The 72089-nt window shown below is 36.7% G+C and overlaps 2 protein-coding genes across 2 annotated transcripts; both read left to right on the forward strand.

The window, feature by feature from the left end:
* The first annotated feature begins 50992 nt into the window (after positions 1–50992).
* On the forward strand, positions 50993–54245 carry LOC108450680 (LEAF RUST 10 DISEASE-RESISTANCE LOCUS RECEPTOR-LIKE PROTEIN KINASE-like 2.7). The gene has a single exon (XM_017748408.2). It carries the CDS (start codon positions 51755–51757, stop codon positions 52400–52402), a length of 648 nt encoding a protein of 215 aa, XP_017603897.2. The 5' UTR covers positions 50993–51754; the 3' UTR covers positions 52403–54245.
* On the forward strand, positions 52959–57845 carry LOC108451629 (LEAF RUST 10 DISEASE-RESISTANCE LOCUS RECEPTOR-LIKE PROTEIN KINASE-like 2.1). The gene is made up of 3 exons (XM_017749296.2): positions 52959–53893; positions 56256–56297; positions 56682–57845. Exons 1-3 carry the CDS (start codon positions 53119–53121, stop codon positions 57767–57769), a joined length of 1905 nt encoding a protein of 634 aa, XP_017604785.2. The 5' UTR covers positions 52959–53118; the 3' UTR covers positions 57770–57845.
* Positions 57846–72089: the final 14244 nt, after the last annotated feature.

Raw genomic sequence — 72089 nt, forward strand, 5'->3', positions numbered from 1 at the left:
ACACAAAAACAGCATACATTTTACTAACTAACGATTCCATATTGTAACTCAATACGCATCAATCATTTATTTCATAACCAAACATCATCATATGCAAATATATACCTTGAGATAGTATATATGTCATACCAATACATCATGTGCAAACATATATATATATATATATATGCTAGAGCCGAATCTCAAAGTTGCTTATATCCAAACATAAATATATATCCAAAGCTCAAATCTTACCTACCATGCAATATGCATAAATCATACTTATGGATATACCATGGCGAATACACCACAACACCATACCGTTTCAATTTTGGTCATGGTTAAACAAAGAACTTAATGTCTCACTCAAAATGCTAAAAGAAAATCCAAGAGTCCTCAATCCACCATCACATGTATCATTATCAAGCTTCATATTTAGCATGCAATGGCATTAACACAACATCTACCTTGGCGAATATCATCCCCATGACATAGCAAAGATTTGAACCATGGGCTAATAAGAACATCAAGTTAGCAACCAAAAACATGCATGAATCTCATGGCACAACATCAAACATACCTTAATCTTAATACAAGTATGGCCAAACCTCCTCCTAATCCTCTTCCAAACCAAGCATGAAGCAAAACCCCCTTCCTTCTTCCTTAGAATTTTCAGCTCAAAGAAATGAAAAAAAGATGAACAACAATTTTTTTTCTCTTTTCTTCAACTCACGGCAATGGGGGAAACACTCACCATTCTCTTTTTTTTCTTCCTTTCATTATTCAATTCCCATGCTCATTATTTTATTTTTTCTTACATACACCATTGTCCCAACATGTTTTATGACATGTTTTTGCCCATAATCCTTTGTCATGGCGGCCACTAGCTATTAGGGGAAAATTTGACATGCAAGTCCTCCTTTTGATTACATGCACTATTAGGTCCTTATAGATTAGCCTATCACATTTCAAAAGTGTCACACAAGTCCTAATAACTGAATTTACATGCAATCGACTAAATCGAAGCTTGAAATTTTCACACATTCATAAATACATATTCTAGACAATAAATATTACGTTCAAACATTTCGGTGACTCGATTTAGCGGTCCCGAAACCACTTCCCGACTAGGGTCAATTTTGGGCTATCACATCACACTATTCGGTTATTTATTTACGGTATTTTTACACTTTGGGGCTTGGTTTATGGCATGTATAGGCTAGTGTTAAGATGGTATATTTTGAGTTGTGATTTTAGCCATATGAGGTGGCTTTGTAAATGTTGATATGTATTGGCAATTTAAGTTGGCCTAAAGTATGTGTTTGATAAATGATATATGTGATATATATAATGCTTTTGTGTTGGCATATTTTAGTATGGAGTATAACTGATGAATTGATATGTTTGAGAAACATGATTTAGGTGATGAAAGATTGAGAAAAATACATGATGAAGATAGGTAAAATTATTGATAATGATATGTTGCTTTGTATATTTTTAAGGTTGAGTTTTGAGTAGTGATTTGGATTGTGATAAAATGGTTTGATTTGTATATGAATTTGGCATGTTGTGTTGCCTATGTGTGTATTGAAATGGTATGAGATGATGTGGTTTAGGTATGCTTATGGAGGGTGAGAAATGTGGCTTAAACCAAGCCTATTTTCACTCCACACGGCCGAGCACACGGGAGTGTGGCTTGACTGTGTGTGACACATGGCCTTGGTACATAGTCGTGTGTCCCCTAGGGTAGCCTTTCGAATTAAGTCAGTATACCCTATAGACTTGGCACGGTCTAGACACACAGGTGTGTCTACTGGCCGTGTGTAGCACACGGGCTGGCACATGGGCGTGTGGCCGGTCGTGTGATGCAAGTCAGTATGTATGCCCTATTACCACAAGGCTTGGACACGGTTATGTGGATGACAAACGGGCTAGACACACAGACGTGTGTTATGGACGTGTGAGGTAAGTCAGTGAGTTCCACGAGGTTGAGCACGGGCTGGGACACGACCATGTGATTCCAATTCGAATATCCACACGGCCTGAGACACGGGCGTGTCTCTTGGCTGTGTGAGAGACACGGCTGGGGTACACGGGCGTGTGACCCCTGCAGAGATGAAAATTTTCTAAGTTTCCAAAAGGTTTCAAATGTCATCAGTTTAGTCCCGAACCTCTTCCGAGCATGTTTTAAGGCTGTGATGAGCCTAGTAAGAGATAATATGATTGTGAATGATAAAGATTTTAATTTGTATGTAAAATGTATGATTCGAATGTGTTTAAATGTTATGACGTAAGCCTGGTACTGCCTCAAACCCTGTTTTGGGTTCAGATACGAGTAAGGGGTGTTACAGAATTGGTTGTGCAAATATGTTTGTTTCTTTGCTTGTAGGTTGACCCAAAATTGGGGTGGAAAAATGGCTATTCAAATGGCCTATTTTTTTCTACACGGGCAGAGACACCGGCATGTGTCTCAGCCGTGTGCTACACACGGTCATGTTACACGGCCGTGTGTCCTCTGGGGTACCCTACGAATTAAAGTCAGTATACCCTCCAGTTTTGACACGGCCTAGACACACGGGCGTGTCTATTGGTCGTATATGACACACGGGCTAGCACACGGGCATGTGGTCGGCCGTGTGGCCAAGTCAGTAGCCTTCCTAATTTTCACACGGCTTGACACACGGGCGTGTCTTGTGGCCATATGGACAAGTCAGTATGTATGCCCTATTTCGCCACAGCTTAGATACATGGGCATGTCCCCACACAGCTAGTTCACACGGGCGTGTGACCTTTTAAAAGTTGAAAATTTTTATAAGTTCTGAAAGGTTCACATGTTATCGATGTAGTCCTAGATGCATGGTTTAGACTTTGTATGCTCGGTTTAAGTTCGTACTGAACATGAATGACCCATGATTATTGAAATGAGATGATATTTGATATTTGATTGTTCTGATCTGAGTTATGAGTCCGGTAATGCCTTTTAACCAATTTCGGTGATGGTTACAGGTTAGGGGTGTTACAAATTCATAAAATAGTTATAATTTCAACTATTGGTTTGAAATCATAAGTGGGTGTTTGGGGGCTGGTTTAATGGTAAATTGATTGAATTTATGCTAAATTTTGGTTTTGATCCATTTAAGAAATTATTATAAAAAATTGGAAGATTTGCTAGTGTGCTAGGAGGAAGCGAAAAATAAGGTGTCGGTCCTAAACTTATAAAATAGTTTGAAAATGTTAAATATCATGTTATATTTGATAAATTAGCTTGCTGATTAGATTGTCTTAATAGCCAAATTATTGATTTTGTGAGTGGCCAAAACAAGTATGTTTCGAGCCTTAAAATATTGACATGTTGGCAAAATTGCTAGTTTGATAGTATGGATGTTTGATTGAGTTTGTAACTACATATTTGACTTATGAGATATGAGAATGTTTGACTAAATGATATAATTTGTTGAGATATTAAGCTTATGTATGATTTAAATGCATGAGATGTTTGTTATATTGTATACTGAAAAGGGTGTTATTATGCACAATAAAAATTCGTAAAGTATATGAAATTGAACGATATTGATTGGCACCAACACAATGGTAATTTGAAAGATTGGAACACTGTAATATCCCGAATTAGTGCCTAATCGGAATAGTGGTTTCGTGCCCATAAATCCGAGATAGAAATAATTATTTTATAATTATTTTGAGGTTTATGATATGATTGCATGATTGTGTGAAAATTTCGTGATGAAATTCTATGCCTAAAGTGCTTAAATTGAAAGTAGGGACTAAATCGAATAAGTTGCAAAACTTGCATTCTAGAAGTTTTTAGTATGAAATTGTTTTGGAATATTAATGAGGTCTTAAATAGGAATTTGACCAATTTTAAGTTCATGGACAAAATTAGGACATGGAAGGAATTTTGGAAAGTTTAGTAGTAAGGGTATTTTGGTCATTTAGTTATTAAAATGAATTAAAACAAAATTAAAAGCCAATTTTGTCCATCTTCTTCATTAGGCCGAAATTTCAAGGGTTCTCCATAGCTAGGGTTTGTTTCAAGCCTCCAAGCTCCATAGTAAGTGATTCCAAGCCCGCTTTTAATGTTCTTTACGCTTTTGGAATCCTTTAGCTCGATTAAGCTTATGTTAGCAATAATTCAACCTAGGGTTTATATTTGGAAAAATACCCATAGGTGAAATTTGTGTATTTTGATGTTTTATGATAGAATATGAAGTTTTAAATTATGTTAGACAACTTGTGCTACTCGGTTTTGAGCAAAAACGAGTAAAAGGGCTTAATCAGAAAAATACCTAATAGTCATAAGTACATGTTAGAGTGAGAATTTGATGTTGCCATAGAAGAGAAAAGTGATCATCATGTTGTAAAACATAAGAATAAGGAATAAAGTTTAATCCCGAGCCTAGGGGCAAAAATGTAAATATGCAAAAGTTTAGGGTAAAATTGTAATTTTTCCAAAATTTGAGTTAAGGATTAATTTGATAATGTGAGTATTAAATAAGCTAAATGTGTTATTTTAGATCAAGAAAGACGTGGAATCGACCTCAATCGAGGAAAAGAAAAGATTGTGGACTAAATTGCAAAATCTTTGTATTTTGGTACCAAGGTAAGTTCATGTGTAAATAATGTAGCATAATGGTTATTTTAAGTTATTGATGTTAATTATATGTTAAGCTGAATTTTATTATGAAATGTATGCTTTGTGGTTAATTTCAAATAATATGTAAATTATGTAAACTACTTGTTAAATATAATTGTTCTGAGTATTGATTTGGCATTCTACTAAGACGGCAAGGATAAGTGTTCGAGGAAAAGCCCGCTTGAACCTTAGGAATAGATTAGGATACAAGTGACATGTCACTAGGATGGTTGAGCATCCGAACTCGTTGAGTTGAGTCCGAGTTCACTTATGGATGCGAATGTCCGAACTCGTTGAGTTGAGTCCGAGTTCGTGAGATGTAACTAGGCATCCGAACTCGTTGAGTTGAGTCCGAGTTCACTTATGGATGCGAACGCCCGAGCTCGTTGAGTTGAGTCCGAGTTCGCTTATGGGCGGGTTACATGATTGCTTGATTGAATATGTGGCACTTATATGCAAATTATCCATGTATCCGAATTATATTCGATGTGTTCAACGGGTAAAGTTCTACTCAATGGAGGAATATTCGAGATGTAAAGAGAAGTATTGGTGAGTGATGTGAAATGGTTATTTTGGACAGGTATGTATTTAACCCTCGGGTTGAGTATTGATACAACCACTATAAGGTAATAAGATGATGAAAAATGATCAGAAATGTGATATGTGTTTTAGTGATGTATTCTAATGTTGATTGGTATAACTGCTTGTTATGTTACTTATTATTTGCATATGAACTTACTAAGCATTTATGCTTACTCCTCCTTCTTACTCATTGTAGTTTTGGACAAGCAGCTCAGAGTCGGGATAGGTCAAGGCTCACCACACTATCAGGAAGACTTTTGGTAAATGCCTTGTAAATTTAAGTATGGCATGTATAGCAATATACCTATTTTGTGTAAATGATCTTATGGTATGGTAGTGGAATGGTTGAGGAAATGCTTGATCATGATAAATTATGAAAATGGTTAGTGTAGATTATGTTTGATGTTAAGGAAAACTATTAAGATACTTAGTGCATAAAAACTCATAAAAGGATGAAATTTACCATAAATGTAGAACCGCAGCAACACTAATGCGAGTTTGAAAATTTACTAAAAATCATAGAAATTGAATTTTGTGATGAACTACATATCAAATTGAATCTTATTATGTCTAGTTTCACATCAAACAAATGAAACAAGTAAAGGAATTATATGTTAGAAGATATTTTAATTTTAGTGAAACTGAGTCATAGCAGTTTCTGAATCCCCTGTTCCTAATTTAGAAATTCACCATAAATTGTAAAGATATAATTAGGTGGTTTATTTTATATCCTCAGAATTCTTATTGAGTCTAGTTTTAGTATAAACAAACCTCATAGTCATATGAATTTTTTACAGATAGAAATGTGGTTCGTAGTAAACAGAGGTCAGACCAGTCGAGTCCTGAAACAGGGGTAAATTTAACTAATAAACTGTACTAATTGGCCCAACCAAAAATTCTAGAAAAAAATTAGTAGATAGTTATATGAGTCTAGATTCAGAGAAAATTTACGGATCTTAATTTTGAGTTTCGTAACTTGAGATATGATTTTTCTTGTGACTGTGACGCAAGTAGCTTAAAAGCTGTGAATGTAGAAACAAATAATCCAAAGTTCTAAAAATGTTAAACTAAGCTTAGTAACACCTCATACTCGACTCCGGCGATCGTCTCGGGTGTGGGGGCGTTACATTTAGTGGTATCAGAGCAGGTTTAGTCGGTTCTCGGACTACGTGTTGTATGTACGGATTTTGCTATACATGCCATATGTATGAATTGTGATAGTGTGACGACTTCTGACCATTTTAAATGATTTTTTTTATATAGTAAATGGATCCCGATCCAGCTGTGGCAGATGAAGTAGAGAGTAATGCGCCAGCTCCGGCTGAAGGAGCAGCGCCGACTGAAAATCCACCTCCTACTATTGGTCAGGGAGGAGGAGAAAGGGATCGGGAAGCCTTTCTCCAAATGATGAGTGCATGGTACACTGAGTTCGTTCGTACGAACCCAAATGTACGACCTCCCCCACCTCCCCCAATTCCTAACCTATGCCTTGTAACAGCCCAAAATTGACCCTAGTCGGAATGTGGTTTCGGGACCACAAAACCGAGGCATAAAAATAATTAAAAATTTATTTTGATGCCTATAATATATGTGTGCTCATGTATGACATTTTATGATGATTGATTTAGTGTTATAAAGGTGAATTTCACTAGAAAGGACTTGTGTGAGAAAATTCAGAATTGAGATAGGCAAATGTGGAAGTGGTCTATTGATGCACACTAGGAAATGTTGTCCTTGCATGTCAAATTCCCCCAAATTTGACTATAGTGGCCGGCCAAGGTAGGCATGATGGGCAAGGGAAAACATGTTTCCAACATGTTTGGCTAGTGAGTTATGTAGGAAGTATTATAATAAAAATAAGCATAAAAAAATGAAAAAAAAAAAGAGAAAGATGAGCTTGGATGCCCCTTGTTGCCGTGAGTGTGGAGAAAGAAAGAAGAATTTTTGTTCATCATTTTTCATTTCCTTTGGGCTGAAAATTCTAAGGAAGAAGGAAGGAATTCTTGTTTCATGTTGGTTTGGAAGAGGTTTAGGAGGAGGTTTGGCCATACTTGTACCTAGATTAAGGTAAGTTTGATGTTTTGCCATGAGATTCATGTATATTTTAGTTGCTAGCTTGATGTTCTTGTTAGCCCATGGTTCAAATCTTTGTTATGTCATGGGAATGAAATTCGGCCAAAGTGAATATGGTGTTAATGCCATTGCATGCTAAATATCAAGCTTGATAATGATTCATGTGATGGTGGATTGAGGATTCTTAGATTTTCTTTTAGCATTTTTGAATGAGATACTAAGTTCTTTGTTTAACCATGACCAAATTGAAACGGTATGGTGTTGTGGTATTCGGCCATGTGGTATCCATAAGTATGATTCATGCATGTTGCATGGTAAGTAAGATTTAAGCTTTGGATATGTGTGTATATTTGGATATAAGCCACTTGAGAATTCGCCATTGCACCTACATGAATATATGTTTGCACATGATGAATTGGTATGACATGTATACTATTTTAAGGTGTCTATTTGCTTGTGATGTTGTTTCGGTTATGAAATAAATGAGAGATGTGTATAGAACTACAATATGTAATGCGTTAATTAGGAAAATGTATGCTGTTTTTTTTTGTGTAGTATTAAGTGTAAAATTAGCCTCCACATAGACATGCATATTCAGCCAAAGGAAGTAGATTGGTGTGCATGTATTCGGTTAGAGGCAACCATATTGAAGCCTTATCTTGGCTTAGATTGTTGACCAAATGGGTAATAAGTGAGGATGGTTGCCGAATATACAAACATACATATGCATGTGTAATTGAATTATGAATGTTTAGCAAGAGGGTTAAACTAGTTGATTTATTGATTAAGCTCAAGGAGTTAAAGAAGGAGAATCAAGCAAGGAAAGACGAAGGTCATCAAGTAGCCGACTTGGACTGCTTTTACCCAACACAAGGTAAGTCATTAAGCGTATATTTGGTGTTGATTTAAATGATCAATATATATATGCAAATGTGTTTAAATGAGTTGGTGTGTAAATGGAAATGTATGTGTATGGAATGATGCCATTGTTGAATGTATAAAGGCAGCAAAATACATAAGGTATTGGTCTCGGCACTAAGTGTGCGGGTATAAATGGACACGGTGACAAGATTGGCACTAAGTGTGCGGGTTTAAAATTGTACAGCACTAAGTGTGCGAGTTTGATTATATAGCACTAAGTGTGCGAGTTGAATACATATAGCACTAAGTGTGCGGATTCACTATATGTTCTTGCATTACAATTGGCACTGAGTGTGCGACATTATCGAGCTAATCCGGACAGCGGATCGGGTAAGTACCTCGAGCTCTTGACGAATAGAAAATATGTTCATGCTCGGGGTTGAATTTGGTAAGCCTTAAATCTATGTGATGATTGAAATTGTATGATTGTGGTGGAAATGAGTTAGTGTGTGAAAATGCCTCAAATATCTTGTTGTGTAGAATATGAAATGTGGATGTATGACTTGGTATGAGATTGGACCGAAAGGTTCGAGGAATTATGGTATAGATTCGATATGGATGAGTACCTAGCCTCGTTTATTGTTTCATGTTGTAGTAACTTTATCAGTGGATTGATGAATGCTTATGACTTACTGAGTTGTAAACTCACTCGGTGTTTTTCTTGTCACCCATTTTAGGTCTCTCGGACTCGTATTGTTTTGCGTGATCGGGACCGTCGTTGAAGTCATCACACCGGCTGAAATCTTGTGGTATTGTTTTTGTTGTTGAAGAACATTTGGCATGTATAGGCTATTATATTTTGTCGAATTGTGGGTTGTAAACTTTAAGCCATGTGAAAATGGCCTATGTGGTCGTCGAGTGGGATGCTAGAACCTATAGCCACGAGTCTTAGAAACTCAAATCTTGATAAGGTGGCCATAATTTGTGTCATGTATGATGGATGATTAAGGCCAAGGAAAAATTCATGAAATTGGCATAGTTCATCGCAGTAACTGTTGCGGACAGCAGCAGTGAGATGAGATTGAAAAATCACTAAAAATAGTAGAAGTAGAATTAAATAGTGAGTAAATTATGGAACTGAACCTTGATGAATCTATTTTTATATGGATGAAACGAAACGACCATATGAGCGGTATACTGAGAAATATTAAGGTTCTCGTGAGACAGGGCCAGAACGGTTTCTGGGTCCCCTGTCGCGACTTTGAAAATTTACCATAAATTATCCAGAAAGAATTAGGAGTCATGCCTTATATGTAGAGATTCCATTTTGAGTCTAGTTTCATTAGAAACAAACGGCACCAGTAATAAAGCCCTGTACAGGGAGATATTCAAGTTGTAAAGCGCAAAGGTCAGAGCAGTCGGTCCCTGTAACATGGGTGACTTTAACTAATAAAATGTACCAATTGGCCCAACCAAAATTCTAAAATAAATCCATGGATGGGTATATGAGTCTAAATTCAGGGAAAATTTACAAAACCAGTTTCTGAGTTTTGAAACTCGAGATATGATTTTTAAGGCGACGGTGATGCAGTTTTCCAGCCTGACTGGTAATGTCAAATTGGTTGGTATCTTGAGAGGGTTTGGCGTTAACCCTCGTGTCCGATAATCGGCGTCGGTCACGAGTTAGGTGTTACAATTTTATTGGTATCAGAGCTATGGTTTAGTCGGTTCTAGGACTACCATAGCGCGTGTGAGTCTAGCTATACATGCCAAATTGTTAGCGCTTAATAATGTGATAACCGACGGTTGGAATTTTTGTTTTGATTAGCAATAGAACCCGGGTAGAGAGACCCTTGGCGGATGACGTTGAAAGTGTAGCGGCTGCTCCGCGCAAGGGACACCGCCTGTTGAGCCTCGATCATCCGCGAATAATCAAAATGAAGGCGAAACAAGCCTTCTTCACCATGATGAATGAGTGGGTCGCATAATATGCCCGAACCAACCCGGTGTCCAACCATTCCGAATTTAAATACTCCACCCCAAGAGCCCGCAATGCCTCCAGCATCGATCCTGTGAGGCTGAGTAAACCACCGTGGACTTGATTAGGAAGCGTGGGGCCGAGGAGTTCAAGGCCATAGTTCTTGATGATGCCGAAAAGGCCGAAGTTCGCTCGATAACACCATTAGAGTGTTAGATGAACTGTCATGCACACCGATGAATGTCTTAAGTGTGCTATATCCTTGTTGCGAGACTCACTTACTATTGGTGGAGGACTTTAATTTCCATAGTCCCAAATGAACGAGTTACTTGGGATTTCTTCCAATCCAATTTGAAAGAAATACATTAGTCAACGGTTCATCGATCGAAGCGTAAGGAATTCTTGGAACTCAAGCAAGGCCGGATGATCAGATCTCGAATACGAACATGAGTTCGTAAGACTTAGTCGGTATGCTCGGGAGTGTGTGGCTGATGAGGTTGCGATGTACAAAAGATTTGAAGAAGGATTGAATGAAGAGTTAAAGTTACTAGTGGGAATTTTGGAGATAAAGGAGTTCGTGACACTAGTCGAACGAGCTCGCAAGGCGGAAGAACTTGGGAAGGAGAAGAAGAAGGCTGAATTTGAAGTAAGAGATTACCGTAAAAGATCGACGAGTAAAGCTCCGTTCTCGGCTGTAAAGAGGTTCGGGAGGACACCAAGAAGTCGAGGACGATCATGAAATTTCCATTAGAGCCCGACCATTGACGGACTCGAGCTACTTGATAGCTAGTGTGGGCAATAATCGTCAAGAGAGACCTGAATGCCCCAATGTGGAAGACGACACCTAGGTGAATGTTGGGGTAAGTCATTAATAGGGCTGTTATGGATGCGGTTCAAGGACCACTTCATTAGAGATTGCACGAGCTAGATGAGAGGAATAAGACGCAAGGTGCAAGACCTAGTGGAACGACGGCTGGAGGTAGGCCCCGAGAATCTCTCGGAGGTAGGGGTGGTAATCGAGAGGAGCCTCTAATACGGCTGTCCGATCCGAGACCCGTACTCTGCTAGAGCTTATGTCATCCGCGCACGAGAGGAGGCATCCTCCCCGACGTTATCACGGTACTTTTACTCTCTTTGATACTATTGTGATTGCATTGATTGACCCGGCTCTACTCACTCATATGTATGTGAAACCTTAGCATCCAAGAAGACTCTACTGTTGAGTCTCCGAGTTCGTAATTCGAGTGTCAAACCCTTTGGGTCAATACGTGCTCGTTGATAAAGTGTGCAAGAGATGCCCCTAACAATTCGAGAATCGCTTTCCTACCGATCCGATGCTTCTACCATTTAATGAATTCGATGTTATTCTTGGTATGGATTGGTGACCGTACATGATGCAATGGTGGATCGCAAAAGGAAAACCATTGATTTGAGGAGTGCAAATAATGAGGTAGTCCGAGTCGAGTCTCATCGATTTAAAAGGAGCGCCAATGATAATATCTTCTATGACCGCTCGGAGGTATGTGAAAAGGGTGTGAAACATACCTTGCGTATGTGTTTGGAAGTAAAGAGACGGAAAGGAAACTCGAATCGGTACCGTGGTTTGTGAGTATTCAGATGTTTTTCCGAGGAGTTACCGGATTGCCACCGGTTCGAGAAGTAGAATTCGCATCAAGTGGTACCGGTACTACGCCGATTTCAATAGCCCGTGATCGTATGGCATTAACGGAATTAAAGGAATTGAAGGTTCAATTGCAAGAATTGACGGATAGAGGTTTCGCTCGACCGAAGTTTTTCTCCATGGGGCGACTGTATTGTTTGTGAAGAAGAAGGACGGAACCATGAGGTTGTGCATCGACTATCGTCAACTCAATAAAGTGACGATAAAGAATAAATATCCATTGCCACGAATTGACGATTTGTTTGATCAATTAAAGGGAGCCTCGGTGTTTTCAAAGATAGATTTGAGGTCGGGTACTATCGGTTGAGGGTCCGAGAATCGGACATACCCAAAACCGCTTTTAGAACGAGGTACGGTCACTACGAATTCTTGGTGATGCCGTTTGGGCTCACTAATGCCCTCGCGGTGTTTATGGATTTAATGAATAGAATTTTCAGCCATACTTGAATCGGTTCGTAGTTGTATTTATCGATGACATTTTGGTCTATTCGAGAGATGAAATCGAGCATGCTTGAACACCGAGGCTAGTGTTGCAAATCTTACGAGATAAGCTTATTACGCAAAGTTCATAAATGTGAATTTTGGTTGAAAGAGGTTAGCTTTTGGGGCACGTGGTGTCCGACGGTGTCGAGGTGGACCCGAACAAAATTCAGCCATAGTCGATTGGAAACCACCAAGGAATGTTACCGAAGTTAGGAGCTTTTGGGGCTTGCGGTTATTACCGACGATTTGTAAAAGGTTTCTCGACGATAGCCACGCCAATGACGCTTACTCCAAAAGGATGTTAAGTTCGAATGGACGGAAAAATGTCACAAAAGTTTCGATCAACTGAAAGCTTATTTGATGAAGCCCCAATTCTAGTGCACCCGAATCGGGCAAAGAGTTTGTCATTTATAGTGACGCATCTCTACTTGGGTTAGGTTGCGATTAATGCAAGAAGGTCGAGTTGTGGCCTATGCGTCAAGCAATTAAAGCCACATGAGAAAAATTATCCGACTCATGATCTCGAATTGGTCGCCATCGATTCGCTTAAAGATTTGGCGACATTACTTATTTGGTGAAAGGTGCCATGTATACTCGGATCACAAAAGTCTCAAATATTTGATGACCCAAAGAGACTTAAATCTGCGACAAAGACGTTGGCTCGAGTTGTTAAAGGATTATGAGTGATCATTGACTATCACCCGGAAAGGCGAATGTGGTTGCGGATGCCTTGAGTCGTAAATCGTTATTCACTTTACGAGCGATGAATGTGCACTTGTCCGTCCGATCCGACGGTGTGTTAGTGGTGAATTGAAAGCCAAACCATTATTGACACACCAAATTCGAGAAGCTCGTAAAGTCGACGACGAGTTGGTTGCAAAACGGGCTGCATGTGTTCGAACAAGGACTCGGAGTTTCAAATCGACGATGACGATTGTTTGAGGTTCAAAAGTCGTCTGTGTGTCCCAAAGAATTGAACTCATTTCGATAATTCGAATGAAGCCCATTGCAACGAATGGCAATCCACCCGGGAGTACGAAGATGTACAATGAATTGAAACGTCGGTTTTGGTGGCATGGTATGAAGCGAGACATCTCCGACTTTGTTTCGATATGTCTAATATGTCAACAAGTGAAAGCGGAACATCAGTGCCTTCAGATTACTTCACCAATCACGATACCCGAGTGGAAATGGGATCGAGTCACAATGGACTTTGTATCCGGACCGCCATTGTCGCAAGTAAGAAGGATGCGGTTTGGGTCGTGGTAGATCGATTGACTAAGTCGGCCCACTTTGTCCCCGACGCACGGATTTTTCAATGGACAAATTAGCGGAATTGTACGTTTCTCGATTGTGAGATTACACGGGTGCCTATTTCTATCGTGTCGGATAGAGATCCGAGATTTACCTCGCGATTTTGGAAAAAGTTGCAAGAAGCTTTGGGTACCAAGTTGCATTTCAGACCGCCTTTCACCCCCAAACCGATGGTCAATCCGGCGGATAATTCGAGATACTTGAGGATATGTTAAGATGTTGCGTCCTCGAGTTTAGTGGTTCATGGGAACGGTATTTGCCGTTGATTGAATTCGCTTACAACAACAAACTTTCAAACAAGTATTAAGATGGCACCCTACGAGGCCTTGTACGGTCGTAAATGCCGACGCCATTGTTTTGGACCGAGCTCGGTGAAAGCAAGATTTTCGGTGGATTTGATTAGGGATCTTTGAATGAAAGTGAAAGTAATCCGTGAAAGTCGAAGATAGCCTCCGATCGTCGTAAGTCGACGCGGATCTGAAGCATAAGGATGTCGAGTATCGTGGGTGATAAAGTGTTTCTCAAGGTATCGCCTTGGAAAAAGATACTCGATTCTACCGTAAGGGCAAGTTGAGCCCGAGGTTCATTGGACCATATGAGATATCGAGCGAGTCGGTCCGGTGGCATATCGCTTGTTTTTGCCCCGAACTCAAAAGGTTCACGATGTCTTTCACGCTTCGATGCTTCGACGCTATAGATCCGATCCATCGCACGTGATTAGTCCATCGAAATTGAAATTCAAGCTAATATGAGTTATGAGGAAGAACCGATTCGTATCCTATCACGAGAAGTGAAAGAGTTGCGAAACAAGCGGGTTCCGCTAGTGAAAGTGTTATGGCTCAAGCACGGATAGAAGAAGCTACTTGGGAGACCGAGAACTCTATGAAAGAACGATATCCAAACCTATTTACGGTAAGATTTTTGGGACGAAAATTTCTTAAGTGGGGAGAGTTGTAACACCCAAAATTGACCCTAGTCGGAATGTGGTTTCGGGACCACAAAACCGAGGCATAAAAATAATTAAAAATTTATTTTGATGCCTATAATATGTGTGTGCTCATGTATGACATTTTATGATGATTGATTTAGTGTTATAAAGGTGAATTTCACTAGAAAGGACTTGTGTGAGAAAATTGAGAATTGAGATAGGCAAATGTGGAAGTGGTCTATTGATGCACACTAGGAAATGTTGTCCTTGCATGTCAAATTCCCCAAATTTGACTATAGTGGCCGCCAAGGTAGGCATGATGGGCAAGGGAAAACATGTTTCCAACATGTTTGGCTAGTGAGTTATGTAGGAAGTATTATAATAAAAATAAGCATAAAAAAATGAAAAAAAAAAAGAGAAAGATGAGCTTGGATGCCCTTGTTGCCGTGAGTGTGGAGAAAGAAAGAAGAATTTTTGTTCATCATTTTCATTTCCTTTGGGCTGAAAATTCTAAGGAAGAAGGAAGGAATTCTTGTTTCATGTTGGTTTGGAAGAGGTTTAGGAGGAGGTTTGGCCATACTTGTACCTAGATTAAGGTAAGTTTGATGTTTTGCCATGAGATTCATGTATATTTTAGTTGCTAGCTTGATGTTCTTGTTAGCCCATGGTTCAAATCTTTGTTATGTCATGGGAATGAAATTCGCCAAAGTGAATATGGTGTTAATGCCATTGCATGCTAAATATCAAGCTTGATAATGATTCATGTGATGGTGGATTGAGGATTCTTAGATTTTCTTTTAGCATTTTTGAATGAGATACTAAGTTCTTTGTTTAACCATGACCAAATTGAAACGGTATGGTGTTGTGGTATTCGGCCATGTGGTATCCATAAGTATGATTCATGCATGTTGCATGGTAAGTAAGATTTAAGCTTTGGATATGTGTGTATATTTGGATATAAGCCACTTGAGAATTCGCCATTGCACCTACATGAATATATGTTTGCACATGATGAATTGGTATGACATGTATACTATTTTAAGGTGTCTATTTGCTTGTGATGTTGTTTGGTTATGAAATAAATGAGAGATGTGTATAGAACTACAATATGTAATGCGTTAATTAGGAAAATGTATGCTGTTTTTTTTTTGTGTAGTATTATGTAAAATTAGCCTCCACATAGACATGCATATTCGCCAAAGGAAGTAGATTGGTGTGCATGTATTCGGTTAGAGGCAACCATATTGAAGCATTATCTTGGCTTAGATTGTTGACCAAATGGGTAATAAGTGAGGATGGTTGCGAATATACAAACATACATATGCATGTGTAATTGAATTATGAATGTTTAGCAAGAGGGTTAAACTAGTTGATTTATTGATTAAGCTCAAGGAGTTAAAGAAGGAGAATCAAGCAAGGGAAAGACGAAGGTCATCGAGTAGCCGACTTGGACTGTTTTACCCAACACAAGGTAAGTCATTAAGCGTATATTTGGTGTTGATTTAAATGATCAATATATATATGCAAATGTGTTTAAATGAGTTGGTGTGTAAATGGAAATGTATGTGTATGGAATGATGCCATTGTTGAATGTATAAAGGCAGCAAAATACATAAGGTATTGGTCTCGGCACTAAGTGTGCGGGTATAAATGGACACGGTGACAAGATTGGCACTAAGTGTGCGGGTTTAAAATTGTACAGCACTAAGTGTGCGAGTTTGATTATATAGCACTAAGTGTGCGAGTTGAATACATATAGCACTAAGTGTGCGGATTCACTATATGTTCTTGCATTACAATTGGCACTGAGTGTGCGACATTATCGAGCTAATCCCGGACAGCGGATCGGGTAAGTACCTCAAGCTCTTGACTGAATAGAAAATATGTTCATGCTCGGGGTTGAATTTGGTAAGCCTTAAATCTATGTGATGATTGAAATTGTATGATTGTGGTGGAAATGAGTTAGTGTGTGAAAATGCCTCAAATATCTTGTTGTGTAGAATATGAAATGTGGATGTATGACTTGGTATGAGATTGGACCGAAAGGTCCGAGGAATTATGGTATAGATTCGATATGGATGAGTACCTAGCCTCGTTTATTGTTTCATGTTGTAGTAACTTTATCGATGGATTGATGAATGCTTATGACTTACTGAGTTGTAAACTCACTCGGTGTTTTTCTTGTCACCCATTTTAGGTCTCTCGGACTCGTATTGTTTGCGTGATCGGGACCGTCGTTGAAGTCATCACACCGCTGAAATCTTGTGGTATTGTTTTTGTTGTTGAAGAACATTTGGCATGTATAGGCTATTATATTTTGTCGAATTGTGGGTTGTAAACTTTAAGCCATGTGAAAATGGCCTATGTGGTCGTCGAGTGGGATGCTAGAACCTATAGCCACGAGTCTTAGAAACTCAAATCTTGATAAGGTGGCCATAATTTGTGTCATGTATGATGGATGATTAAGGCCAAGGAAAATTCATGAAATTGGCATAGTCTACTGCAGTAACTGTTGCGGACAGCAGCAGTGAGATGAGATTGAAAAATCACTAAAATAGTAGAAGTAGAATTAAATAGTGAGTAAATTATGGAACTGAACCTTGATGAATCTATTTTATATGGACGAAACGAAACGACCATATGAGCGGTATACTGAGAAATATTAAGGTTCTCGTGAGACAGGGCCAGAACGGTTTCTGGGTCCCCTGTCGCGACTTTGAAAATTTACCATAAATTATCCAGAAAGAATTAGGAGTCATGCCTTATATGTAGAGATTCCATTTTGAGTCTAGTTTCATTAGAAACAAACGGCACCAGTATTAAAGCCCTGTACAGGGAGATATTCAAGTTGTAATGCGCGAAGGTCAGAGCAGTCGGTCCCTGTAACATGGGTGACTTTAACTAATAAACTGTACCAATTGGCCCAACCAAAAATTCTAAAAATAAATCCATGGATGGGTATATGAGTCTAAATTCAGGGAAAATTTACGAAACCAGTTTCTGAGTTTTGAAACTCGAGATATGATTTTTAAGGCGACGGTGACGCAGTTTTCCAGCCTGACTGGTAATGTCAAATTGGTTGGTATCTTGAGAGGGTTTGGCCGTTAACCCCTCGTGTCCGACACCGGCGTCGGTCACGAGTTAGGGGTGTTACATGCCTCCAATGCCTCAAGGAGTGGATATGATAAAATTTCACAGAACCCCCGTTGATAGAATTCGTAAACAAGGGGCTGAAGAATTTAGAGCAAATATTGATGATGATGCAGAAAGCGAGTTCTGGCTTGAAAATTCTATCCGGGTATTTGATGAATTATCTTGTACACCTGAAGAATGTTTGAAATGTGCTACATCTTTGTTGAGGGATTCAGCTTATAATTGGTGGAAGACTTTGATTTCGGTGGTACCAAAGAGAGGGTAACTGGGAATTCTTTCAAGAAGAGTTTGGAAGAAATATATTAGTGAAAGATTTATTGATCGAAATGTAAAGAGTTTCTTGAGTGAAGCAAGGTAATATGACAGTCTCTCGAATATGAAAGAGAGTTTGTTCGATTAAGTAAGTATGCTGGGAATATGTTCCTCTGAAGCCAAGATGTGTCGACGATTTGAAGATGGGCTTAACGAAGACATTAAGGTATTTGTTGGGATCCTTGAACTAAAAGAAATGGTGGTACTTGTCGATCGAGCTTGCAAGGCTGAAGAATTACTGAAGGAAAAGAAAAAGGTAGAATCTGAAACACGAAATTGGAAGAAAAGACCAATGAGTAATGCACCCTCACAAAGAAACCAAGAAGTCAAGAAATATGAATCCTCGTTCCCAAGTTTCAGCTGGGCAATCATATGGAAATTTTAAGAAGTGAAATGTGGGTCCTAAATCTCAGACTATTCTGCGGCTAGTGTGGGAAATACGAGATTTGTTAAACTCGAGTGCCAGAGGTGTGGTAGAAATCATTTTGGTCCGTGCAGAGCAAATGAATGTTTTCGATGTGGTTCTCCAGATCATTTTATTAGAGACTGCCCAGAGAGAGCTGAGAAAGAAAAATTTCAGAATGTAAAAGCTAGTGGTGCAGACTCGAGGAAAGGTATCCAGAAAAGTTGGAAGTGAAACAAGCAGAAGAATGTAGCTGAGGATGCACCGGTTAGACTGAAGGAAGGGCTCCGCTAGAACTTATGCTATTAAAGCGCGTGAAGATGCTTCCTCACCGATGTGATTACGGTACATTTCTCTCTATAATGTTAATGTTATTGCTTTGATTGATCCGGTTCTACTCATTCATATGTGTGCATGAAATTGGTGTCTAGTATGAATATACCGTTGAGAATACGAATTTATGATTAGAGTATCGAATCCGTTAGGCAAATGTGTGATTGTTGATAAAGTATGTAAGAAATGTCCTTTAATGATTCGAGATCATTACTTTTCGGCCGACTTGATGTTGTTGCCGTTTGATGAATTTGATGTTATTTTGGGTATGGATTGGTTGACATTGCATGATGCTAAAATAAATTACAAAGAAAAGGTTATAGAATTAAAGTGTGAAAATGGTGAAACTCTGCGGGTTGAATCAGATAAATCAGAGGCATTGCCTAGTGTGATTTCTTCAATGTCGGCTCAAAGATATCTGCGAAAGGGTTATGAAGCTTATTTGGCGTATGTAATTAATACAAAAGAAGTTGAAAAGAAAGTTGAATCAGTCTGCGGTTGTGTGTGAATTTGAAAGACGATTTCGTAAGAATTGCCGGTTTGCCTTCATCGAGGAAGTAGAATTTGGTATTGATTTGATCACGGAACAGCTCCGATTTCGATTGTTCCGTATAGAATGGCACCAACAGAGTTGAAGGAATTAAAGTTGCAGTTGCAAGAGTTGGTGATAAAGGTTTTGTGAGACCGAGTTTTTCACCTTGGGGTGCTCCCGTGTTATTTGTGAAAAAGAAGGATGGTTCTATAAGGTTGTGTGTTGATTATCGGCAGTTAGACAAGGTGACAATCAAAAACAAGTATCCGTTGCCAAGAATTGATGATTTGTTTGATCAGCTAAAAGGAGCGACATGGTTTTCAAAGATTGACTTGAGATCTGGGTATTACCAATCTGCGGGTAAAAGAGTCGGATGTGCCTAAAAGCGCTTTTAGAACAAGGTATGGTCATTATGAATTTTAGTTATGCCATTCGGATTGACAAATGCTCCTCTTGTGTTTATGGATTTAATGAATCGCATATTTCGCCATACTTGGACAAATTTGTTGTGGTGTTTATAGATGATATTTTAATTTATTCAAAAGATGAGACGAGCATCTTGAGCATTTGAGGATAGTTTTGCAAACTTTGAGAAATAAGCATTGTATGCTAAGTTTAGTAAAAGTGAATTTTGGCTCCGGAAGTTGGATTTTTGGGTCATATTGTTTCGGTGATGGTATACGGGTTGATCCTAGTAAAATTTCAGCCATTGTTGATTGGAAACCACCGAAAAACGTAACTGAAGTTAGAAGTTTCTTGGGGCTAGCTGGGTATTATCGGCGGTTTGTAAATGGATTTTCTATAATTGCTGCTCCTATGACTAGACTACTCCGAAAGGATGTTAAATTTGAATGGACGGAAGAATGTCAACAGAGTTTTGAAGAATTGAAAAAGTTATTAACTGAAGCACTAGTGTTGATACAACCCGAATTAGGTAAAGAATTTGTAGTGTATAGTGATGCTTCTCTAAATGGTTTGGAGTGTGTACTCATGCAAGAAGGAAAAGTGGTGGCTTATGCTTCGAGGCAGTTAAAACCTCATGAGAGGAATTATCCTACTCACGATTTGGAATTGGCTGCAGTGGTGTTTGCTTTGAAGATTTGGCGACATTATTTGTATGGTGAAAAGTGCCGAGTATATACCGATCACAAAAGTCTTAAATACTTGATGTCACAAAATGACTTGAATTTGAGACAACGAAGATGGTTGGAGTTATTGAAAGATTATGAGCTTGTTATTGATTATCATCCGGGAAAAGCGAATGTGGTTGCTGATGCTTTGAGCAGAAAGTTGTTGTTTGCTTTGAGAGTTATGAACACTCAGTTGAAAGTGTCAGATGATGGTATAGGTAAGAACCTTTTTGCATTGCATCATGCTCACGACATATTCAAATGTTATTAATTTATGATATGTTTTGTATTGTGTTGTATTGAATGGTATCAAAATTACTGACTGTAAATCATATGAATGATGTCTCATGCTCATACACCGTTTGACATCAATTTGATAGTGGCTATGTAATGATATGAAATTCCTATGATGGTTTTGTTTTCTTCTATTAATGCTAATATGTTTCATTGTATTTGATGTTTTTGTTTGTTTAAATATTGTTCGATTCACACTGAGCTTTTCATAAGCTCACCCCTAATAGTGTTTTACTTCTCAGGTAAACCTTGAAATTAGGACTAGACTCGGCATTCGAAAAATCGTATTGGACCTCTAACTGTAACACCCTAAAATTCTTACTTCTGTTTTTGTTAAACCATGACACAACCGTGTATCTACTTCAGTGGTTGAGTGTTCTGGGTGTGTGTGTGAGGTCCCAAGTTCAAGCTTTAGCTTTGGCAAATTTTGTTATTTTTCTGAATTAAGCCTTATACTTGAGCAGCGGGCTTATATTAAATCATTAGTAGAATCATATCAGAATAGGCTTGCTAGTCTAGTGGTTAAGATATGTGTTAGTGTGTTGGAGGTATGGAGTTCGAGTCCCTGAGCGAGCGAGGGAGGTTATTTTTTTCCTTCTTTGACCAAGAGAGTTTCGGTCAAACAGGATTTCTGAGGAGTTGGCTGTTAGTAGGTTAGTGGAGATATAATTAAGGGATTGGGGGAAAATATTAGATTTTATTTTGTTTTTCGAAAATTTCAGTTCCTTCCCCAAGTTCTGGCCTTTGTTTTTCAAAATTCTCCTTTTGTTTCTGCCGTTTCTTTCTTTCCCACTTTTGGTATTTATTTTCTTGTCGGTTCTCGTACTTTTGTTCTGCCATTTCGGTCTCCATCGCGTAATCGGGTAAGTGAGGCTCTGTTTCTCTTTAACTTGTATTTTTACCATCGTTTATTAGGGTTATATATGTGTTGTGGACAACAACGTGTCGAAAAGAATGTGATTTAACTACTGCGAGGTAGTGGTTAATCTTTGGAGTGCTGGAGTGTTGGTTCTGGTAGGCTCAAGAGTAGTTTTCCAACGAAATAATACCAGGTGTGTACTGATTGCACAGAAAACGAGGTTTCGACGAAAGCTAAAAACCTCACTCTCGACACCACACAGGCGTGCGGTGACTATGTGGTAGGTCATGTGCCCTAACACGGACGTATGTTCGACGAGGCCTGTCTGTGCACGCATGACACGGCTCTGTGATGGCCAGACAAGCCGTGTACTACACACGGGCTGAACTGATTTAGGCCGTGTGGGCCATACGGGTGTGTGGGTCTACACGGGTGTGTGGGTTCACACAGACGTGTGGGATTTTGGGCCAGGCCGTGTGATCAACACGGCCAAGGAAAATTTGGGCCGTGTGGGCTTACATGGGCGTGTGAGCCCATTTATCTAAAATGATTCCTACAGTTGAACGGGTCACCCAAGTCGACTGTGAACTTACTGTACGGTCGGTAAGCGTTACCTAGATCCCTAAATGTATGATCTGGGTGTATGTGATGTATGATTACTGATATGTGTATGTATACGTATGACTGATGCTTGCATAAAAGCATGACATATTGTCTGTTTGCATTGCATTTGATGGGGATGATAATATTTGGAGGAAGTGTACTGAAAGGCTCTTAAGCCTAATATACTGCCAGCTCAGCTGTAAAGGACTGTTTGTGCTGCATTCGGTACTGCCTGGAATGTAGGGATGGGTCGGTTGATTTAATTCCCACATGGAGTGTAGGGTTGGACGAAGATGGTGTGTAGAGGCTGGTTGGGTAGGACTTTGTTACTGATTACTATATGCACGACTGTTACTGTGATGGGCTACGGCTCTAGTGCATAATTGATTCTGAATACCGAAATTGAGTTGGGTTAAGGCCCAAACTACTACTAGGACTATAATTGGTTTAGGCCCAGACTGCATTTGATTGTTTACTGCTAATTGACTGTATGCATGTTTTCTGTGGGAATTACACACTAAGTTTACGAAAACTCACCCCTTTCTGTTGTAACTATACAGGTAATCCCCAGACTTGACGGATCGGTGTGGCAGAGGACTCAACGATGGCCATACATATTTTAAATTGTTTTAATTTCAGTTTTAATAATTATTCCTTCATTATTCTCTGGGTTATTTTTTATGTAAAGTGGACTTTTTGGATTGGTTGCTTCTATTTCGGATTTTAGATTTTTTTTTTGGGATTTAATAACTACATAAACTCAACGAACAAACTGTTTTCTCTAAAACAAAAGGATTTTCCTAAGATGAACGAATTTACCTAGTTAACTCAGTTTTCATAAAATAAATGATTTCTAAAGCCTCCGCAATGAATTTTATTTCAAAACCAACGACTAGATGAGTAAGCGGTTTCTGGACTCAATAAGAGTAATAAAATGAATACAGTTTTATCGTAATAAATTAGCTTTCAAAATTTCATTCCATATGACATCGCTAGATTCAGTCATAACGTCTAGGCCGGGTTTATGGTGTTACATTTAGTGGTATTAGAGTCATGTTGCAAAACTCAGCTATGGATTTTTGGTTTTAAAACTTGTTTTGAGAACTGATTTCCAAATGATTTGAAAGGATTTGACTGAGTATGTGGTACACCGAGTCTCTAGCGCCGATCTTGTAAGTATTCTGAAAACTGATTTTTTGAAAATGATATGATATTCAGAACTACTGTTGGTAGTATATTGTGAAAACACTCTAGGCATTGTATACTGAAACTTTAATAAAACTGAGACTGTAGCAAAATTGATAGAGACTGCGATTTACGAAAATCTCTCTGAATTATTGAAACTGTTTGCATAAAATATTTGCTAATAAACACTGAAATCATAACTGATTCATAAAATTTTTAATATAGATAAATCTGATTAGATATGAGCACACGAGCCGAAGAAGAGGCCATAGAGGTGCTCGACCTGAGTCCTCTTCACTAGGCAGTATGTGAAACCTGGACACGAGTGAGACGCCAGTGTCGTCTGCTACTGAGACTGGGTCTCAAGATCGCATGGCTGGGGTCGTTGGGCCTAATACTGGATCTGGGGGCCGTGGGTCGATTATAGAACGACTCCGGTCTAATTGAACTGAGCTTTTTAGGGGTGTCATTGGAGTCGCCCCTAATGTGGCCGAGTACTGGATGGAGGCTACGGAGCGGATTATGGATGACTTAGATTGCACCTCTGAGCAGAAATTAAAGGGTGCTGTCTTGTTGCTGCGTGATGAGGCTTATCAATGGTTGCTGACTGCTAAGGAGGACACTCAGCCCAATTGATTGACCTGGGAGTTCTTTAAGTCTGCGTTTCAGAGTAAATTTGTGGGAGCCAGTTATGTTGATGCTAAGAGAAGTGAGTTTCTAAACCTCACTTAGGGAGACTAATCTATGGCCGAGTATGAGGCTGAATTCCTGAGGCTGAGCTGCTATGCTCGAGGCATGGTGGCAGATGAGTATGAAGGGTGTGTCTGATTTGAGGATGGGCTAAGGGATAACCTGAGGGTTTTGGTGGCTCTATAGAGGGAGCGAGAGTTTGTTGTACTAGTGGAGAAGGCGAAGATCACCGAAGAGGTTAAGCACATTGAGCGCCAAAACAGAGAGCCTGAGAGAGGTAAGAACAAGAGGGTTTCGGAACCCTCAAGCTAGGTATAGAGGCTTAACAAAAAGGCTAAGACTGATGGGCCGATTAGAGCTGGGCCCTGTTACTCCTACTAGATTACAGCTGTGTGGAGATTGTGGTAGGCGCCATCAGGGTAAGTGTTGGAGGAGGATTGGGGCGTGTTTGAGGTGTGGTGTAACACCCCCTACCCATATTCATCTCCGGAACAAGGTACGAGGCATTACCGGAGTTTACAGAATTAATTTTTCGTTATTACGAGTTAAATACTATTCGTTCATCGAAACACGTTATGATGTCCCTTAGATGGGCCTTCAAAGCCCAAAACATACATCGAGACCAAACCGGAATTAAATCGAAACCATAGGGAATTTTTTTTAAAACTCTACATGTTTTTTATGAACTCAATATAACCCCTTTATAGATATCTAACCTTCCCTACAATTTTAAACCGAGTCCAATCCAATTCAACATATTTTCAAGATAGATTCATGTATATCCATAAGATAACCTCATCACATACCAAAACCAAGATTCGTTAGCCATACCAATGGCTAACTTTACATTCATTTCACATTAACATTTACTTTATTAACTTATACATGCCATTGATTTCCAAAATAAAGTTTCTTGGTATACCAAAATATTGAGGTTGATAGTGTGATGTGTCTCCAACCGAATCCGACCTCCGAGCTCTTAATACTACAAAACAGGGAAAAAGGAAACAGGGTAAGCACGTTGTGCTTAGTAAGCCCATGTAACAAGAATTATACTTACCTAATATTTTCAATACAATACAATAGATATTAATACATCCATTCAATTTACCATTTATCTATCACACACAAACTCAACCAAAACATTAATCAAATAGCTTTATATGAGTTCAATACAAAGATTAATTGATTGATGAGCTCATCAATTCCATGTTTTCTATTACGCTTATTATTTCCCATATTTATCCCGTTGAATTTCTTGAAATTTTAATGGATTTTCAGAGGTACACTTTTAGTGTACAATTTCAGGTCCGTCAATTCATATTTATCTGCGCACCTTTCCATTTCAGATAGCACACTCCCGCGAACCTCATCCTTACAGCGGGATTACCATTCCAGGCTAAATCCCCTGTAATATAAACTCATAGAGTATTGTCGGGATTTCCAGACCAGGCTAAATCCCCAGCAACGACAATTACTCTAATGAGCTTGGCTCTGAATTACCAGTCTAGGATAAATTCAGACCCTAATTTGGATTACTCGTCCGGGCTAAATCCATTGTACACATATTCTTCGGAAGGGCTATATCAGGAGAGGATCACCCGTCCGAGCTAGATCCTTTTTACCGTCAATTCCTTTTTATAGATCCATCAAATTTTCTTTTCATTCAACTGGGATTTCTTCTCCTTTTTATCAAATATATCAATATTTCATAAATTTTCATACAATGAACATTCAAATCATATTCACATCAATAACATACATTTCAAGCTTTTAAGAATATAATTCAAGTTACACGAACTTACCTCGATACTTGTTCATATACAAAAATCTACTAATCCCGAACTTTTTCGTTTCCTCGATCTAGCTTCATATATGATTTTTTTGGATCTAAATAAAAATTTAATTATCAATTTAATACATTTCATGTTCATATGTAACATTCTCTATAATTCCACTATTATTTATAGTTCATTCAAAGCTGTCTACTTGAGTCATAGTTACTAAATTATTTATATCTCAAGATAGAGAATTCAAAATTAAAAACCGCTTGATGTTTCTGAAACTAGACTCAAATGCCTTTCTACCATAAAATTTTTAGAATTTTTGGTTTAGCCAATAAGTACAGTAAAATCTTCAAACTTACCCTTGTTCTGCTGTCTGACAACTTCGACCTTTCTTTGCTAAAAATTAATTATCGCTTAGTACAAAGTTTGGATGATGTTTCTGTTTATTTCTTTTGACAATAGACTCATTAATAATTTAAACATGTAAATTTTAGCCCCTAATTATTTTATACAATTTTTGATCATTTTCCAAAGTCAGAATAGGGGAACCCGAATTCATTCTAACCTTGTCTCACATAATTTATTATATCTCATGATTTACAATTAAGTTTCTTAAATTGTTTCTTATATGAGAAACTAGACTCAATAAGCTTTAATTCCATATTTTTTTCATCCTCTAACTCGATTTACTCAATTTATGGTGATTTTTCAAAGTTATCCTACTGCTACTGCCAAAAACTATTTTAGTGCAAGATGTTTATTACCATTTTTCCCCTAAACTTTTAATAAATGATAATTTTGTCCCTACTTAATTAACCTCTCACTTTAAACTACTTTATAACCTTTGGGAATCAGAATTTCAGCACTAGACTTCAATCCAAACTTTTTCACAATTAGGTCCTAAAAATCAATTTCTATTGAAATTACCTAATAAAATCATCTCATAAACAAATTAAAGCTTAAATTTCATACTATATCATCATAAACTTACAACACTAAACCATGGTGACTTTCAATTTCATCCATGAAATCAAAAACTAATTAATTTAATAGTAGGACCTAGTTGTAAAAGTCTTCAAAACACAAAAATTACAAGAAAAATGCAAGGATTAACTCACTTGGTTCAAAAATTATGAAATACCAGCTTAAAGAACCCCTCCTATGGCGTTTTGGCTGGTGAGAATGAAGAGAAATCACAAAAAATCTAAATATTTCCATATTAGTCCTAATTTTATTTAGTTAATGATGCAATATTCCAATTTTTCCCTTAAATCATTCATTTTCTTGCTGATTACATGCCCTTGCCGTCCATCCCAAATAAATTTTGGGTCTAATTTCCTTTTAAATCCTTTCTCATTAGACACTTAAAATATTTAATCATCCCAGCCACTTTTACACATTTTCCAATTTAGTCCTTTTTATTTAATTGACTACCCAAACATTAAAATTTCCTAACGAAATTTTAATACCAAATTACTAAATTTCATAAATATTTATAAAAATATTTCTGACTCAGTTTTACGAGATTGAGGTCTCGATAACTTGTTTTTACCCAATTTCTTCAATAATTACTTTTTCTAACTAACCACTAAATCGGTAAAATTTTTCTATCGATATTTTCATATGGTTTTCCTATCATATCAATATTCATGCAAAAATATTAAAATAAATTTCTATTTCAAAAGGATTTGTGGTTACAAAACCACAGAAGGTAGCACAGCAGCCACCGAGAGGCCGTAGTCAGGCTAGGGGTGGTAATGGCATGGGCCGTGGATAGAGAGCACCATGCAGAAGTGCTGGACAGATTGAGGTGAGGCAACCTGCTTTGGTGTATGCTTCACATCGCTGAGAAGACAGAGATGCTCTGGACGTTATCACTGGTAAGTTCCTTATTTTTGATGTACCATATATTGCTCTGATAGACATAGGATCTACTCATTCCTATATAGCCTGTTCTGTTTCTAAAAATCTGGGGTTATCGGTTGAGAACACTACGAGTGAGGTAACTGTACTGAGTCCACTGGGATAATCGGTTAGAGTTAGCAAATTGTATAGGAATGTTCCTTTAGAGGTTCAAGGGATAGTATTTCTAGCTGACTTGATGGAGCTTCCGTTTGGGGAGTTCAATATGATATTGGGGATGGATTGGCTAGTGAAGCACAGAGTAAGTTTGAACTGTGCGATGAAGAGGATCGTCTTGAGAACTGAAGATAATAATAAGGTAGTCATGGTTGGGGAGCGCCGGAATTATTTATCTAATGTGATCTCTGTGCTGGTGGTGGAGAAGTTGGTTCATAAGGGATGTGAGACATTTTTAGCCTAGTAAGTGTTCCTGATTCTGGGGACTCTATTGTTAAGGACATCAGAACGGTAAATGATTTTTCGGACGTTTTCCCTGAAGAGCTACTGGGGTTACCTCCGAATCGTGAAGTGGAGTTTGGGATAGACTCCATTCTGGTACAGCTCTGGTGTTTATCGCTCCCTACCGAATGACACCCAAAGAGCTTAAGGAGCTTAAGGCTTAGATTCAGGAGCTGTTAGATCGTAGTTTCATTGGCCATAGTGTGACTCCGTGGGGAGCACCGGTACTATTTGTTAACAAGATGTGCATCGACTATCGTCAACTGAACAAGTTGACCATTAAGAACAAGTATCCACTTTCGAGGATAAATGATTTGTTTGAGTAATTTTGAGGGGCGTCTGTGTTTTCTAAGATTGATCTCCGGTCTGGCTACCATCAGTTGAGGGTTAAGGAGGCTGACATATATAAGACGACGTTTAGGACTCGTTATAGTCACTACGAGTTCCTAGTAATGCCATTTGGACTGACTAATGCACCGGCAGCTTTCATGGATCTGATGAACCGAGTGTTTCAACTCTACCTAGATCGGTTTGTGATGGTGTTCATCGACGACATATTGGTTTATTTAGGATTGAGGATGAGCATGACGAGCACCTTAGAATTGTTCTTCAGATTTTGAGGGAAAAGCAACTCTATGCTAAGTTCAGCAAGTGAGAGTTCTGGTTACGTAAAGTAACATTTCTGGGTCATGTGGTGTCTGCTGAGGGGATTTGAGTCAATCCTCGAAAGGTTAAGGTTGTATTGGATTGGAAGCAGCCTAAGAATGTGCCTAAGATCCGCAGGTTTTTGGGGTTGGTAGGTTATTATCGACGGTTTGTAGAAGGTTTCTCACTAATTGCAGCACTCTTAACTAAGCTGATACGTAAGGGTGTATCATTTGTCTGGACTGATGCGCAGCAAGAGAGCTTTGAGAAGCTTAAGACTGTACTAACTAGGGCTCCTGTTATGATACAGCCTGAACCTGAAAAGGAGTTTACGGTTTATAGTGATGCATCACATGTCGGTTTGGGATGTGTGTTCATATAGGATGGTAAGGTAGTAACATATGCGTCACGTCAGCTTAAGACGCATAAGGCGAACTACCTGATACATGATTTGGAATTGGCCGCCGTAGTTTTTGCTTTGAAAATGTGGAGGCACTATTTGTATGGTAAGAAGTGTGTCACCTACACTAATCACAAGAGCCTCAAGTACCTCCTTACTCAGAAGGGGCTGAATCTTAGGTAGCATAGATGGGTTGAGCTACTTAAGGATTACGACTGTACCATTGAGTACCATCCAGGCAAGGTTAATGTGGTGGCCGATCCTTTGAGCCATAGGGTTATGACTGATCTGAAAGCGATGTTCACTCGACTTAGCCTGTTTGACGATAGGAGTTTGTTAGCTGAACTGCAAGTTAAACCAACTTAGATTGAGTAGATTAAGAGAGGATAAGTCTTTTGGTCTTTGGTTCCGACAGATTAAGAGTGGTAGCACTACGGACTTTGGGTTGAACTCTGAGGGTGTGTTGTGTTTTCGAGGCCGAATATGTATGCCAAATTATTCCAATTTGAGATAGTCTGTACTGATAGAGGAGCATAGTAGCCCTTACGCTATGTACCCTGGTGGGAATAAGATGTACCAAGATCTTTGAGAGTTGTACAGGTGGCTAGGATTGAAGCGAGAGGTTACTGATTTTTTGGCTTGATGTTTGACATGCCAACAGGTTAAGGCTGAGCATAAGTTGCCTTCGGGTTTGCTACAGTCGATTAAGATTCCCCTCTGAAAGTAGGAACGTGTGACGATAGACATCGTTAGTGGGTTACCATTGACTCCCACTAAGAAGGATTCTGTTTGGGTCATCGTGGATCGGTTGACCAAGTCTGCACACTTCCTATCAGTTACGATGGATTATTCTCTGCAGAAGCTGGCGAAGCTTTATATTTCTAAGATAGTGAGACTGTATGGGGTACCGATTTTGATCATCTCTAATAGGGATCCTCGTTTCACATTTCAGTTTTGGAGAAAGTTGCATGAGGCTCTAGGTTCAAAGTTAGATTTCAGTACTGCGTTCTATCCTTAGACCGATGGTCAGTCTAAGAGGGTGATTCAGATACTGGAGGATATGTTGAGGAGCTGTGTTATTGATTTCCGAGGCAGTTGGAAGGACTATCTGCCATTAGCGGAGTTTTCCTACAATAATAGCTTCCAGTCTAGCATCCAGATGGCACCTTACGAGGCACTGTATGGTTGCTAGTGTCGCACTCATTTATGTTGGGCTGAGTTGGGCGAGCGATGTGTTCTGGGTTTTGAGTTGGTTTTCGAGACAGAGGATAAGATTAGGTTGATTCTGGATTGTTTGAGAACGACTTCTGACGGCAGAAGTCTTATGCGGAGCTGAAAAGACACGAGATTAAGTATTCTATGAGGTACTTTGTGTTTCTTAAGGTCTCTCTATGGAAGAAAGTTCTAAGGTTTGGTCGGAAGGGCAAGCTAAACTCTAGGTTTATTGGGTCATACCAGATTTTGAAGCAAGTGGGGTTGGTCGCTTATCAGTTGGAGTTACCTCCAGAGCTAGAACGCATTCATGACGTCTTCCACGTCTCGATGTTAAGACAGCACCACTTTGATCCTCCTCACATTGTCCCTGTGGAGGAGATCGATGTTAGGCCAGACTTGACCTTTAAGGAGGAGCTAGTTCAGATTCTGGATCACGATGTTAAGGTTCTAAGAAGGAAATCCATTCCACTTGTAAAGGTCTTGTGGAGGAATCATAGCACTGAGTAGGCCATGTGAGAGCCTGAGGATGTGATGCGTCAGTAGTATCCTCATCTATTCTGATCAGGTAAATTTCGAGGCCGAAATTTTCTTTTAAGGGATAGAGTTGTAACGCCCTAAAATTTTTACTTCTATTTTTGTTAAACTGTGACACAACTATGTATTTGCTTTAGTGGTTTAGTGTTCTAGGTGTATGTGTGAGGTCTCAAGTTCAAGCCTTAGCTTTGGCAAATTTTGATATTTTTCTGAATTAAACCTTATACTTAATCAGCGGGCTTATATTAAATCATTGGTAAAATCATATCAAAATAGGTCTGCTGGTCTAATGGTTAAGATGTGTGTTGGTGTGTTGGAGGTCTGGAGTTCGAGTCCCTGCGCGAGCGAGGGAGGTTATTTTTTTCCTTGTTTGACTGAGAGAGTTTCGGTCAAACAGGAATTCTGAGGAGTTGGTTGTTAGTGGGTTATTTGGAGAGATAATTAAGGAATTGGGGGAAAATATCATATTTTATTTTGTTTTTCAAAAATTTTGATTTCCTTCCCCAAGTTCTGGCCTTTTTTTTTTCAAAATTCTCTTTTTGTTTCTACCGTTTCTTTCTTTCCCACTTTCGGTATTTGTTTTCTTATCGGTTCTCACACTTTTGTTCTGCCATTTTGGTCTCCATCGCGTAATCGAGTAAGTGAGGCTCTGTTTCTCGTTAACTTGCAATTTTTCCATTGTTCATTGGGGTTATATCTGTGTTATGGACAGCAGTGTGTCGAGAAGAACGTGATTAACTCCTGCGAGGTAGTGGTTAATCTTCGAAGTACTGCAGTAGCGGTTTTGGTAGGCTCGGGAGTGGTTTTCCATTGAAACAATATCAGGTGTGTACTCGATTATACAGAAAATGAGGTTTCGACGAAAGGCAAAAACCTAACTGTCGATGCCACACGGGCGTGTGGTCACCCATGTAGTAGGTTGCGTACTCTAACACAAGCGTGTGTTTGACATGTTCAGTTCGTGCGCCCATGACACGACCATGTGATAACCAGGCAGACCGTGTGCTACACAGGGGCTGGACTGATTTGGGTCGTGTGGGCTACACAGGCGTATGGATCTAGACGGGTAAATTACACGGGTGTGTGGAATTTTGGGCCAGACCATGTGATCTACACGGCCAAGGTAAATTTGGGTCGTGTGGGCCCATACAGGCAAGCTACATGGCCGTGTGAGCCCATTTATCTGAAATGATTCATACAGTTGAACGGGTTGTCTAAGCCAACTATGAACCTACTGTAGGGTCGATAAGCATTACCTATATCCCTAAATGTATTATCTGAGTGTATGTGATGCATGATTACTGATATGTGTATGTATACGTATGACTGATGGTTGCATAAAAGTATGATATATTGTATGTTTGCATTGCATTGGGTGGGGATGATGATATTTAGAGGAAGTGTACTGAAAGGCTCTTAAGCCTAATATCTTGGCATTTCATTGCAAACTCTGCTTGTGCCGATTCTCAGTACACAGGAGGAGAGATTGGTGGGTTGATTTAATCCCCATATGGAGTGTAGGGTTGGACGAAGATGGTGTGTAGAGGCTGGTTGGGTAGGACTTTGTTACTGATTACTGTATGCATGACTGTTACTGTGATGGGCTACGACTCTAGTGCATTACTGATACTGAATACTAAAACTAAGTTAGGCTAAAGCCCAAACTGCTACTGGGACTGTAATGGGCTTAGGCCCAGACTGCATTTGACTGTTTACTGCTAATTGACTGTATGCATGTTTTTTGTAAGGATTACACACTGAGTTTATGAAAACTCACCCCTTTCTGTTGTAACTATACAGGTAATCCCCATACTTGACGGATCGGTGTGTCAGAGGACTCAACTGTGGCCACACATATTTTAAATTGTTTTAATTTTAATTTTAATAATTATTCCTTAATTATTTTCTAGGTTATTTTTTATGTAAAGTGGACTTTTGGGACTGGTTGCTTTTATTTCGGATTTTAGACTATTTTCGTGGATTTAATAACTGCACAAACTTAATGAACAAACGGTTTTCTCTAAAACAAAAAGGATTTTCCTAAGATGAACGAATTTACCTAGTTAACTTAGTTTTTCATAAAATAAATGATTTCTAAAGCCTCCGCAATGAATTTTGTTTCAAAACCAACGACTAGATGAGTAAGCAATTTCTGGAATCAATAAGATTAATAAAATGAACATGGTTTTATCGTAATAAATTAGCTATCAGAATTCCATTCTATGTGACATCGCCAAATTCGGCCATAACGTCTAGGCCGGATTTGGGGTGTTACACGAACTATTCTTAATAAGTATTACTAAGTTTTTATTTTTTTGGCTTGTAATTTTTAATTATTTCTGGTCTATGGCTTGGTAACTTTTCTTTTGGAGATTTTTGCATGCATGGATTACTCGAGCATAATAACTAGATAATGCATGATGTCGGACTTAAGTAAAATTTGATATTGTTCCCTAGTTTCCGCTGCATTGCAAGGAACTGTTTTTGAAAAACAAATTGATAAGGCAACTAAGTTTCCAAATGACTTGAAAATTAGTTTTTTTTTTTGTTGCATTAGTTTAACATTGAGTTTTTTTTTAAGAAGAGCGACAAGCAAACAGACTTTGTAAAACAACACTATCAACAATAAAATGAATCCTAAGTATACACGACTTAAATAATAAATGCTTTTAAGCTAACTCAAAGTATAGTTATGGTTTTCTCTAAAATGAGTTTATTTAAGGTCTTTAAAAGTAACATAAGTTAGCTTAGCCATTTCGGTGGCTAATGTAGCCTTTTGTATCTAGTCATAACGTCTAGGTCGGGTTTGGGAGGTTACACGATAAGTACTTTTTCATAATCCTTTGTTTCAGAAATTTAACTAAAACATATTCGTTCTCTATGTCCATTAAGTGGAACGACAATGTTGGCTTCCATAGACTGCTAACTCTATTTTTTAGGACATTATATCCAATGGATCATCCCAAAAGCTTAATAACCACCATTGTTACTATGTCTTTGATCAATAAATGATTAATTCTTTTAGAGAAACTAATCGCAGGGATGCCATTGATCAAGGATCTTGTAATATCCCCATCCAAAAGTTCAAAATCGTCATCTTCACCAAGTAGAGACTAGGCATCCGACGCCTTAGATCCTTCAGACCTACCACCCAAAAGTCAATCTTTACAGGAAAGCGTTGACTTAGGTTCTGAATCAACTACCATATTAGAGCCTTCATCCGTACTTGAGTCCTTGAATCTTACTTTTTTGGTTGAAGGATTTTCAGAGAAACTAGAAATATTACTTTCATTCACCATTTTGATTGAAAGATTCACAATTTTAAATCCATGTATTTGTAACGCCCCATAACCCAGCCTAGAAGTTTAGACCGAATCCCGGAGGTCACATTGGTCATCGAAGTGATCTGAAACAATTTTACAAAATGAGTTGTTAAAATCTTATTCGAACACAGTTATTAAAAATCGAACTAAACCATTTAGCCCTTTTAGGATTCAAAATAGAGAACTCAAGTCATGTTGAAAGCGTTCGGAAATAAGTACCAAAGTTTATAGAATTCAAAACAAAACTATTTACGAAAATCCCAAATCAGATTGTAACACAATCTTTATAGAGGTTTACAATTCAAAACAGATCACAAGTTTATAAATCTGAAAATTCATTTTATTAGTCCAGCATAAAACAAATCACTCCGACACCTTCGGCATGCCAAGTCCAGCTACAGAAAACAAGGGTACCTATAAAGGGATAAACTAAAGGAGTGAGCTATACGAGGTCAGCGTGAGTTCGGAAATGATAGATAAATGAACACCAAAATGTCATAATAAAAAAATAAAACTCAATAACAATCTGATATATGGATAGTCTTCATAAACAAATCAAACGTATCAGTACTGAAACACCTTGATCTATAAACAGTTAGTCTCACAATCAAACAGATAGAAAAAATGTAGAATGAATGCAACAAGTAATAAAAACCCACCCAACCAGCCAAACATCTCTCCATCCACTAATCACATCCCAAAAAGAGCAAATTAAGCTCATCCAACCATGCACATCTCATAGGACCTCGAAAGGCCCATCCAACCCTACACACCAAATATGTGAACTAAGCCACTCAAATGTTAATATGCAGCGTAGCTAATATATATGTATTACTGTGCATTGCGATAAACCGTTGTACAGACATGTTGCAGTTGAAATTGTTAAAATAGATCAGATTCCCTTCTCTTCACAACCAAACCCAAAAAAAATTAATGCAAATGCAAAATGCACACTATTCGAAGATAGACTTACAGAAACAGAGTATGAAATTAGAAATGCACACATTCAAATGCCCAGAATCAAAATAAGATATAACATAACATTAATTAACACTCAACTGAATTGCTTAATTAGAGCTATGATTGGGAATAACGCACAAGTCCAGGTTGAAACAAGGTCCCCACCACCAGTACAAAGACTTAGCTACGGGTCGAAACACACAGAATCATAATCAGATAAAAAATAGACACAGTACAAAATTTGGAGACATAAGGCCACATGGCCGTGTGAAAATGCCTAGGCCATGTGGGGGTCTACATGCCTATGTAAAGGCCACACACGCCCGTGTGGAGGGAACACAAAATCGTGTGAGTAGCCCATGTAACTCACTGTCCAAAAGTGCTAAAAATTAAAAACAGAGGAGACACGTGTAACATCCTGATTTTCGGGTTTATTCGCGATTTTCAATATTTTGTAAAGATTTTTAAAATTTTGTATTTGGATGTGGAATTAGTATTTTGAGTAGGTAAATGGGTTTATAGAAGGCCCATGAGTTGGCCAAAACCAGCTTGAATTTTTGGAATTTTAGACTTAGGAGTTAGGGGTTACGCTAAGTGGCCTTAAGTGGAGTGATGGGTAAATTGCATCACAAAAAGAGCCTTGGTTAAGTGGCAAGGGTGACGCCACTAGGCTCTTAGAAAAGTGGCGTGTGGAGCTTTGGGAAGGCAAGGGATCGATTCCCTGTGTTGGCAAATAGATGCATTTATTTTTTAAGTGCAGGAGGGGTAAGTGTTGGAGTTCAGGTGGATTCTCGCTAGAGGAGAGTTGGATCAGTTTAAATGCTTGGATTAAGGAGGATAAGGAGAGAGATTTAAGGATTTGGATGAGGCTAGGAGTTGGCCGAATTATGGGAATTGAAGAGGGAAAAATCGGCGGGGGGTATTAGGTTGGTATTTCGGCACTTAGGGTATTGAATGGTGCCGTTTTTCTTCTGCTTTAACACATTAGGGTTGTTTTTCCTCTCTTTTTCCTCTCTAGCCAAAACTACCACCTCCTCTATTCTTCTTCTTCTATTTTTCTTCTTCAAAACTATTCATCATACCTGCTATTCATCAATACTTTTGCCGAATCCATAAAAGCCGAAATCCTGTGATTACTGCTTGTGCCGATTTCTTCAAAGCCAGGTTCTCCTATGTTCTTTTGTTTTTATTAATTTACAATTATCTTTTCTTAATCCTAGATACCTGACAGCAATTCTACTTCAAGGTTATAGCCCCACATTATCATCTTCTTCATCACACAAAAGCCGAAAAACCATAGATTTGGGGGCTTATAGCCGAAACTTCAAGACTTTGGGGAATCGAGTTCTACCGTCATTTGATAGATAAATCTGCACTAGATTGCGTGGAAATCAAGTAGGAGTAAGGGGTAAGTACTTATCATCTCAGATTTGTTCTTATTTTGCAAAGTTAAGAAAAGCCGAAGTCCCTAAAATTAGGGAGGCTGTCGATTTGGGCATGTGGATATAAGGGTTTTTAACGGTTGATTTCTTTTGGTGGTTAGTGCCTTCTTAAGTGTTGGGTTGAAAGCGTGAATCATTGGAGCAATCGGATTCAGAGCTAGCTATCGATTTTGGCAAAAAGGTAAGGTTTCAAAGGCTTTTAGGGACATGGTTCGATCATGGGTGAGTAAGTTTTGGAATTTAGTGATTATAGTTTGTAAATAAGCACTGTGCTAATCAATTGTAGGATATCGAAAGAGATCTCAGTAGCAGTCGTCGCGAAACAGGTGTGTACCGAACACCCTTCTTTAGCTCAATTTGGCAAAAGCCGAAATACCGAAATTCGGCATTTCATGGGCTTGTGAGTATGCGAATGCTCTCAAGATGTAGAGTAATTGTTAGATCTAGCACCGCAAGGTGGTAAGTAAGTTTGTGTGATGTTTTAACGTACTCCAGAAAAAGGGCCTCGATGGGCTAAAACTGGGCCCAATGGGCTTACGGCCCAATATGGGCAAGAGGTGGGCAAAGTAGCCTGTCAGATAGATGGTAGGATCAAATTGCATAAAATTGTTAAGAATTACTGGAATAGCTTATGTAGTTACGTAAGTACGAAATTACCCCTAAAGAGCATAATTACCGAAATACCCCTAGGGACTAAATTGGCCAACTGCATGATTGATTAAGACTGTATTTTACATGATATGCATTTATTAATATCTGTTGCATGGGATTGGGGTATTGATGGAGGAAGTACTGAATGTGGTTTATCCACGTACTGGAGGCTTTGCCTCAACTGACTGATATTTGAGCAGCGTTGCTGCAACTGTGGAGTGTAGGGTTGGGTGGGTTGAGATATTCCCCACATGGAGTGTAGGGCTGGTACGGAGGGGTATGTAGCGGTTGGTGGGTTGAGTAGTCTCCCAGTTGGGCTTGCATTCATTCGATATTGTTACATATGTTATGAAATGGGCCTAAGGGCCACATTGTTGTGTTAAAAAGGGCTAAGGCCTTGCTATCAGATTCGAAAAGGGCTTGACCCTCTGTGTAATCGTTATCTGAATAGGGCTTAGGCCCATGGGCTCGTCTTGATTTGGGCTTTGGATGGGTTTCAGATACACCGAGTTTTTCCCAAACTCACCCCTTCCTCTTCCATCCTTGCGGTGAGCCCTAGTTGGTGGACTTGGAGTCAAGGGATTCAGAGTGGCTACTACGCTTCTCGCAAATTCGTTTTCTTCTGGTGAACTGGATTTTCGACATTTTTATTTTATGGTTTTGGGTTTTTGATGTAATAAGGCCGCTAATTATTTTATGGTTTGGGTTGCTTTCTTATTATTTAATTCTATTATGATAAAACTGAACTATGATAATTAACGGAATGGATTAGCTTTAGGACGCGTTTTCAAAAACGTTAAAGTGTTTTCAAAATATCACAAACACAAGTAAGACTTCCGCTAAGCAAACGTTTTCAACCTTAACCACTTTCTTAAGGTAGACACAACTAAACGGTTTTATCAAAATTATACGAGATGTTAGAGTGTGGCAATGGCGGTGTGCATGTCTAGGATTGGATCCGAAGGGAGCTTGGTACTTAAGCAGTCCGACGGACTCACCTCCTCTTCTTCCTGGTTTCCTACCTGGTGCACAGCTTCCGTTCACTTTAACCTACTTTTAAAAGTGTTTTTTTTTTTTACAACACCAAACTTTTCCAAACTTAGTAACACGGAATGTTTTGAACGCTTCGATGTGGCGCATCAGATCCGGTCATAACGTCCAGGCCGGGTTTGGGGTGTTACATTTAGTGGTATCAGAGCCAGGTTGCAACAACTCGGTTGTGGATCGGGTCCGAAAATCGTTTAAAAAAAATTCTATAAGTTTTTCAAAGATGTTCAAAGTTTTTCTATTGAACTAGGTTAAATCAATAGTTTTAAAATGAAAGTGTTTTCAAATGAAATCTTTTTATTTTCGGTAAACAAAAACATGGTTTTTAATTTTTACATGGACTGATAAGGAAGTGGCACACTGAATCCCCGGTACCAAGTCTGTAAGTGTTCTTTTTCTGCTTTAAATATTTATTTAGAACTGTACTGTAAATAATACTGTAGATAGTACTGAGCCTTAGAGATAGTACTAGTGATAATGTAGTATTAGGGCTACGAAACTAGGACCGTAGCTAAATTGTGATTACGCGAGAATAACTCTGAAACTCTATCTGTTCATAAGACATTCTGTAATAAACAGTGAAACTAGTAAACTAATGTCATAAAATTCGTAATCAGATAAATTGTTATGAGTACAAGGGCTATTCGGGGAAGAGGCCGTGGTCGAGGCCGAGGTAGCACTCAAGCTGGATCTCGTCATCCGAACACATACCACCGGCGAGGTACGCCCACCACCGGTTAATGAAAATGGGCCGTATGATCGGGCCGCAGGGATAACGCTTTGTCTCGTGCCATGTTGAGGGTTTTGGAAAGGGTGGTTGAGCTAACGTCGGGCCCATGAATAGGGGTCCATTTCGAACGACTTGCCAACTGATTTGAGATTTTAGGGCGATCTCGAGTGGCCCCAAATTTGGCCGAGTATCGTTGGAAGCCACGAGCGGATCATGGATGACCTAGACCGCTCAAGAGAATGAAGTTGAAAGGGCGGTTTAGATTATCGGGATGAAGCATATCGGTGGTGGATTACTGTGAGAGAGGGTACCACAGCTGAGAGGGTAACATGGGAGCTGTTCAAATAGACCTTTAAGGCAAAATATGTTGGAGCTAGCTATGTGGATGCACGCAGAAAGGAGTTCCTGAATCTGACTTAGGGAAATAAGACCATTGCTGAATATGAGGCGGAGTTTCTACATTGAGTCGGTATGCTAATGGCATCGTTTCCACTTGAATACTGGCGCAGCTGCTCGTTTTGAGGATGGCCTCAGAGATGAGTTAAGGGTGCTCATAGCTCCGCAGAGAGAGCGAGATTTCGCTGCACTGGTAGAGAAGGCTAAGATAGTCGAGGAAGTGAAACAAACCGAACGGAGGAATCGTGATAAGGATCTAATCGGTTCAGAGGATGCTTGGACCACGGTGCCGCAAATCGAAATGTTAAGAGAGCTAGGATGGAGGAACCGGTTCGAGCGATTCCGGTGAATACTGTAGACTACAAGCTTGTGGAGATTGCGGTAGAATGCATCAAGAAGAGTCTTGGAAGCGTTAAGGGCTTGTCTTCGCTAGGGTCTAAGGAGTATAAGATTAAGGATTGTCCTAGGAGGGCCACTCGTGCTCGGTGGTCGAACAAAGGGTCGTGTGCGACCGCTCAACTCGTGAGGATGGACCGTCGCGCCAAGAGGTCGTGGACAAGGTCCCGTGGTAATGGCCGTGGACGAGGGCACCCGACAGTGGGTATTGGTAACGCTAATACTCGTCGCCCGCTTTGGTGTATGCCGCCGTCGTCGCGAGGGGTGACGACCGATGTCATAACTGCACGTTTTTATCTATGGTGTACCTTATCTTCGCTCGATTGATGTGGGATCAACCCATTCATATGTGGCATATAACATTTCGGGGCATCGGGCGTGCACTTCGAGGAGACCGTATGTGGGGTGTCTCGTGATAAGTTCTTTAGGTCATTCGGTTAAGGTAGAGAAACTCTTCAAGGAGGTGCCTCGGAGATTCAAGGCGGGGTTTTCGTGGGGATTTGATGGAGTTACCGCTTGAAGAATTCGATTTGATACTAGGGATGGATTGGTTGACCAAGCATAAGGCAACTATGGCTTGTGCACTAAGAGGATGGTGTTAAGGATCGTCAATGATGAAGAGGTAATGATTATTGGAGAACGAAGGATTACTTATCCAATGTAGTATCGCGTTGAGGGTCGAGAAACCGATGCGCAAGGGATGCGAGGCATATCCGGCTTTGGTAAGTCAAGTGAAATCGAGGATCCGATTGTGGAGACCATCGAATCGTTAGGGAATTCGGATGTTTTTCCGAAAGATCTTCCGGATTACCTCCGAATCGGAAATTGAGTTTGGAATCGATTTGTTGCCCGGCAGCACTCAAGATCTATTGCACCCTATAGGATGGCACCAAGGAGTTGGTGGAATCAAGGCTCAAATTCAAGAGTTGTTAGATAGAGGCTTCATTAGGCCTAGTGTGTCTCCTTGGGGAGCACCGGTCTGTTTGTAAAGAAAAGGACGAACGATGCGCATGTGCATCGATTATCACCATTGAACAAACCGACGATTAAGAATAAGTATCCACTACCAAGGATTGATGACTGTTCGATCAACTTAGGGAGCTTCGGTATTCTCCAAAATCGATCTTCGCTCGGATACCATCACTAAGGGTAAAGAAGGGATATTCATAAGACATTTGAACTCGATATGGACATTATGAGTTTGTGGTCATGCCATTTGGGTGATTTAACGCACTGCAGCTTTTATGGATCGATGAATCGAGTATTCCAACCTTACTTGGATTCGTTCGTAGTCGTCTTTATCGACGATATCTGGTATACTCAAACGGAGGCGAAGCATAATGAGCATCTCCGTATTGTCGCAAGTGTTAAGGGAAAAGGAGCTCTATGCGAAATTTAGCAAGTGTGAATTCTGGTTGAGGGAGGTAACCTTCCTAGGGCATGTGGTCTCTGCCGAGGGGATTAAGGTGGATCCTCGTAAAATTGAAGCGATTCTGGAATGAAAACCACCTAGGTCAGTATCGAAAATTCGGAGTTTCCTAGGGTTGGCAGGTTACTACAGAAGGTTTGTGGAAGGTTTCTCGGTGATGGCGGCACCCTTGACAAAACTCATAAGGAAAGGAGTACCATTTGTGCGACCGAGAAACAAAAAAAGCTTTTGATCGGTTGAAAAAGGTATTGACTGAAGCGCCAGTGTTGATTCAACCGGTGTCTGGGAAGGACTTCACCGTATATAGCGATGCGTCGCATGTGGGGTTAGGTTGTGTACTGATGCAAGAGGGCAAGGTGGTCGCTTATGCATCGCGACAGCTTAAGGCTCATGAGGTGAATTACCCTAAGCATGATTTGGAGCTAGCAGCGGTGATTTTTGCGTTAAAAATTTGGAGACACTACTTATATGGGGAGAAGTGCATCATATACACAGATCATAAGAGCCTAAAATATTTGTTGACTCAGAAGGAGTTGAATCTTAGGCAACGAAGATGGGTGGAGTTGCTTAAAGACTACGACTGTTCGATAGAGTACCACCCAGGAAAGGCTAATGTGGTGGCGGATGCGTTAAGTCGAAGGGTTATTACTGATTTGAGAGCCTTGTTCGCACGATTAAGTCTGTACGACGATGGAAGCTTGTTGGCAGAATTGCAAGTTGAAGGACGATTCATTAGCTCTTCGGTTCCAGTAAGTTAAGAGTGGTGAGAACGAGGATTTTGGGTTAAACACTGAAGGAGTTCTTTGCTTTCGTGGAAGGGTTTGTATTCCAAAGGACCCTAAATTAAGGCAGTTAATTCTAAAAGAGGCTCATGGGGGACTCTGTGCCATGCATCCTAGAGGGAATAAGTTATACCGAGACTTATGAGAGGTGTACTAGTGGCCCGGATTAAAATGAGAGGCGACTGAATTTGTTGGGAAATGTCTGACGTGCCAGCAGGTTAAGGCTGAGCACCAATTGCCATCGGGATTACTGCAACCTGTGAAAATTCCACTATGGAAGTGGGAAAGAGTAACAATGGACTTTGTGAGTGGGTTACCTTTGACACCCACCAAGAAAGATTCGGTGTGGGTAGTTGTGGATAGGTTAACAAAATCTGCTCATTTCATACCTGTTCGTACCGACTACTCACTGCAAAAGTTGGCCAAGTTATATGTGGCGGAGGTAGTACGACTGCATGGGGTGCCAGTGTCAATAATTTCTGATCGAGACCCTAGGTTTACGTCTCGGTTTTGGCAGAAGTTGCAAGAAGCGTTGGGTACACGATTGGATTTTAGCATCGCTTTTCACCCACAAACAGATGGACAGTCAGAAAGGGTTATTCAGGTTCTGGAGGATATGTTGAGAGGTTGTATCATCGATTTTCGTGGAAGTTGGGAGGACTACTTACCATTGGCAGAGTTTGCGTACAATAACAGCTATCAAGCAAGTATTCAGATGGCACCATATGAAGCGCTCTATGGGCGAAGATGTCGACGCCGACGTGTTGGACGAGTTGGGTGAACGACGAGTGCTTGGACCGGAATTGGTGGCGCATAATCGAAAGCAAGGTTAAGGCGATAAGGGATCGGTTAAAGGCGACATCGGATAGAGCGAAGTCGATGTGGATCGAAGCGCAAAGAGATTGAGTTATTGTTGGGGATATGGTTTTCTTGAAGGTTTCTCTTGGAAGAAAATTTTGAGATTTGGTAAGAAGGGTAAGTTGAGCCCACGGTTTATTGGGCCTTACCAATTGTTAAGCGGGTTGGACCGGTGGCTTATCACCTAGAGTTACCACGAATCGCATCGTGTCCACGACGTTTTCATGTATCCATGCTCAGCGGTATCGATCGACCCAACTCATATCATACCGATTGCTGTAAATCGAGTGCAGTCGATTTAACTTTCAAGAGGAACTCAGTGCAAATACTTGATCGTGACGTCAAGGTGTTGAGAAGGAAATCAGTTCCACTGGTGAAAGTACTTTGGAGAAACCATGGCAAGGAAGAAGCTACTTGGGAGACTGAGGAGGCTATGCGTCAACAGTACCCTCAACTGTTCTGATAAGGTAAAATTTCGAGGTCGAAATTTCTTTAAGGAGGGTAGAGTTGTAACATCCTGATTTTCGGGTTTATTCGCGATTTTCAATATTTTGTAAAGATTTTTAAAATTTTGTATTTGGATGTGGAATTAGTATTTTGAGTAGGTAAATGGGTTTATAGAAGGCCCATGAGTTGGCCAAAACCCAGTTGAATTTTTGGAATTTTAGGCTTAGGAGTTAGGGGTTCTGGCTAAGTGGCTTTAAGTGGAGTGATGGGTAAATTGCATCACAAAAAGAGCCTTGGTTAAGTGGCAAGGGTGACGCCACTAGGCTCTTAGAAAAGTGGCGTGTGGAGCTTTGGGAAGGCAAGGATCGATTCCTGTGTTGGCAAATAGATGCATTTATTTTTTAAGTGCGGGAGGGTAAGTGTTGGAGTTCGTGGATTACGCTAGAGGAGAGTTGGATCAGTTTAAATGCTTGGATTAAGGAGGGATAAGAGAGAGATTTAGGGATTTGGATGAGGCTAGAGTTGGCCGAATTATGGGAATTGAAGAGGAAAAATCGGCGGGGGTATTAGGTTGGTATTTGGCACTTAGGGTATTGAATGGTGCCGTTTTTCTTCGCTTTAACACCTTAGGGTTGTTTTTCCTCTCTTTTCCTCTCTAGCGAAACTACCACCTCCCTATTCTTCTTCTTCTATTTTTCTTCTTCAAAACTATTCATCACACTGCTATTCATCAATACTTTTGTCGAATCCATAAAAGCCGAAATCTCGTGATTCTTGCTTGTGCCGATTTCTTCAAAGCCGGTTCTCCTATGTTCTTTTGTTTTTATTAATTTACAATTATCTTTTCTTAATCCTAGATACCGATGACAATTCTACTTCAAGGTTATAGCCCACATTATCATCTTCTTCATCACACAAAAGCCGAAAAACCATAGATTTGGGGCTTATAGCGAAACTTCAAGACTTTGGGGAATCGAGTTCTCACCGTCATTTGATAGATAAATCTACACTAGATTGCGTGGAAATCAAGTAGGAGTAAGGGGTAAGTACTTATCATCTCAGATTTGTTCTTATTTTGCAAAGTTAAGAAAAGCCGAAGTCCCTAAAATTAGGGAGGCTGTCGATTTGGGCATGTGGATCTAAGGGTTTTTAACGGTTGATTTCTTTTGGTGGTTAGTGCCTTCTTAAGTGTTGGGTTGAAAGCGTAAATCATTGGAGCAATCGGATTCGGAGCTAGCTATCGATTTTGGCAAAAAGGTAAGGTTTCAAAGGCTTTTAGGGACATGGTTCGATCATGGGTGAGTAAGTTTTGGAATTTAGTGATTATAGTTTGTAAATAAGCACTGTGCTAATCAATTGTAGGATATCGAAGAGATCTCGAGAGCGATCGTCATGAAACAGTGTGTACCTAACACCCTTCTTTAGCTCAATTTGGCAAAAGCGAAATATGAAATTAGGCATTTCATGGGCTTGTGAGTATGCGAATGCTCTCAAGATGTAGAGTAATTGTTAGATCTAGCACTGCAAGGTGGTAAGTAAGTTTGTGTGACGTTTTAACATACTTCAGAAAAAGGGCCTCGATGGGCTAAAACTGGGTCCAATGGGCTTACGTCCCAATATGGGCAAGAGGTGGGCAAAGTAACTGTCGATAGATGGTAGGATCAAATTGCATAAAATTGTTAAGAATTACTGGAATAGCTTATGTAGTTACGTAAGTACGAAATTACCCCTAAAGAGCATAATTACCAAATACCCTAGGGACTAAATTGGCCAACCTGCATGATTGATTAAGACCGTATTTTACATGATATGCATTTATTAATATCATTGCATGGGATTGGGGTATTGATGGAGGAAATCTTGAATGTGGTTTATCCACGATCGGAGGCTTTGCCTCAATCGATCGATATTTGAGCGTTCTTTGCAACTGTGGAGTGTAGGGTTGGGTGGGTTGAGATATTCCCACATGGAGTGTAGGGTGATGCACGGGGACTGTGTAGCGGTTGGTGGGTTGAGTAGTCTCCCAGTTGGGCTTGCATTCATTATTGATATTGTTACATATGTTCTTGAATCGGGCCTAAGGGCCACACTGTTGTGTTAAAAGGGCTAAGGCCTTGCTCTTGTGATTCGAAAAGGGCTTGACCTCTGCGATCGTTATCTGAATAGGGCTTAGGCCCATGGGCTCGTCTGATTTGGGCTTTGGATGGGTTTCAGATATACCGAGTTTTCCCAAACTCACCCTTCCTCTTCCATCCTTGCGGTGAGCCCTAGTTGGTGGACTTGAGTCAAGGCGGGATTCGAGTGGCCACACGCTTCCTGCAAATTCGTTTTCTTCTGGTGAACTAGATTTTCGACATTTTTATTTTATGGTTTTGGGTTTTTGATGTAATAAGGCCGCTAATTATTTTATGGTTTGGGTTGCTTTCTTATTATTTAATTCTATTATGATAAAATTGAACTATGATAATTAACGGAATGGATTAGCTTTAGGACGCGTTTTCAAAAACGTTAAAGTGTTTTCAAAATATCACAAACACAAGTAAGACTTCCACTAAGCAAACGTTTTCAACCTTAACCATTTTCTTAAGGTAGACACAACCAAACGGTTTTATCAAAATTATACGAGATGTTAGAGTGTGGCAATGGCGGTGTGCATGTCTAGGATTGGATCCGAAGGGAGCTTGGTACTTAAGCAGTCCGACGGACTCACCTCCTCTTCTTCCTGGTTTCCTACCTGGTGCACAGCTTCCGTTCACTTTAACCTACTTTTAAAAGTGTTTTTTTTTTTTTACAACACCAAACTTTTCCAAACTTAGTAACACGGAATGTTTTGAACGCTTCGATGTGGCGCATCAGATCCGGTCATAACGTCCAGGCCGGGTTTGAGGTGTTACAACACGACTGTGTGGAGATCTCACACGCCCATGTGGGGACACATGCCCTTGTGGCCAGACCGTGTGGCACCAAAAATGATCGAAAACCCTAAATTTCCAATTGCATACGGCCATATAGACTGCCCGTGTGGGGCACACACCCTGTGGCCACCCTTGTGGTCAAGAAACTATACCGAAATAGCTTAAAAAACATGTAATTCACCATCAAATAGACATTCAATTGCTTAAACTCAAAAACATACCAGAAATTACAAAATTTCCCATAATTCACAACAATTCAAAACCAAAACCACACGTCAGATCAGTCAATTTTGGAAATACACAAAAATTGTTAAATTTTCACAGAACTCAAGCAACAATTCAATAAGGAATCGAAGAGTTTCTGAACATACACCATAGACGCGATAGCAAACACCAGAATCATTTGATTCGTTCCGATAGCAAACACCAGAATCATTCGATTCGCTCCTCTAAACCAATTCAAAAACCTTAATTAACATAACGAAAACTTCAATTCAATAACAAAATAGAAAACGAAAGAGACATTTTCAAAATCCTCATAAGCAAAACCTACCTTCTTCTCTTCTAATTTACCAAACACCGGAGAATAAAACTCCCTTGACAACCAACAACAACGATAAAATGGAAGAAGCAGAGAATCCAAAGAAACTGAATATTTTCTTTTTAGGAAGAAAGAAAATTGAAAAGTCACAAAGAACAAAATGGAGAAGAGGGGAAGAGCGTGCAACACTTTTTTTTTTTCTTTTGGGGATTTTTTTTTCTATTCTCAAAATAAAAATAAATTAAAATAGCTAAAACTAATAAATATTTTAGCAACTAAAAAAAACAAATCGAAAATAAAATTACTCCCATAAACACACACGAGGAAACAAATTAACACACAGCAAACCACCAGACCAGCATGCCCATTCTAACATAAAACACAACAATAAACCCAATTGTTCGATCTAGCCACTGACCCTACCTACAAATCTCAAAACTTCTAACCTCAAATTTTAGGGTGTTACATATCTACTCCATCATCTCTTCAATTTTAAATTAATTAATTTAACTCAACATAGTTATCATCGATTGTTTGGATAGAGTGCCTAATTAATTCTAGAGTGATTCATTACTTTTAGTTCTTAAAATTTATCTCTTAGGTTTCGATGTTGAAACTATTTCTAACTCGAATTTACCTTCATTGTAATTATTATTATCTAATATGTACACTTATGGTATTGAAATATTTGTGATACACATTCCACTCTTGTGGTTGAGACAATCAATCCTTTCTATTTGTTATCATTACTAATACTACTAAGATTGAAATTAGTGAAGTAGAATCCTCAAATTTTAAGGATTGCAATGGAGTGATTTGCTTTTGTCCCTCTGAAGTTAAAATCACAATTTTCAACATAAATTCTCAATAAAAAAAAAACATATGGGTAGATAAAATATAATAAAAAATTGAAACAATATTTAAGGCGTGAATCACTTTCTTTAAGGACTGACATTTAAATTTTAAAGCATGCATTGATATATGTTCCTATTGTATTATTACTTAAACTCGTATGTAAACTCACATTGGCTAAGCTAGCCTAATTATCAAAGTTGTAAAAAAATTGTTATTTAAATGGGATATATATGAAGTTATACATGAATTTTCATGTGCATTTTAATGTTTAAATTTTGATTCAGTATTATTATACACTTAAAATTTTAATTACAGTTCAAGTATATAAATGAAACTTTAATTTTGATTCAACTATAAATATTTGAATAAATAAATAGTGTTCACGTATAAGCATTTTAAAGGGAAATTCCAGCAAAACGCGTCCCTGAGGGAGCGATTTTCCCATGTTAGCACAAAATGCGCTACGTAGATGCGCTTTACTAATATGGCAAAATCACACCCTCAGGGACGCGTTTTTAGCCCATGTTTTTCTAGGGTTAAGGCTATTGCATGTTTCGTGCCTAGGGTTTGTGAGTTTAGGGTTGTAGTGTTAATGTTTTGTTAAAATAATTTAGAATTTTACTTATTTAGGGTTTAAAAAATTTTAAAAATAAATTAAGGTTTAGAGTTTTTTTTTAAAAAATAATTAAATTAAGTTTTAGGGGTTTTAAATAAATTAATTAAATTAGATTTAGGGGTTTTAAATAAATTAATTAAATTAGGCTTTAGTTTTTTTTAAAAATAATTTTTGTGTTTAGCTTTTAGGGATTTTGTAAAAGGGTTTAGGTTAAGGGTTTAGAGGGGTTTATATCGACAAGAAGGATTTTTTTTTTATAGTAGTTTCAGAAAAATTATTTTGTGAAGATGATTCTGAAAAGATAATGTCAAAAATGTTTCAAGTAGGATGCACTATCAGCAAAATTACTGAAAAAGCTCCCACGTGAATGCTCTTTTTCTACAGTAGTTCCTAAAAAAATAATTTTGAGAAGACGATTCTGAAAAAATAGTGTCAAAAACGCTTCAAGTAAGATGCACTGTCAGCAAAATTATTGAAAAAAGCTTCCACGTGAACGCTCTTTTTCTACAATAGTTCCTGCTTGGCCTTAGGCTATAAATGAGTCAAATTTCATTCTCATATTGCATAAGTTACAGTAAGAAAAACTAGAGAGGCTAAACAGAATAGAAATTGAAGATGAGTGAACGTATTAGTGATATTATTTACTATGATGGTGAGGTCTGTGACACCGAGAACGGTGTTATTTTTTTATCGAAGAATACAACGCGACTAGTTTTTAACCAGAACATAAATTTGATAGAACTTCGTAAAAGACTTAAGCACAAAATCTTTGAAACGACGTCAAGGAGAGTTTCGTCTATTAAGTATCGATTTTGTACTTCAGTTGTTCCCGTGACATATAAATCATTTGAAATTCAAATTGCTTCTTTTTTAGATTTTATAAAAATATAAAACTACAAAAATACTTATTTTTTATATTTATTACTTTATAAAATTAATAAATATAAAAAGATAAACCACTAGAATGAAGAAATAAGGAAAAAATTTATCCGCATAATATTATTATTTATACTAACAATTTAAAATGTACATATTAAATTAAATTAATTTATACTTTATGTATCATTATATTAAATTATATAAATATAATTTATTATTATATTTAAGTTTTAAAATATTTAATTATAATTTATATTAATTACTTAAAACCTATTTAAAATTCATACTTTATATATGATTATATTTAAATATTTAAATGTTATATAACTTAATTAATTTTTAACTTTTCGTTCAAATATTTCATTTTAACTTTAAAACATAATTTTTGAGGGCACTATTCCAGAGGAATTATTCGACAGTAATATGAATGAAGAAGTACGGTTATGACACAGCAATTTCCAACTGTTGAGAAAGTTGAGGGCAAGGAGCGAAAGCGTGTTAAAGTGTCTCCACCTTTTGTTTCTATTTTGAAATTTTGCATTTCCATTTTATCACTGCTACACCACACCACACGACACAACCTACGGAATGAAAGGAAGCTCAAAGTCTTTGCAAGTCAACTCAACTACTCTATATTCCAAGTCTTTCTTTGAGCTTGGTTTTAATTTTATTTCATTAGAGCTGAGGCAGGCAACCAACCCTTTCTTCCTCCATCTCTCTGCCCTCAAAATGATTTCTCCTTCTTTCTCATCATCTCTGCCTCTTCCTCTGTTTTGTTTATTATTTATCATGCTTGGGATCCCTGTTTCACTAACCACTCCCAACTATGAGCGTGAGTATGAGCATTTGTTCGAGAACTGCCGCAACGGAACGTTCAAATGTGGGAATATCACTGCTGGATTTCCTTTCCGTGGAGGTGATCGAGAAAAAGAATGCGGACATCGAGATTTAGAGCTTCAGTGTGACAGTGATATTACCACGATGGAAATTCATGGTGTACGGTATCGCGTGCTTGAGATCCGACCTGATCGTCAAATCCTAGGAATTTCGAATGAGGAGGTGATCAACGAAGGCATTTGTCCGCCTCCATTTCCAGATGATGATTGGATCCCAGATTCTGGGGTGTTTACTCCTGGTCCCGGCTTTGCCAGTGTTACACTGTTTTATGACTGCCCCTCTCCCATCTCACCGGATCTTCTATTCTTTACTTGCAATAAAAATGATGATTATAGTAATGTTTCGGTAGCAATAGCAAATAATACTAATATCCATCCAGAGGGATGCTTATATAGAGCCAATATTTCGATTCTTCAAGCTTCCTTGGAAAGACTCCGCAATCGTACCTTGGATTGGAAAGGAGCCTTGAAAACAGGATTCGAGGTGCAATGGGGGAAGAACTATTCAGAAGAATGCTGGAAATGCAATTCTTCCGGTGGAGCCTGCGGTTAGTCTGATAGACATAGTCAAATTTGTTAGTCTGATTTATTAAAATGTTTTTATTATATCTAACAAGAACAAGAACCAGATGAAGAAGGTAGGAACAACATTAATTTTGTGTTATTCTATGTACTAATAGACATAGTCAAATTTGTTAGTCTGATTTATTGAATAATGTCAGTCCCCTCTTTTCATCATTGGTTTGCATAATCTGAACAGATCTGAACTCATCTGACTAAGAAAATATTCATGTTTCACATGATATTTTCTTTTTCTTTTCCGAGAAAATACCAAACTCCAGGAAATTTCCTACAATGAACAGGAAATTCTGGGAGACTCTTGCTGCCAAACTCCCAACACATGCGATCAGCATGTCTTCATCAACATATCGTGGTTGTAAAAATAGAAGTGCTATTATGATTAGTTGCAGTGAATATCGATAGTGGAGAGAGTCGAATCCATAAAATAATCACCGTAACATCCTGTTAACACAAAACAAGGATTTTTTTGTTGTGTGTGTAGGTTGATAACTTGATATATAGAAGTCAAGTTCCATTTCATTGCTTTGATCTTCATTTAGTCTATCAGGTCAATTAACCCAACATAAAGAAAATTCTTAATAGAAGTGGGGACTTGGCACCCAATTTCCAAATTATTTTTGAGTTCTGCGATTTGGAATTAGGGTGTTTTTAGTGAAGGTCTTTGGTTGTCAATTTATGTTATATGCAAAGCATTTCCTGCAAGTTTCCTTCAAATTCTGCCATCGAAGCTTTGGACTTCTTCCCTATAATAGATGCCACCATAGGCTTCTGCAGCACTCTAGAACCAATTTTCCAACTCCTGACGTAATTTCCAGATTAGAAAAGGATTAAACGTGCTACTAATATTTTAGAATTCAACATTGACCATTCAATATTTCATAAATATATTCAACACTTCATCCTTGTGACATCAACAAGATGTCTTCGCATTCTCTTCCGATATCTTCCCTTCTGGCCCTCTTCTTTCTCGTTGTCTTAACCAGAGTTCCAACGATTTTATCCGTCGACGATCCACGGTACTCGACCTGCAGGGAAACGCTAACATGCGGAAGCGTATCAAATATCGGTTTCCTTTCTGGGGATCGAACCGTCTGAGTTACTGTGGGCAACCAGGATTTGAGCTGAGGTGCGAGAATGATATAGCGGAAATCATGATGAATGAAAACACCTTACGAGTTCTTGACATAGACCCTGAACGACAGATTCTTAAGGTAGCTAGGGAGGATTACTGGAATGATTATTGTCCCACGAAATTTACCAACACCTCAATCGACTTCGACCACTTCAATTACGGTTCAAACCTTAGGAACCTCACCCTATTCTACGGATGCTACCCGCTGGCAACCCCGACATTTCTTCCTAACTGCACCATAAATAGTACACTTATTGATGTGTCATATGCTGTTAGAAACATGTTGGGTGATCCTCGCTATGGCATATGCCGTGAAATTGTCGTAGTTCCGGTTTATGAAGCTGCAGCAAAGGACCTGGAGGTGAACACTATGACTATGCAGGCTGCTTTAAGAGGAGGTTTCGAATTGCAATGGAAAGCGGATAATGATGAGTGCAGAAGATGCAGAGATTCAGATGGGGTTTGCGGATATAATCAAACTTCAAATAGTTTCACTTGCTTTTGCAGCGATAAACCTAGTGAAACCACATGTTTACCACCAACTGAAGGTACTTTCTAGCTTTTCTTCCTTATAACTTTGCTCAGCTGTTTGTTGTTGCAGAACTTACTGTTTCATTGAATATCTCAACTCTTAAATAACCTTCATGGTTTGACTCATTCTGATGTTCAATCTTCATTAGCAATAGCAGCAAATTGACCTTGGCTACTTCAGATCGAATCCTAATCTCCCTAAGCAGCCAATGACTTCATTAACTCTAACCATTTTGATTGGTCAATACCAGTTCATCTTCAAATTCCATGGTCGCTTGTTCTCTTTCCCATCACAACTGCATCAGCTAGCAGATAAAACGTAGGGTCTTACCAGTTGCTTATAGATTCGACCTAGAAATACTTTCAGCCAAAGTAGTACTATTATTGATTTATTCAATCATTAAAATCAGATGATATTTTCCAGTTACAGCTTTCTTCAAGTTTTCAACAACTCGAACTGAGTTTATACCTTTATGAGTTTCGAGTCCTGAGAGCAGTATTATAATGAACTGGGTTATTCACACTTAATAATATATTATTGCCATGGTAGGCTACCTAAATTTCCATTGACTGGCGCTTAATGGTGGCATATAACATAAGTTTCCTTTAGAAAATTTTCAACTTTGAATTAGTCAAATACCAACTATTTGATCATGAAGATCAACACCAATTCACTTTCAGACGCTCATTTTATATCCAACTACTCTCAGTTTCTTTCCCTAATGCTCTCCATCCTCTCCGACAATGCCATCCAAGTTTTGGTTCATCATCATCACCATAAGCTTGGTCCTGATTCTTTCTCCAAAAGCAGTGTTTTCGAATAATTATTTGAGCTGCAGTGTTCGATCCAGTTGCGGAAATATTTCGGATATCGGTTACCCTTTCTGGGGATTGAATCGGCCGGAAAGATGTGGATATCCTGGATTCAAGCTCAGCTGCAGTGAAAGTGAGCTAGAAATCACAATCAACTCTGCAACATACCGAGTTCTTGCAATAAACAAGGCATCACAAACCGTTCGTGTCTCTAGAACCGATTACAGTGAGAATCTTTGTCCCACTCATCTCATCAACTCCACTTTTGGAAGTGAAACCAGTCCTTTTCAACAAAACGGGGATAGTCAGGATATAAGGCTGTATTATGGTTGTCAGCCTCTCACAGCTCCACAAAATCTCACATCAATTACCGGGATTTCCAACCGATTTGACTGCACAATAAACAATACAAATATCGTAGGTTATTATGTGACAAGGGAGTTCGCGGGAACTGTCATCGGCACTTTCCTGAGATCTTGCAGTAACAGTGTGATTATACCAGTCCCGAATTCTCAAGTTCCGTCACTGGAGGAAGGCCGGGATGCAGATGATTTGGAAGAAGCGGCTAAAATTGGGTTTCAGCTGTGGTGGTCTGCAGATGATGCCCTTTGTAATAATTGTGTAAACAAAGGTGGGCAGTGCGGGCGTAACCTCGTCTCAGGTGAATTTGAATGTTACTGCTCAGATGGCGATGTTTGTTCCCCAGGTACAATCTTTGTTCTTTGCTGTACCTGTTCAAATATCTCTTGTAGTGGGATTTAAGTCGTACGATTTCGGTTCCAAGAACCCAGTGTTTAGGGGAAACCCGAAGCCGGAAACTGATGGAACAAGATGTCGTCGATCTTTGTTCCGACCAAACAGTAGTTCAGGGTTAGGTGGATGTAGTTTGGTCTTGACCCTCTAATAATAATATTTTATTATTATTAAATAGTCCGGGGGGCCTGTCATGTTAGGAAACATGGACATTGGGCCATTCCAGAATAGGATTATTGAAACTCATTTATTTGCTTTTCCCAAACGCAAATCCCATTACAGTTTTTCTTCTATATTTTGACTAACTACAGACCCTGTTAAATTTCTTCCATTTAATGGTCGATTTTGGAGCGCTCTAAATTTAGCTGCTTTCGTTTCATTCTATTATAGCAGCATGAAAACTTGAGTATTTTATGCCATTAAAGTTGACCCATTTGCTAAGCCTGAGCTAAAAAATTCAACATTCCCCATTTGTTTTTCCACGCGGCTCAGTGACAAACTTCAGCTACCCATTCATCGGTGGCCCATCTCCACCCAACTGTGGCCCACTCACCTTTCAGCCGGACCTACTCCAAAAATACCACCTTGACACTGCCACTCCGACTCTTGAAACAAACCAATCCATGTTGGACACTGTATCCACATACACAATTCGACAAAGTAGATGATCTTTAAAAATCATTTATTGGAAAAATGAGTGTCAACTCATCGAAAAACAAAAGGGAGAGGAGGCACAATTTGGTGGAAAAGGAGAAAGGCTAAAGATAAGGGAAACGAAAAGAGAGGAGGCACAATCTATGGGGATAAGGAAAGGAGCTGCTAGGGGAAGGGTGATTATGGTTTTTTCTTTTCTGCTTTAACTTAAAAAGAGAAGAGAGAGAAAGACTTTGAAATTTCACGTTCTTTTCTTTTATCATATCTCTTTCATTGATGGCATTTCTTTTAAGAAATTGATAGCAAAATCTTAGTAACATAGTTAATCTAGAATTTAATTGCATTTCAAATAGAAAGAATCAAAGTGGAATTCAAATTTAAAATTTAAAAACATAATTGTTTTTGTGCATTAATAAATTTATGTCAAGTAAAATATATTGAATGTTGATTACGGTGATTATAGTTTAGATCAATTTAAAATAAAATATAGTTCATATGTATAAATTTTTTATAGATTTTTTTCATCAGTTTAGGGTAGTTTTATTATTATTTGAAATGATATTTTATAATAATTTTGAGCTATTTAACATAATGATAAGAATATTATGCTTTAAACCAATCTCATTCCTTATTCTTAATGATAATAATACGTTACATTTTGATTATTGAGTTGTTAATTGCCGTTGATGTTGCAATAGTAATTGATATGGCATATTATATCATTATTTCAAACAAAAATTTTAAGTCAAATTACACAATTAACCTCTACACTTTTTATTTGAAAAATAAAAATAAAAATAATTAAATTCACTCTAAAAGAAAAACTATAGGGACTAATTGTTCAATTTGATGTAATCTAAAATGACGATATAATGTGCCATATTAGCTTGTTCTTACAATGTTAATGATAGTTAGTGACTCAATGACTAAAATGTAACGAATCAATAGTATTAAGGACACCTTTTTTTCTCAGTTCAACCAACGATCTGATTGCTCAATTCAGTCGATCCACAAATTAATTTGTCCAACCCTTTATTTTAGACTGGTATCCCAACTGATTTCTGGTCTAATTAGTTCGAGTGGACGGTTGAATCCAATTCTAAAAACAACAAAAATATTAAAAATTAATACGTATAACTTTTTTTAATAAAAATTAAAATATAACATTAATAATAACGAATTTCAATCAATTTAAATATTTATAAATTTAGTCAAGTACAAATCCAAATGAAGGAGTAGGAACAACATTAATTTTGTTTTATTCTATGTACTAAAAGACGTAGTCAAAATTGTCAGTCTGATTTATTGAATAATATCAGTCCCCTCTTTTCATCATTGGTTTGCATAATTTGAACTCATCTGACAAAGAAAGCATTCATGTTTCACATGATATTTTCTTTTTCATTTCAGAGAAAATACCAAACTCCAGGAAATTTCCTACAATGAACAGGAAATTCTGGGAGACTCTTGCTTCCAAACTCCTACACATGCGATCAGCATGTCTTCATCAACATATCCTGATTGCAAACATAAAAGTGCTATTACAATTAGTTGCAGTGAATATCGATAGCAGAGAGAGTCGAATTCATAAAATAATTACCGTAACTATAATTATTGATTCATATTTTAATTAACATTTGGTGATATTTTTACTATTGCAGAGAAAAAGAAAACAATGGGAAAGGGTCTCATACTTCGACTAGGTATTATTTGGTACCCATTATTAACGTATGTTTAAATTTTTGTTCAGTCCAATTAGTTTGATTTCTTGGTTTTAGTTTAAATTATACCAACTCTTAAATAGTTTTACTTGAAATTATTTGATTCTAACATTAATTCAATAAAAAAATAATGCATAAAAACCAAATAACAAATCTTTATGAGAATATTTTTGGTGTTTTAATTTTTAAATAAAATTTTATCTAATTATTTATTTATTAACATTTTTCTAGATATCTAACAAACTGTGCATGTTGTTATTATTTCAGTTCTTTCCACTGCTCTATTTTCTTTTCTCCATCTTAATTGTTTCACTTACTTTCTCCATATATTATAACTAATTCATTGTTTTCATACTCCATGAGCAGGACTGGTGGTAGCTATAACCATTCTCATATGCTTCCTTGTCTTGTGGTTCAAAGGAAAATCATTACTAAATCAAGGAAAGAAGAAAGAGGATACTAGGATTGAGGCATTCATCAAAAAGTTTGGTTCTCTTGCACCAAGGCGATATTCTTATGCAGAAATTAAAAAAATGACAAATAAATTTAATCATAAATTAGGTCAAGGAGGATTTGGCAGTGTATACAAAGGGAAATTGCCTGATTGTCGTCTCGTGGCGGTCAAAGTCTTAAGTGAATCAAAAGAAAATGGAGAGGATTTCATGAATGAAGTGGCTAGCATTAGTAGAACTTCTCATGTTAATATCGTAAGCCTACTTGGTTTTTGTTTTGAGAAATCAAAGAGAGCTTTAATTTATGAATTCATGCCCCACGGATCCTTGGATGGGTTCATTTATGATAGAGGATTGCATCATCGAAGTTGTCGATTGGAGTGGAGAACTTTGTATGACATTGCACTTGGCATTGCTAGAGGACTCGAATACTTGCATCAAGGTTGCAAGACAAGGATCTTACATTTTGATATAAAACCTCACAACATCCTTTTAGATGAGAACTTCTGTCCCAAAATCTCTGATTTCGGTTTGTCTAAATTATGTGAAAGAAAGGAGAGTATTATTTCCATGGCTTGTGCTAGGGGAACAGTAGGTTATATTGCTCCAGAAGTGTTTTGTCGAAACTTTGGCGGAGTTTCTTATAAATCTGATGTCTATAGCTATGGAATGATGGTCCTTGAAATGGTGGGAGGAAGAAAAAATATTGATGTTGGAGCGTCTCAAACTAGTGAAGTATATTTTCCGTCTTGGATTTATAAGCATCTTGATCAGTCTATGAACTTGAATCTTAATGGAGTAATAGCTGAAGAAGAAGAAGAAATAACAAGGAAGTTGATTATTGTGAGCCTTTGGTGCATTCAATCTGATCCATTTGATCGACCATCGATGACTAAAGTGATAGAAATGTTACAAGCAAATGTTCAATCATTGATAATTCCACCTAGACCTTTTGTATCTTCTCCTATACGATCTCCTAAAACTTTAGAACATCAAAAATAATTTAAGCTTTGATTTGTTTGATGTTGCAAGTTTAACTCAAACTTCTAATAAAAATTATTATTGAATATTATAATTATGATGAAAAACTATGATTTTTAAGGTAAAAAAAAGTCACAATAATTCAGAATATGTTAAAGCACGTTATCACATGATAAAATTTAGATGATTCAGATGATAAAATAGTTTTCTCTCTCTCCTCATCGTATGAATTAGATTGGTTTCATTCAATAATATACATTTTGTTTCATATAAAATTAAGTAAGGCAATATGATGGGTTATCAATTGGAATAATGATTATTGTAAAGAAATAATAACGATAAATCTAAAGAAATAATATAGAAAAGTAGAATATATATTTGTAAAACATTATATAAAAATTCATTCATTTTTAACTCAATGATAATTTCTTTAAAAAGAAATGATAGTTTTCCTTTCAACTAAAATAGTTTTTACAGATGTGATAGTGATTTACGTCATTTTATTTAAAGATATCACATAAAAACTAAAATAAAATACACTAATAGTAATATTTTGATTAAATTAATGTCCATTAATTTGAGACATCAAACTCAATAAAGAAATATTTTAAATTGGATTTCACTAAATTAAACTTATCTAAGGTAAAATTATTAGTTTGAATTGAGTTTTGTACAAAATCATTTTGCAAATTGGATAAACAATAATTCAGAATGATTATTTTAATAATAAAATATTCTTATTTAAATGTAATAATAAATTTTAATAAAAATTATTAGTACTTTATTAATTTTAAAATAATAAACATGAATTTTTCGCATCAACTTGAAGCTGATCACGATGGACTTCAACATCAAAAAATCTGGAGAGTGAATCTTGTTAAGAAAAAAAGAAAGATTCTGGACAGTGACCAAACCCTAGCCTAACCAGGCCCACGGACACGCATTTTGGACCACGTTACTTGTCCAACAAAAATTTTATATAATAACAAATAAAAATAAAAATTTTATATTTAAATTATTACAATTTCATTAACCAAAAAATAAAAAATTAATTATTTATATAATATCTTTATATTTCATACATAATGTTTTATAAGTAACACATTTATATAATCTAATCTAATATAATATATTACAATTATATTAATATAATATTTCTATATTATTGACGCTTTCTATCTGTGTAAATCTCTCTAAACAACAAGGCACAGTTTGTACCTCTCCACATTGTATTTTGAACACTTTCTTGGTTTTAAGTATACATTTGCATCTAATGGGTTTTTACCTTTTGTCAATGAAATGAGGTCACATACATCATTTTTAATGAACTTAATCTCTTCGTCCATGGAATATATCCATTTTTGAAAGCTAGAACTTTTATTGGTTGGACAAAAGTTGATTATATTATCTTACATCACTCCAATGTCAACTTCATGTTCTTAGAGAAATATAATACAATCATATAATATTGCATTCTTTTTTTTTTTCTTTTTATAGTGGATATTTTTAATGGCATTAGCTATTGAGATTGTAGAGTTCCTTTTTTTTAACAAATTCTTGTACTTTATCACTAGATTTAATGGCATTGTTTTGATCTAGAGTTACTACTTTAACAAATTCAGGTATAGTAGATTATTCCTTCTCATTGTCAATAGCAATTAAAATAATGTGTTAGGAAATATCGACATGTTTTTCTTAAAAAAATAATGTCTCTAATTGTCTCTTCCTTACAAACTCAATATCCTCAAAGAATTGTGCATTAAACATATCAAAACTTATCTTAGTAATGGGATCACAAAATTTGTAACCTCTAGACCTTTCAAAGTAATGTATGAAATAGCAACTAACAGTTTTTAAGTTCAATTTCCTTTCATTTGGCCTATAATGCCAAGCCTCAATTGGACATCCCAAAGTGTGCAGATGCTTTAAGTTTTATTTCTATCCAATGTTCATAATAAGACTTTTCGACTGCTTTTGTCAAAACTTTGTTGAATATATATGTTGTGATCTTTAATACTTCTCAAAAGTGATTTAAATAAAGTAGAATGATTAATCATACACCTTATTATGCCCTTAAGTGTAATGTTTCATCTTTTAGCAACACCATTCATAGTAGGTAACTTAACATAGTGTACTGTGGGACGATACAACTTTCCTCTAAGAATCAAATATGTTGTTAACCTAAACCATCATAATTGAATTAATATTCACCATCACTTTCAGATCTAACACTTTTAATTCTTTTGTCAAGTTGGTTTTCCATTTCAGCCTTATAATACATTAGCACATCCAGTGTTTGCAATTTCTGTTGAATGAGATAAAGTAGTCATATAAAAAATCATTTATTAACGTTATGAAATATTGTTGACCATTCCAAAAAACTATAGGGAATGATCCACTAATATTCGTGTGTGTCAGTTTTAAGGCGTCTAGTTTCCTATTGGCATCAAATCTACTAACATATGTTTGTTTCCTCTTAATGTAATTTGTACACATATCAAGATCTAAAAAAATCACATGGGTCGAGAATATCGTCAGACGCAAGTCTCTAAATTCTCCTTTTAGAGATATTACTTAAATTTTTTTGTGGCATAATGAACCAAATTCTCAATGGTTAATTTATGTTTTTTTTATTATCTATTATTGTTGTAACACCCCTCACCCGTATTCACGGTCAGAATAAGGTTACGAGGTATTACCGATCAATCAACATCATTTAACATACACAACTCATACATTTATGCATTCATACTTAAATACCATTCAATCATATTCACATTGTCCTTTATGAAGGCCTATGAGGCCTTAAACATGCTTTAAAAGTGGTTCGGGACTAAACTGATAACATATATAAATTTTGGAAACTTATAAAAATTTCAAACATATAAGGGTCACACGCCCGTGTCTCAGGCCATGTGAAAACAGGGCATACATACTGACTTGGGTCACACGGTCGACCACACGCCCGTGTGTCTAGCCCGTGTGCCCTTCAAAGTGGCCACACACGCCTGTGTGCCAGGCTGTGTACTAGACCATGCCAATCCTGTAAGGTATACTAACTTATGCAACACGGCTAAGTCATACGCCTGTGTGCTAAGCCGTGTGCCATTTAGGGGGGTATACTGACTTGTGCTACACGGCCAATCACACGTTCGTGTGTGAGGCCATGTGGAGCATACTGACTTCAATTCAATTTCAACACCAGGGGACACACAACCGTGTAGCATGATCGTGTGTCGTACACGGCTGAGACACACACCTGTGTCTCTGCCCGTATAGACAAAAATAGGCCATTTGCAAGGCCAATTTACCACCCTTACTCATGCTCACCTAAACAACCAAAAAAGTACCATTTCATCATACAATAGGCAGCCAAAATCATCATTCAAATGCACAATTTATACCATATCCAATTCAACCAAATTCAACATTCAAGTCAATGCCAAATACCTATTCAAATACTTATCAACTCAACTTCTAAAATCATACTTCATCAAAGCATTTCTCAAGCATTAATCTCCATAAATCAATTAACCATTTGCAATTATAAAACCATAACCATTTTCATACAAAGCATGCCAAAATAAACCATCACTCATGGCTATATATACAACCAAAACATATATATTTATAAGCCATTTCTAATAGCTAAACACACATCAATATTAACATCATTTACAAGCCAACTCTCATAGCTATAATCACAACCAAAATACCACAAGTAGCCTATACATGCCATATACCATAATTGTATAACTCAAAAGTACCAGCTTAGATGTCCATAGTGCGATGATGTTCCAGACTACTCCTGGATCCGAGCTAGCCTTGATTCACTATAAAACATAGAAAAATAATACGAAGTAAGATTCATAGCTTAGTAAGCTCGTATGTGAATAACTTGTTTCATCAAATAAACACAAATCAACCAATTATACATAACATCACCATATACACCTTAACTACAAACCTTTCTCATGTCTCAAAACATGATCAAATATCATCTCATCGAACTTTCTCTATTTAATACTCGAATAGGTTCTGTACGTACTTGTATCGCCTCATACTAACCTCTTTCTCAACCATATCATTCGTTTACCCGTTGAACCATTCGGAATAGAAGTTGGATACTCAAGGATCTCAATCGATAAATACCTATACCATGGCCCGAAGCCAAATCAAGGTAACTTATCCCAGAGGACCTATACCATGGCTTGTAGCCAAATCAAGGTAACTTATCCCGGAGCACCTATACCATGGCCCATAGCCAAATCAAGGTAACTCATCTCCAAAATATCTATACCATGGCCTGTAGCCAAATCAAGGTATCACTCGCACCAAAAGTGCCGATATCGTGGCCCAAAGCCAACTCATCTGATATGCAGAGCCCGAAGCCAAATCGGTATATCATCATATAACATGTCTCAAGATTCCAAATCTATTCCTAAGGTTCAACCAGGCTTTTACACCTTACGTTTCTATCGTCAAATGCATTCGTAAAGTCGTTTTCATAATTCAACATTATCCGTAATCTCGTAATTCCAGTTTATACAATATTAAAGCCTTTAACATACATTTATAATGAAATTACCACATACAAACTTACCTCGTATTCAGAATTGACGGATTGGATTGACTACTCGATAACCTTGCTTTTCCCCCGATCTAAATCTGAATTCTTTCTTTCTTGATCTACATGTATTCAAAATTAACTCATTTAATCTTTTATTCACTCAATTTAATCCAAAAATACAAATTTGGGCATTTTTATACATTAGCCCCTAAACTTTCACATTTTTACAATTTAGTCCTTATTTCATTAGCCCCTAAACTTAATAATGAAATTCACGATGAATCCATGCTAGTCGAATTACCATAATTCCCCTAGCAGCCCATATTTTTCATTTATTTCACATTTTAACCACTAAATTTACATATTTATCAATTTAGTCACTATTATGCATTTTAATCAAAAATCACTTTACAAAACATGAAAATCTATCATCAAAAATTCATATTTGATCTTCAACCATCAAATAACACATGAACTCATCAATGGAAACTCTTAAAATCTTTAACAGTTTCAAAATTAAAGGTACGGGCTAACTAGAATACAAAGCAATGATTTCAAAAACATAAAAATCATCAAAAACCAAGTTCAAACCGTACCTTAATCAAGCTAAATGTGTGCCGAACCCTAAATGCTCTCCCATGGCTTCTTCCTCTTTTAATTTCGGTTGATGATGATGATATTTAGGCTTATTTTAACTTTGTTTTATTTAACATATATTTATTAACATTTTTACTAATTTAACCTTAGTTAATAAACTTTAAAAACACATAAGCCATGTCCATTAATGTCCATTAACACTACCAATGGTCTAATATCATCATAAGGACCTTTGGTTTAATAAATCATAACAATTAAACACCTTTAACGAATAGAATGTAACTTTTGCATTTTACGCGATTAAGTTCTTTTTCTCAAATTGAGCAATTAAACAAAAAAATTTAGCTCACGAAATTTTCACACATACATGCTATCATGTTGTAAACACCAAAAATAATATTAAAACAATTTTCTGACATCAGATTTGTGGTTCCGACATCACTGTTCTGATTTAGCTAAAACCGGGCTGTTACAATGGTAGTGTGCAAAGATTCATTAAATAAAGCAATAGTATCAAGTAAATATTGATTATCATAATCATATAGTGAACTAGAACCAACCAAATTTGAATTTTGAAAAAAAATTAAATTTTGCATTTCCAAATAAACAACAATAAGCAAATTCTTCCAATGCTGAAATGATAATCAAATTCCCCTAAAAGAGTCTCATTCAAATCCAAATAAAATCCAATTTTTAATAGTAACCTAAAATTTCCTATTACCTTAATTCCTATTAAAATATTGTTGCTTACATATTATATCTTTAAACACTATTTAGCTTTCAGTAGGTTTGCCAATCTTGCATAAACACGTTGATGTGGGTTGATGCATCGGAATCTATCCACCAAGTGTATCTAGGTACCAAAGTTAAATTGACCTCAAAATAAATATAAGTAAGAAGTGTACCTTTCTTTGCGGTACAATATTTGCACTGTAGTTATTTTTCTTTGTATACTTCATCAAAGTTGAAACTTGTCTATACTAATTTCAACCTTTTTGTTCTTGGCAAATCTCTTTCCAACGTCGATCATGAATTTTTTAGCCATGATATTCTTATCAAACACAGTGCCCCTGAATGTTTTTGGAATGACCATCATAATCATCATACACATAAGGTTTGATCTCTCACACCTTTTCATCTACCTCTTTCTATCAAAGACACTCTTATACGTAAACGATGGAGGAGAATTAACCCTTAATACAAGATCGACAACTATCATAAGACTCTATTATCATGATTTGAAGTTCATGCCATTTTAAAAAAAAAGGGATTGCATTCACATTTACAATGATGCCAAAGGATGTAATAATAAGTTAATCAAGTAAAAAAGCTCACATAAGACCTCAAAATAGAAAAAATAACAATAAATTTGAGTAATTGTAAACATCATCAAAATATCAGACACTCCATTAATATCTCATATTTGAATAAATATTAACTTGTAAGTGATATCTTAGTGTAGTAATCAAACACCAACAATAAGAGCATGTCTATAACACCCCTCGCCTGGTCCGATTGCCAAACCTAAGCTACAGGATGCTACCACTATTATCGGAGCAAACCACTACAATTTATAGTAATTAATTCATCTAGACACCAATTCATGCCATAATTCCATGTATAATATGAAATACTATCAATTCGAGTTTTAAACGAGCTTACAATAGCTTTTAGACTGACCTGAGCATGAATAAGGACCAATCTAAAAAAAAATTCAAAAAAAATTGGAAATAGGTATCTATACCCACTTCAAGCACCGATACCATTTTCACTTTTGATGTTTCAAAATTAAGATGAAAATGTACAAGTATTGATACCTGGAATTTGGTATTGATACCTTTGTTACAAAGTATCGATACTTATCCCAATATCAATACCATTTTTAGGCTTGATGTTTGAAAAATTCAGGAAAATTTGTAAAGTAATGATACATTTGTTTAGGGTATACATTTTGCCAAAATGCCAAAAATCACACATTTTGGTCATTTTTACATGCTCAATCAAACTCAAACACAAATGGTGCTTGTAGGCACATTTTGACCTGCTTATAATCCACTCAAAACATGCCAATATACTACATTTCATCCATTCCAAAATGTCTCAAATGGAATCCAAAACACAACACTTCTAATTGCACAACTCATACTAAATTTACCATTCAATTTATTATTTAATACCATCGTGTTATCATGCCTAATCATACTCACAAGTACCATTATGTATCATTCAAAACATACTAATTTCATACCAAAACTCACAATTAAACATATTTCAAACATCTAAACCAATATGCCACATTTGACACTAAATTTACAATAACCTACTTATATCATTTCATGCCATTCAACCATTCATTTCATCTAATTATTTCATGCTCAATTATGCAATTATGGATGCCAACCACATACAACACAACATAACACCAAATTTATGAACATGAACAATTTGCCATTACAACAAAAGTTCATTTTCAACTAATGCTTCAAATCAAGCTTAACATTTTAAGATAACATGACCACTCCTAGGAACATGCCACATATAACCGAATTCAAATGCTTAAAAGTCTATTGAATCAGGAAATGGATAGTGTGAGCTCTGAGGCAATCCGATCAACACATTCTACGAACTAAAAATATATAGAGAAGGAAAAACAACTAGGTAAGCATTTCAAATGCTTAGTAAGCTCATACATATACAAACAATTAACTTACCTCATATGACAATTACCTAACATATCAAAAACACAAGCACAACAAGGTGAGCTTAATTCATATTCAATCATGTAACATATCAAGTACAAGCATAACATTTCATATCTTCTAAATCCAATTTAACCACAACTCAATCATATGCATATACTCAACTTATCATTAAATCTTCCACTTTGCTAGTTTTGATCATTAAACACATTATATGCTATTCAATTCCACGTCTCACATCTTGTAAGCTACCCGATGAAACACCGTAGAAGAACTAAACCTTTTGTGCTCAACTAATCACATATGATGCTTGTCTGAGCTAAACATATTTGTTTGTATCAGATTACTCGTACGAGCTAAACCTATAAAACGACATCAAGTTACTCATCTGAGCTAAACATGTATCACAAGTATCTTCAAGTCTACAACAAATAATGGAACTTGGAATGATTGAAAATCAACCTGTAACCATGTGTACATTATATTTACAAAGTTCCGTCAAGGTAATTTCCATCATGTAAGTTCATATATTTGTTCCTTTTCAATTTAATCTCAATCTCACCCTTTAGTACTAAATTGAGATTACTTTGAAGTTCAACAAAGCATACATAAATTCACAATATAACGTACATAGGGATTTAAGAATATTTATCCCATATGAACTTTCTTGGATAAAATAGCAATCGATAAGGTGTTGGGACCAATCTACAATTTTCTCTTTTTCGTGATTATCTTCCGATTGATTTAAATCTCAATCTATACCATAATTCAATTAAATTATCAATTCGAAACATCATTTAATAGTCTACTACAGTTATGCATCAATTCAATTTCATCTATCAAATATTTTCTCAAGTTTTTCATTTTATTCAATTTAGTCCCTAAAATTGAAATTGTCATAACTTTCAAATTTGAGTTTCGATTTCAAAACTGATCTCAATTTCATCCTTTTAGAGCCCTCCAATATTAAAATTTACATAAATTTTATACCAAATTCAAAATTGTTGCATTTTAGTCCCTATGTTCAAAACTAACAATTAAACTTTACAAACAAGTCATTTTTCATTTATAAGCTTAAAAACTAACATTTTAACACCAAAACTTCAAACATTCATCAATGGTAATATTTTAAAACTTTAACAGTTTTGAGAAATAAAGTACGAGTTAACTAAATCGAGCTCCCACTATCTCAAAAACATAAAAATTATATGAAACGAACTTAGAAAACATACCAAATGAGACTCAAAATGTTGAAATGTTTGTATCCTTTTACCTTTCTTTTTCTCCTAGCCAAGTGGAGAAGATGATGAATGTGTCATCTTCTTTTATTTCTTTATGTTTTATATTATAATTATAAGTTAATAAACTATAATTAATTGGTTAATTAATTAAAGCTTAATTATTTAAAATTAAACAAGTTTAGCAAAGCTGGTGGGATACATTTGTCATCCACCACCGTTTAAATCTTTCAGAGCAGTCAAATTACCTAATTGGTTAGGTCTTCCAATTAATTACACTTTCATAGGAATTAATTTTTTACTATTTTTACAATTTAGTTCTTATACCTTAATTAGTCACTAATGCGGCAAAATTACCTATTCAAAATTCAATTCACCTATACAATAACTCCATAAATATTTAATAAAAATATTTATGGGCTCAGTTTACAGAAATAAGATCCCGATATCTCATTTTCTGACACCACTAACGTTAAGGTCATTACACTTGTACTTTAGTTAACTATCCAATTAATAAAATTAAATAACCAAACTCGAACTAAATTTCATATTGACCTCGTAAATATTAATATTTAATATTTACGAACTCAATTATCGAAAATGAAATTTTAAAACTACTGTTTCTAATACCACTAAAAAATGAATTATTACAATGTCAAATAATGAATCTTCCTTTTGAGTCATTTAGTACTCACACGTGAATCAAAATCATCATATATTTATTGTCACAGTTTTACATGTAAATATATTAAATATTGAAATTTCTTTGGACCAAAAATATTATCATGTCATAAGTTATATGTAAACAACCTCTTTATATTTTAAAATAAAATAACTTTCACATCATAAATCATTTTAATAATTTATTATTTTGATTAAATTATTTTAACATATATAGATTAACTTTCATTATGATAATTACTTTTCTTATAACTATAATAATACAACGGTTTTTTGGGGATTCAAAATAATAGTACAACGTTTATTGCAGCATTAATGATCGGCATTGATAAACATCCACTGTAATAAGATCATCCAATAACGATTGAATGTTCGACTTTAAACAAGAATGTTGACTATTAAATAATCATCCAATTACAGTTATGCATTAAGTTTATATTTATCAAGTCCTTAAGCTTTAGTATAAATAATCAAAACCTGAAAATTCAACATGAAATTTTAAGAAAAAATCATTCAAAAATAATAATTTATTCTCAGTTATTCAACATGATGAAGCTTGAATGTCGCTTGTTAAAACCTTAGTAATAAATTAGATTTGTCATGTTAGACTATCAAGAACAAATACTAGTTGTAGAAGAACTTCTTTGATATGTTGAAATCTTTTAATCTTATTGTTTTTATCTTCTAAATTATCACGTCATTTTTTAGAAAAAATAAGACTCTTTTCAAAAGACTGGTTGCTAGACAAATTATCTTAACTTTAATATGTAACTTTTAAACCTTAATCTTATTGTTTTAATTAGATCATTATTAATTAAAGTTTAGTTACTTGAGTATATACATATATTTGGCTCATTCTTCTTTTTAATAATTAAATCCCAATTAACCTTAATTGTATTAGGTCACTTTTAATTTGGGCTAACCTTTTATGATGTTAAAAATAACATTTAATTATTTTATTCCAAAAAAATTATAGTGCATGGTTACTAAAATAAAGTATTCACTTTACCTAATATAACTAAATAAAGGATCTTCCATTCTTTTCCAGCATAATTGTCATTTGAATCAGCATTTTCATTTTAAAAATTATTACTTTAATACTTTATTTTTTAAAATACTTCAATGTTAATAATCTCTATTCTTTTCTTGATGATCTTCTTTAAATATTGATTGAAAATGCTTAAGTGCTGAAAGCTCTTTATAGCTGATATATAACTATATTGTTAATAATTAATTATTATTAATATATTAAATTCAACTTTAACTCAATTGTATAGCTTAAACGATTTTATTGATTATTAATAATTAATATTAATTTTATTTTTTAGAAAATTAATTAATGTCATTTATTCTTAATACTTTAAATCAATAAATGAATAAAAATTTATTATATAAAAATTCATTTCATTTAACTATGAACTAGTATAGATATAAATATTGTAGATTAAAGTAGTAGTTTTGAAAAGTGAATTTTGTATTTATACTTATAACATAAAGGGTTTATCATAAAGATAAACCACAATTTATTTAAATATTAGGGTGTGATGCAAGATTCAACCAAATTAATTGAATAATCAAAATTGAAGCCATGTATGTGGCTTCAAACCAAAATTAAACACACTTTTACTCTCTCCATACTACATATAGGCAGGGATATCTCTAATTTTGTTTTTTATTGAATAAATTTTAGTAAAGTCAACAAATCTTTGGTGAAACGCAATCCTTTAATACAAACCTGGGTTTATCACTTTCTATTGCTTAACACCATTTTTTTTATGGACTCCAAGTCTGAAATTTAAATACGCATCATCACTTTTTGGATAATGATGACTTAGACTTGAATAAAAGAAGAGAAAATCCATGATTAAACCTAAACATCGTGATTTTAAAACTAATTTACAAAGATTTATATGTATGCATGTCCCTATATTCATTATTTGCAATAATAAGATAGCATACCTACACTCCCATTCACATTTCTACACATCTCAACCTATTCCTTCTCTTACTCTTAAATTACTACCCTTTAAACTTCATTCCTTTTTTAATTAAATATTTACCTTGAGCAAAGCCAGGGTTAGTGACTTTTTTTAACTATAAAAATAGCATCAAGACTTATTTAAATAAGGTATAACAGTTTAAGGATTTTTTAATATATTAGCTTAAAATTAATGTTTTATTTAATTTTAAATATTAAATATCATGTGAAAAATATTTTTAATATTCTATTATCTTTTGAATAGTAAAAATAAACTTTTCGTATTAAACCAGCCTAGTACAAATGAGCTTGGACAAATTGAAACAAGTTTGAAAAGGATTGTTGTTCTCAAAAATATCAGCTTGAAACAAGTTGGAAAGACCTGTAATAACACTTAGCATCTCAATTACAACCAAATCAACAATATACCAAAAGTGCTCAAGTCAAAATATGCCAAAATGATACTTCAAAATAACTATTAAATATGAGTCCTATTTTCAATCAAATTTAAGAAATAATTTTCTAGTTAAACTCTGTTTATTTATTTCAATTAAACTCTAATTAGTCTAGATTATTTTATTATTATTTGACCAATGAATTTAACCTATAAATAGGCTCTTTTACAACCTTAGAAAATACACCCATTAGAGATTAGAACTCATAACACATTTAGAGAATTTTGTGTTTATATTTTGAGAGTTCTCTGTTTTTGAGTTTTCGGGGTTTAGTTTTTATCTTCATCTTTTGTACTCTTCGTTTTTTTACCATTATAGTAAAATTATCTTTGCCCGTGGTTTTTTATCCTCTTTGGAGGAGTTTTTTCACGTTAAATTTGTGTGTTCAATTTTTCAATTTCTTCTGTTATTTTTACTTGTTCGTTGCTTAATCGGGTCGATTCCTAACAAGTGGTATCAGAGCTAGTTCAATTTTTATAGATCATTCCATTCAGATATGGCAGTTCAATTTTTATAGATCAGTCCATTCAGATATGGCAGCAACAAGGTTTGAAATTGAGAAGTTCGATGGTGAGACAAATTTCAATCTGTGGCAAGTTCGGATGATGACAATTCAAATATAATCCGGTTTGAAAAAGGTTGTTATCGGGAAAAAGCCTGAGAATCTAAATAAAATAGAATGGGAAGAGCTTGATGAAAAGGCTTTGTCTGCAATCCAGTTGGGCCTCACGAATACGGTATTGCAGGAGGTATTGATGGAGAAGACTTCATCTACCTTGTGGAAAAGGTTAGAAACTCTTTATGCGACTAAGTCTCTGGCTAACCGTTTAGTGTTGAAACAACGTCTATTTACGTTTCGCATGAACGAATGTGAGCTTCTTAAAGATTACATCAGTCAATTCATTACTCTTTTAAATATTTTAAAGAACGTTGAAGTTCATATTGATGATGAAGATCAAGCTATGCTATTATTGTGCTCTTTACCCCCTTAATACAAGTCTTTCAAGGAGATCCAAATTTATGGCAGAGAAAAACTCTCGTTTGAAAATGTGAAGGGTCATTTGTTGAGTAGAGACAAACTCGACAATGAGCTTTATTTGGATAGCAAGGCAAATAGGCAAGCTTCTGTTTTGATAACATCAAAGAAACGAGACAAAATGTGTCTCTATTGTAAAAAGTTAGGTCACGTCAAAGCAGATTTTTATAAACTGCGAAATAAAAAAACTGCTAAGAGTAACAAGGAAGATGTAGCTGGTGCTAATTTGGCCGATGAAAGCGGTGATAATTTCTTGTTAGTGTCAACGAGCGATAACTCCAAGCTCACGTCCGAGTGGATCCTAGACTCAGGATTTTTTTTCCACATGTGTCCCAATAGAGAATAGTTCTCCACATACAGCTTGGTTGAAGGTGGAGTTGTGGGCATGGGAAACGATTCATCTAGTAAGGTAATTGGTATTGGTACTGTTAAAATTAGGATATACGATGGGACGATTATAATACTCTCAGATGTCAGGTATGTACTTGATTTACTAAAGAATCTCATCTCCTTGAGTATTTTAGACTTCAAAGGATGCAGAATCAACATCAAGTCGAGCGGCATTAAAGTATCTCGTGGAGATCTCGTTTTTTTAAAAGGTAAAGGAACTGGCAGCCTTTATATTCTTGAAGGTTCTACAGTGACTGGTGAAATCGGACATCCCTCGTCCGTTACAGAGTCAAAGTCAACTCATTTGGAGCGGAGGCAACTTGGTTATAAGAGGAAAAAAATGTATGATTGTTTAGTTGAAGAGAAGTTCTCTTTTGGATGTAGGTTTTGAAAAGTTAGAGCATTGTGTTCGTGAAAATCAAACCTAGGTTAGTTTTGATTTGGCAGTATGCAAGTCGAAGGCTAGAAGTCTTCCAGTTTCTAAGCACAGATTCGTCTTAGTTAATTCTTTGCATGGTTCAAGATAGGCTTGTGGCGGGCTTTGGTAAAGATGGCGTTGTGAAATATGAGTCAATGTGGAGATTTGTTAAATATGACTCCTATTTTCAGTCAAATTTCAAAAAAATAATCTTCTAGTTAAAATATGTTTATTTGTTTCAATTAAACTCTAATTTGTCTAGATTATTTTATTATTTTT

The sequence above is a fragment of the Gossypium arboreum genome, chromosome 11 (assembly GCF_025698485.1).
Source record: "Gossypium arboreum isolate Shixiya-1 chromosome 11, ASM2569848v2, whole genome shotgun sequence".
Lineage (NCBI taxonomy): Eukaryota > Viridiplantae > Streptophyta > Magnoliopsida > Malvales > Malvaceae > Gossypium > Gossypium arboreum.

Bases quoted from the DNA above. Each gene is read 5' to 3' on its own strand.
- LOC108450680 (XM_017748408.2), top strand. From the start codon at position 51,755: ATGCGGAAGCGTATCAAATATCGGTTTCCTTTCTGGGGATCGAACCGT.
- LOC108451629 (XM_017749296.2), top strand. From the start codon at position 53,119: ATGCCATCCAAGTTTTGGTTCATCATCATCACCATAAGCTTGGTCCTG. The intron at 53,894-56,255 runs GTACAATCTTTG...TTACTATTGCAG, and splicing joins TGGCGATGTTTGTTCCCCAG to AGAAAAAGAAAACAATGGGA. The intron at 56,298-56,681 runs GTATTATTTGGT...CTCCATGAGCAG, and splicing joins GGGTCTCATACTTCGACTAG to GACTGGTGGTAGCTATAACC.